Genomic DNA, 72,089 nt, shown 5'->3' with positions numbered 1-72,089 from the left:
TTCCATATGAGTCGAATAGGGATCATGCATGTATTGACTAACTAGGCTGACGGTAAATGCTATATCAGGGTGTGTATAAGAGAGATAGATCAAACGCCCCACTAATCTTTGATATCTCCCCTTATTCATAGGATCAACTTCCTTGCTACTCAGGTGATCATTAGCTTTAATAGGAGTGTCTGCCAGCTTACACTCCATCATGTCTGTCTTAGAAAGAAGATTAAGCACATACTTCCACTGAGACAAGTAGATCCCACAAGAAGATCTGGCAACTTTAATGCCAAGGAAATGAAGTTGTCCTAGATCTTTGTTCTCGAATTCCTCACTCAAGTATCTCTTAAGGCGAGAGATTTCTATAGATCATCACCAGTAACAACAATATCATCTAGATAGACTATTAGGATAGCAATCTTCCCACCAGATCTCTTGATGAACATAGTGTGGCTGGCATTGCTTTCAGAGTAGCCTGTAGCGACCATAACCTTATGGAAACGCTCAAACCAAGCACGAGGAGATTACTTCAACCCATACAGTGCACGCTTCAGCTTACATATCTTCCCTTGGGTTTTAAGCAAGTGAACCTAGAGGAATGTCCATATATACTTCCTCCTCAAGTTCCCCATGAAGAAAGGCATTCTTCACATCTAGCTGCTGGAGATCCCAATCTAAGTTGGCAGCACTAAGATAGCACGAATTGTTTTCATCTTAGCAACTGGAGCAAAAGTCTCCGGTAGTCAATCCCGTATGCCGAGTGAAGCCCTTGGCAACAAGTCCAGTACTGATTCACTGTACCATCAGCCTTCTGTTTTACTGTGAAGATCCACTTGCACCCAACTGTCTTCTTTTGTGGGGGAAGACCCACCAGATCTCATGTGCCATTCTACATAAGAGCCTGCATCTCTTCAGCCATATATGCCTACTATCATGAGTTTGCACTCACTTGCTACCAAGTATGGGGAATGGAAACAAAGGATAGAGAAGACACAAAACTATAGTAGGAAGAAGAAAGTGAGTCATAAGAAACAGTTTTAGCAATAGGATGTAAAGTACAAGACCTAGTGGCTTTACGAGTAGTAATAAGTAGCTCAAGGGATGGATCAACAAAGGGAGAATTACCTGGGTCCAGATGGATAAGATCAGTCTCGAGAGGAAACAACTGGTATAGTATAGTAGATGTTGGATGTGTAGCAGTGGTCTAAATCTGCTGTCTGCGACTATAAACACGTATCTCTGGCCGTGGAGAAGTAGGAGTGTCACTCTCCCCATGAAACAGGATACTGGCAAGGATGGCAAGTTCAAGAGGCGCACATCTTCCACAATAGGAGACTCCCCCTGAAGAGCGGTTGCATTGTAGTATGACGCAGATTCGTGAAAGACAATATCCATAGTTACAAACTAACATCAAGTGGGAAGATGAGCACACGGATAGCCTTTCTAAGTAGGAGCATACCCTAGAAAAATGCACCGAAGACCACGAGGAATAAATTTTCCATGAGGATAATGATTGTGAGCATAGTAAACACTACCGAATACCTTAGGAGGAACAGGAAAAGTAGCGGAACCTTAGAGAAAATCCAAAGGAGAGTGGAAGGAATAGCCACGAGTAGGCATTCGGTTGATAAGAAAGGCAACAGTGAGAATTGTGTCACTCTAGTACTGGGGAGGAACATACATCTCAAACATAAAAGAGAGTGCAACCCCACAAAAGTTGCAATTGTTTCGCGCAGCAACCCCATTCTGAGCCAAAGTATCCACACAACTACTCAAATGGATCATCCCATGATCGAAAAGGTAAGTCTGAAAGGACCCTTTGAATTATTCATGGCCATTGTCGCTTCAAAGGATCTTAATGGTAGCATCGAACTGAGTCTGAACCATGTTGTAAGACTTCTGAAAAAAATTGAAAGTCTCGCCCTTGGTTCGCATCATATAAACCTAAGTGGTCCAAGAATAAAAATCAATAAAAGAGACAAACCACTGATAATCATTGATAGACACATAGCGAAATGGACCACAAATATCAGAATGTATCAATAAAAAAGGAGTGGCACTTTTATTTCCAGAAACAGAATAAGTGATTCGAATTTGTTTGGCCAAAACACATGCCTCACAAAAAAAGTGACATGAATTACAATTTTTAAAGGAAGGAAAAACTCTAGCAAAAGTTCCCAAAGGGGGATGTCCCAATCGACAATGCCACTGTAGTAACTCAGAGATAGGAGGTGACGTAGAAGATGTCTGAAGAGCTTGACCAGAGACCAATGCCAAGTCATCATCAAGCAAATACAAACTAGCACATACCTACCAAAGCCAATCGTTGCCCCCTGTAACCAGATCCTTAAAAACACAATGAGATAGGAAAAATGTGACTTTGCAATTAAGACTGGAAGTAAGACTACTAATGGACCAAAGGTTAGTGGAAAAAGAAGGAACATGCAATACAGTAGAAAGGGATAAAGAAGGAGTACAACTAACAGAGCCCTTTAATAGGGCAGGTAGTTACTGTGAGAAGAGACAAACGGCCTGTCATATGATCAGAAGCCCCAAAGTTTATATTCAAAAGGGTAAAAGGGACAGACATAGTATGGCCACAGAAAGAGATACCTAACCTAGAAGGGGTGGAATGAACAGAGCTCGTAGAGGCTGGTGCAGGAGAGTCCAGAAGTGTCAAGAGGCACCGGAGGGCAGTAAGCTCATCAGATGATAGCGAGGCTGCTGAGGTGCTAGGAGCAAAGTCAGAGTTAGAGCTCTCAATATGGTTGGCCTGCCCAAAGTACTAACATAACCCTTTCCTTGCCTATTGCGAGATGTATTAGCAAGACGGCCATGAAGTGTCCAGCAGTGCTCCTTGGTGTGACGCTCCTTTCCACAGTAATCACACTTCACTGGAGTCCTGGTAAAGGAGCCACTAGACTGTGGGGCTGCACTAAGGGACTGAGTGCCAAAGACAAGTGCAGGTCTCTCAGTAGGAGAGCAGCTAGTTGTGGAAGCATAGTGGTATGTCGATTGTACTCAAGCTGCATTATAACATAGGCTTGATCCAAGGTAGGAAAGAGGTCACGATTCAAAACCTGGGACCGCAGCTGATCAAACTCCACATTTAGACCTGTCAAAAATTCATATACCCTAATCTTGTCCTCTCGCTTATGAAACTTGGTGACGCCTGCAGGGGTGGAAGGAGTATACTTCTCATAGAAATCCAGCTCAATCCATAGTATCCACAACTCATAATAGTATTGTGACAGTGTGAGCCCTCTTTGCCTCAAATCATGAACCTTCTAGCGAAGCTCAAAGACCTGACCATCATTCCCTACCTGGGAATAGATATCCTAGATAGACTTCTAGATCTTCACAGTGGAGTCAATGAAGGGATAATCACATGAAAGTTGTGGCAATATGGAGCTAACAAGGAAGGCCATAACCATAGAGCTAGCACACTTCCACTTGTCAATCTCAGGACCGGTGTTCCGACACTTCGAGGTTCCAGTGAGATACCCGTAATAGTCACAGAACTTGACGGAGATGCAGACCAAGTCTGACCAAATAAGGTAGTTTGTACCATTAAGCTTGATAGCACAAGGAGAAAAGGAAGAAAGAGTCGTGGTGTCTCTGCCAATAGAAGCAGATGCACTGATAGACATGGTTGCTACTCAAGGGGGCTATGCAAATAGAAGAGACACTAGCCGGAGATAGAGAATGCGCCAAAAAACCAGAATAGGCTGGAAAACCCAAAAATTGATAAAAGGTAAAACTCTGAGAAATCAATTTTGGGGATAGCTCTAGAACATAAACCTCAAACGAAAAAGTGGTTGGTACATACCACTACAAAGATAAGGAGCACCAATCGCAACAAACATCAAGACGATCAGAGCATTGAGAAGGGAAAAAGCATCCTAGTAATGTAAAAAATAATTTCAAGGAAAATAAAACTTGAATAGTGATGAAAAAAAAGGTTTTGCGTCTTTTAGATCATTATAGAAGAGAGTCCGAGAGCCCATAAGAAGAATGGATGGAGGCTAGAAACCCTCTTAGTGGTGTAAAGAAGCTCCCACCACGATAGAGAAGCAGATGAAGAGAGATGGAGGGAGGCGCAGGGAGAGAAAGAGAGAGAGAAATGAGAAAGAGAGAAAAAGATGGAGAAGAGGGAGGGCCCTTAGGGTTTCAGATCCTATGGCTCTGATACCATGTTGGATGGGGTAATGACTTATATCTAATATGACACCAGCCCTCTTTATTTATAACAATGGAGAGAAACAACAACAAACATAACCTAATCCCAACTAAATGGGGTCGGCTATATGGATCCGATATGACAAAGTTCTATGAATTATAAAGACCATTAAACCCCTTAGGGTCCGTGTGGTAACTAACACTTTCACTAAAACCTATAAAACCCATTATTACTCCCACACTTGACACCCCCTCTCCCTCACATTCCCATGAAGAACTTGTCCCCAAAATAAATGATAAAGTGTCAAATGATTATAGGTTCTCACGAGGAATTATGAGCATGAAAGCAGATAATTATGTTCTGGAATGGAATTAATTATCAAAGATAACCAAGGAAATTTATTTGGTAGCAAAGGTGGTCTCAGGAATGATGTAACCACCATCTTTTCCTCTCTTTTTCTATCCCCAGTAACTCAAATTTTATTGAAAATAAGAGTGAAGGACAAACATAGATTAGAAATACATCAGCATAGTCGGGTATCTAGGCCTTGGACTTATGTGGTGGTGATGTCATATACTATTATGCTTGTTACGCCTCGACCCCACACTAAGCCACAATATTGTCCACTTTGGGGTGACCCCTCACGGCTTTAAAACGCACAATGACTATAGAAGGGGTGCTAGAGGTCATCAACTACCCAAGTCTCTTTCCTCTAGTCAATATGGACCTAAAGAGCCTGCTCCCCTCAATGCCTCTCCCGTTTATTTTCCAACCTTCAGGGGTCAACGAATATGGGCCATTTCTTGGGTGCGACAATGCTTCCTCATCAATAAAATCAATTGGTTATTCTTCATTATCTATTGAAGGGGAAAGAAAAAATACACCATTTTATAAAAAGAACAGTAAGAACCAGAAAACTATTAGTTTTGAAACATAATAACATAGCCAATCTCGATAGGAATCGGACCAAAATGGTTGATAAATATTGAAACTTGATGACCTGAGTTATAGGACCGATGGCCTCTGGCGCCTCTTTCCATTCCCCTCTCCCTCCTTTCCCTCCTCCTCCTCCTCACCACTCCTCTATCCTTCCTCCCTCTCTTCCTGCCAAGGAACTCCCATGTCCTTCCATTCACCTCACCTCCTTTACCTCGACAAACCATCCTCCTCCTACATCCAAATCCTGGACCTCTTTTTTCAACCCCAACTTTCCCTCCTCCAAAGCTGATCTTTCTCTCCACTTTGTTCCCCCCACCCTCCTTGAAAAAAAAAAAAAGGTTGTTACCCAGTGCACAAAGGCTTCCCGCACTTAAGTAGGGTTCTAGGAGGGTATATAGGTAGACAGCCTTACCCCCTTTATAGAGAGGCTGGTTCCTAGGACTCAAACCCGCGCCACTGCTTAGGAGGAAAGAGCCCTTTGCCATTGCTCCAACAAAATCCCCCCACCCTCCTTGGTGGTAAGAAATTTGGCCATTGCCCAATGGGATTCCTCGATGAAGAAATATCAAAATGGAGATTTTGTTTGGCCGGTCACTTCCTAGGTAGCCGACCAACCGTCCTATTATGAAAGCTCTCTTACAAAATAGTGGAAAGCCCAACACACCTATTGGAAAATGGTGTCTTCTTATTTAACTTCCCAAATGAACAAGATACACCCAAGGCTCTAGAAGGCAGCCCTTGGCAAATCGGACACAAACCGATCTTCCTCCGCCTATGGGATCGATACATGCTAGTCCAAAAAATCGATTACTGCTTCATCCCCCTTTGGATGGCCCTTCCCAACCTTCCTCTGCACTTCTAGTGTGAAAGAGAGCTAAGCATAATGGGCTCTGTGGTCGGCACTCCTCTCTTTACAAATGTTAGAACCAGAAGAATGCAAAGGCTTTCTTAAGCAAGAATCTGCATTAAAGTTTCGGCCGACACCACCCCCCCATCGATGCTTGTTATAGATGATGAAGGGCACTCCTACCAAGAATCCTCCTATAACTAGATCCCCTCTCATTGCACAATATGTAAAGTGTTTGGCCACCACACAAAGACTTGCTCCAAATTCAAGCTACCTCCCCTTGAAGAGAGAATGGAAGTTCCTCCTACAATCGAGAGTCTGGAAGTTCCTTCCACTGCTTCTGTTGATGCTTCTTTCACCATAAGAGATATTGTTTCCCTCCTGTTGTTTATTTTGGCTTCCCCCTCCCCTTCCCTCTAGGGGTGTATCCATTTTCTTTCTTTGCCCTCTAGGCCTTGTATATCTCCCCCCCCTATTTAATTTTTTAATTCACCCAAATATATATATATATATATATATATATATCGAAACTTGATACCATGCTTCCAACTTGGATAGGGGCACATCATGTTGGTGCCTCATGTATAGTTGTCAAGGCATCACCTAGGCAACGACTAAGCATCCAGACAGACCTAGTTAGGGTCTGGGCTATTGTCGCCTTACTGCACTATCGCTTTACTGCAAAGTGCAACACTTATTTATGTCAAATATCATTTATGTTTACTTTACTTAAGATATTATTCATAAATAAGCAAAAAGCCCCTATTTAAATCCAATAAAAATAGTTTAAAAATCAAATTCCAAAAAGATTAAAAGTCGCCCCTCCAATCCAAGAACAAAACTGAATTTATTTTGTTGTAGGAGCAATTTTCAACTTTCAACTGTTTGGGTTTTTCTCAATTCTGAAAATTTCATAAATCTTATAATGGCAAAACATTGCCAAGAACTAAAAGTGCGGTAAAATAATATTTTATTGTGATGTCCATAAAATTATTTTCATTCGAGCGATTTTAATAGCATTAAGTTTGACCGGAATATAATTTTGTCATTATGACTTGGATTTAAGTAATCTTACACTTGTTGGAAAGCTAGTTTTGTGCTCTACCTAATACAAAAAGTTTCGTGTAAAAGTAAAATCATTTAACCAGTCAAACTTATTAGAGAACAAGAACATTTCTCTAAATGTTGATTATTTATGACTAAGCGTGACTTAATATTGATTTTTTACGAACTAATGTGGCTTAATGTTGATTTTTGACGACCTAATGTGGCTTGATGTTGATTTTGATTATGCAGCTATGGCCTCCACCGCTTCGGCGCCATGACAACTATGCCCTCCACCTCTTCGGCGCCATGACAACTATGGCCTCATGTCTGGCCCAGACCTGAATAAACCAGAACAAAGAAAACTCAAAACATCTTAGTACAGAGTTAAGTTTAACCCTGTACCGTTATGCAACTCCAATTTCGTCCATCTCCCAAACATGGCAAAAAAATTAAATTATTATGCCATCTGCCACTCTAGCAAGAAGTATGTAATGATTGAGTAGCTCTGATTTTTTATCTTTCTAGGACTCTTCTAATCAACTAGTAAATAAGATAAGAAGAAAGAAACTGGAGAAACAGTCACTCCAACAAATACTCGAGGCAGCATAAACACTAGCAAGCATCTGGAATATAAGGTAGTTATACCTGCTCTGCAACCATTGTACTGAGTTGTGCATCATTTGCCTGACATTACAGATCAAGAGAAGCATTAAGCATGTAAAATGGAGTCCTCCAAAGTTTGATAGCAAAGATAAAGTGACATCATCCCAGTAAATACAATATGTCAAAAATTAGTCAAGATCATAGTTTTCAAGCTACCCAGAAGCCTTAAACCCTAGGCAGTGGCCTAGATGAAGCTTTATTGGTCAAGGTGTGCATAAAACAGGGTTTAATGTAGGACCCTTTGAGGTTATATTATCCTGAATAGGGTATGTTACAAATATTCAGTCCTTTGAGTAAAATAATTAAAAACCACAGAGGATACATCAAGCATTCTCTTATCAATCAATGATTATTCAACAACATTAAAACAAGCAATAAACAATCCAGTATCGCTTTGCCAATTACCAAAACTTTAGGGCTTATTTCCATCTATTTTTCAAATTTTAACCAGTTAGTTTTATTTCTTTTCCAATTTTAACCCCCTGAAGATATGATAAGCTGCCCAAAATGGTGCCCATCTAGGTCAAAATCTGGAAATGCGACCAACGCAATGCATAGCCAACTAGCCAAGGCCAAGTTGTAAAAAAGTGAGCGCAGGGCTTGCCCATTGTAAAGGGCCTCCGACCAAGGCAAGGCATTGACAACAATAGTCAAGATAAGTGTGAGAAAGTATACGAAGAAAAAAATCAAAGATACCCTGGCCCCAACCCACACCTCTGCCACAACCCCCCCCCAACAAGCACATTCACGAACACTTGCATTAGATGAGAAAGATACCTCTCATCTAATTTGTTTAAATCAATTTTTTATTTTACAATTCTGATTTACTTGTTTCAAGTATTATAACTTTGGTTTTCTGTCATCCAATTCACTTGAATAGATTAAGGAATATTGAGGAACAGAGGCATCCAAATCTGCATCTCCACCCTCACCTAATACCCATACGCATTCGCTGAAACATACGAACCAGCACTAGCATGCAACAGTGCTCTATGATCAGGTTTACTTCGCTCTTGTTCCTTAATTCAAACTGGCATTTAACCATTGAAAAACAATTCTGGTTTCAGATATGTTTTCTTCTACCACACTGGTCATGAAATCAAATTGAATAATGTTTTCCTGCAAAGAAATTGATCACTTTTCTACTTCAGACATTATTAATCTTTCATACATATTCCCTCATTATTCTACCCTATCCTTAGTATTTTGATTAAAGTCAACACAACTCAACTAAGTCTTATAACAACTCTGTAGGGATGGTTACACACATATAAACCCCAGCTTACCACTACTATCCTGTGCTAGTTAATATATAAAGATTGAATGAGAACAAGAGAACAAGAGGAGAGAAGAGAGAAACGATGGTAGAATGTTGTGTTCAAGAATGATCTCTCTCACACCTATATTACTTCATTAATAGGAATTGCATACACCTCCCCAAGGAGGTAAAAAGTGAATAAGGAAAAAATACAACATAAGCCAACGAGTACTAAACTAGTTCTCAAAGTAACCCTAATATATCAACTCTAACACTCCCCCCTCAAGCTGGAGAATAAATGACATACATTCCTAGATTGTACAAAAGGGTACTGAACTAATGATGCATGAGCTCCTTTGTGAAGACATCTGCCAATTGATAACCTATCCTCACAAAAGGAGTGCAAATATAGCCAGAGTCAATCTTCTCTTTGATAAAGTATCAGTCTACCTCTATGTGCTTCGTCCGATCATGTTGCACAAGATTGTGGGTTATACTTATGACAGCCTTGCTATCACAGTAAATATGCATGGGTGCCTCAATATCAAACCCCAATTCTTGGACTAGCTTTCTCAACCTAAGGAGTTCACATACTCCATAAGCCATAGCTCTGAATTATGCCTCTACACTTCATCGAGCTACAACTGGCTGCTTTTTACTCCTCTAGATAACTAGCTTACTGTAATACCCTAACTTGACTTGTATAGCTTTACCTGTGGACAGGCAAAAGTATAAGACAGGGAAGGCCAATGTTGGCTTGGTTGGCAGCAGTGGAATGCCAGGAGAGGGGAAGTGATCCCACTTGCTCCTGTCCAGCTTGTCAACATTGTTGGAGGAACCACCAGGAAGTGTGGGCAGACAGGTAACTTTCAATCCATAGGAGGGATAGGTGTGAAAGGAAGTAGGATAGACCATAGGGGACTGAAAATGGCCAAACCGTTGGGTATTAACCGGCCAGCCAGTTTTGCCTGGCAGAATGCATTTTCTAGATTTTGTGCTGTGGGGCCCACACCTCTACTATGTAAAATCCCCATTCTGACCAAGAGGCCTAAATAAGGTATGAGATACATAGTTTAATGACATGAATTCAAATGGGGAAATAATGTATCAATTTAATCAAAGTTCTAGTTGAAGAGGTGTTATATATAATTATATGTATTTGATAAAATGAGGGCTCAGCCAAACAGAGAGTGCCTTATAAGGGAACTATTAGGGCAGTAACTCACCCATTCGTGGGGTGCTGTTAACAGCAAGGAGAAAAGGAGAGAAAGAAGAAGAAGAAGAAGGAAAGAGAAAGAGGAAGAAGAAGAAGAGAAGTGAGAAGAGAACTGTACTACCTGAGGCAACTCTTTGATCAATTGTGCTCATAGGTGAGTACTATTCTTTATTACAGTAGGATAAGCCTTGTGATTTAATTCTAGGGTTTAGGGTTTTCTCACCTTGGGAACTGCCAGGGAGCTCCTGTGAACAGAATTCACTTCTAGCAATGGAAACCCTAAACTTGGAAAGGTTAAAGACTGAGAATTAATTAGAGAATTGTTCCTACCAGCTCTAGAGCAAAGGGTTATTGTAATTCCAATGGTATTTTGAGTAACTGAGATTGAACTAGGACTGATTAGGTGAAGTCTTACTGTAATTGTAGTATAAGATTCTATACTAGGTTTACTATATTGTGATGTTCTAAATTATTTCTTCATTTAAGGTTCTTTCTGATTTCAAATTAAGTGGCAATTAAATTTCTGAAGTTTAACCTTTGAATTCCAACTTGAATTGATGTGGTAATCTGTAAGAAAGAATTTAGTTCTGTCAAAATTTCACATGTCTTTATGGGACTTTAAAATTTTGTAAAATCAGCCCTAGATATGGCTAATTGAAAACCGAAATTGGGTCCGTATGAAGTTTAAATCATTCTTTATTGACTTCCTCAGTAAGACAGAATGATAAAAAGGAGATGAAAACCCAAATTGAAACTTGGAAGTCCACAGAGCAAGCTGGCAGAATCAAATTCTGCTGAATAAAGGGAACTGGTGGGTCATGACCAGCCAGCCGGTTGTTACCCAGAAAACCCACCGGTTAGGGTTCTAGAAGCCAGACAGGCTATGTAACAGGTCAGCAACCCTTTGGATATATTGGGGACTTAATATATATATATATATATATAAAATTTATGGAAAATAAGACCTATGACAGTAGGGTGCAATGCTGGAATTGCATATGGCCATGAGGACTGCAGGTATGGGTGTAATCCCTCTACCCAGATGAGAATCTGTAAATGATTCTCCATACCCAATTCTACTATAGAGGAAGTTTGAGGAATAAGGAATCAATATGTACATGGGAAAGAACAGACAGAAGACCTCTATAGGTTGGGAAGGGGAAATCCATACTTAAAGAAAGTGGGTAGAATGTAAGATTTTGTTATGTACCTAATGATTCAAATATCTTTTGAAATAGGGAACCTAAGTGACAGTGTGGAAATTTTCTTGAACCCAAGAAGTGAACCTACCAGAATTGAACACCAAGGTGAGGGGGTGCCTTGATTTGTTTTATGGAGTGTTTATTAAATTATGGTATTGCCTGTACCTCATGTATTTGATGGTTGCATATGGTCATTATTATTGTTGTTGGTACTAATTTGTGGACAGGAAACTGGAACAGGTAAGACAGGTAAGATGGGACACTGATGAATGCCCAGTAATTATTGTGTTAATGTGAATGATGGATAATGATTGTGCATCATATAGAAATTATGGGTTAGGTTATCACCACCCGAGTGCTATAACCCGGGATAGGTATTGACTAATCCCGACTCGTGATTGCCTGATCAGTAGTACACTTCCGTGGTACGACGTACTGTACCAAGAGACGGATAGTAGCAAGGTACGATGTACTGTACACTTGATTGCCCGAGGTTACTAACCTAGGGGTTAGCCGGGGGACCGAGGTTCTTTCTAGGATTGGCCGACTCCTGCCTACAATGAGCTTGTATTCCTAAGGCCCAACATATAGGGTAGGGAATACCACCTACATTGCGTGGCACTATACCATCGATTTTCAGACTTAGTAATGGACTAGGGAGTAGTGTAATGTTAAATGAATCCATATGCATCATGTAAGGTGTGAAGCATGCATTACATCATTTGTATTGTGTGTGCTTGCTTGCCTCCAACCCCTCACTGAGCATGACGTGCTCACCCCTCTTATTTACTTTTCTAGATGACAATGTCAGTGTTTTGCTGACTTACTGCTATGCTCATGAGACAGTGGCCTTGGATCACTTGGCCCATTTTTCAGAGGATGAGGCCGACCATAGACTCGAATGTGGATATGACGATTGTGCCTATGGAGGCCAGCACTTCTGAGGAGTAGATAGACTGTTCTGACATTTCTTTTTGTGTTTATATTTCCACTAGAGAGCACTTTGATGTATATAGTTGCTCTTGAGATGTTGTGATTGTGTAAATATTCTTCGGAAATGTATATATAACTTTATTTAGATAACTATAATATAATGTATCACTTAGTGACACTGAAAAATAATGTAATATATCTCTGATGGACTATTTATATCATTATGAACCCTGATTTATAGCTTTGTGTTGTGGTGTTATGAGCTACCCTAAGTCTAGATCCTAGGAAAACAGGCTGACTAGATATGGTAAGGTGTCTAGTGCCGCATACCTTGTCCTAACCGGCAGGGTGTGATAGTTACCATCCACAAATGTACAATACCCAGATGTAGATCATTTATCAGAAGCTAAACCAGCCCAATCAACCAGCCCAATCAGCATCAGTGTAGCCTTCTATCCTCAAATGATTATGCCTGTATACAATAGTCCTTTCCTTGGGGAGGACTTCAAGTACCTAAGGATGCGATTTATAGCATCCATGCATCCACTCTTGGGGGCATGCATAAACTGACTTACCACCCCAACTACATAGGTGATATTTGGGTGAGTAAGAGAGATAAATCAACTTTCCAAAAAAAAAATAGTGTAACCTTCTATCATCAAATGATTATGCCTAGCATACAACAGTCCTTTCCCTAGGGAGGACTTCAAGTACCTAAGGATGCGAAACAAAATCCAAGTATCCACTTTTGGGGGCATGCATAAACTGACTCACCACCCCAACTACATAGGTGATATATGGGTGAGTCAAAGAGCGATAAATCAACTTTCCCACAAATCTCTGGTATTTCTCTGCATAAAAAAGAGAAGGTCCGCAGTCTTCTCCTAGCTAATGATTCTGATCAATAGGAGAGCTTGCTAGTTTGCAACCCAACATCCTTGTTTCTTTCAACAAGTCTAAAACAAAGTTTCTTTGAAATATGTTTATTCCCTTCGTAGACCTTGAAATTTCAATCTTGAGAAATACTTCAAGGGACCTAGATATTTGATCTCAAACTATTGGGCCGAGTAAGTCTTAAATCTAATTATCTCAGCGTCGTCATTCCCAGTCATAATAATATCATCCACATAGACCATAACGGTTGTGATAGTATCATAACTCGCTAGGTAAACAAAGAGTGGTCAGCTTGACTCTAGGAATACCCATTCTTTAGAATGGCTTGTCTAAACCTCTCAAACCAATCTTTTGGAGAATATTTAAGGCCATATAAAGCCTTTTGTAAGAAGGTACACTTTTCCTTCAGTTGAGGTCAACTTGAACTTAGTGAAGTTTGTATATACACTTCCTCTTCTAAATCACCATGGAGGAAAGCATTCTTCACATCTAGCTAATACAATAGCCAATCTCTATTAACTGCCAATGGAAGAGGGCTCTAATCAAATTGTGCTTGGCCACAGGAGCAAATGTCTCCTGATTGTCAATTCCATAAACCTATACGTACCCTTTGGCCACCAACCTGGCCTTATATCTCTCAACAACACCATCAGATCAGTACTTAATTGTGTAGACCCATTTGCATCCAACTAGAACTCTCCCCCTGGGAATATCAACCAATTTCCAAGCACAGTTCTTCTCAGGTGCCATTTGGGTCAAACATAGCCTTAGTGACATTCTTAGGAATGGAGATAGAAGAAAAAAAAAATCCTGTAGGAGAGAGATCATAATAGGAAACAAGTTGGACGATAGGATTAGTGCAAACTCTCTTTCCCTTTCGAATAGAAATGGGAAGATCTAGCTCAAAAGGAAAAGGGGAAACATAATTGAAGAGGGTGGATCTCAGGATGTGGATCCAAAGAGGACTCCTTGCAGGACTTCTTTCATCTTCTTTTGTACACAACCAGATCCTTCTCATTACCATAATCAACACTTAAATGCTCACCAATATCAACAAAATCCACCTCTTTGTGTTTTCCAAAGTCAAGCATAAAAGGAAAAATGGGATAGTGCTAAGGGGGGAAGAAAATGGATAACATTAGCAACCTTTTCACTCCCACAATTCTACCCCCAAAGAGGTTGTTGATGAGGAGTAAAGAAAGGCACTAATTAGAGATCCTGGTAGAGATTTAGGATGGGTAAGCATCCTAATCACACAGCAGGTATCTTAGAGGGAGCGAGGTTTGACAACTCAGTATTAGAGAGTGATGCTCTGCCTTAACTCATAATTTGATGTAACCTTACAAATTCCTAGGGATTAGGATTTGAAACTTAAGAGCCTTAAACAACAAACAAAGGAAAGTAGTGCACACAGTAGGGGACTAGTTATGTGGAAAGGCGGCTTCACTTATATTTAGAAATTAAGTACATAGGTTTTCACATTACAAGATAGAAGATAAAGAGAGGAGCATAAGTAAGCAAAGACATAAGAAGGAAAAGTATAATTGATTTTATAACAAATAAAGCAGATAAAAACCTAATACATTGGTACTAGAAAGGTAAGCTTGCTATGCAGGGAAAAAAAAGATGCGAGAACTGAAACTGCAACGTCACCCTGTCAGAGATGGAGGCGGTGTTGGCTCGGATGGAATTCAAAAGTAGAGGGTCCACGTCTTCATCTACTCTTCGATGGATTCCACTCATCCATCAAGAGTCCCAATTTTCTTGTTAACTTGTGAGAACCGCCGACGCCGACCCCTGCTTTCCGTCATCGAATCTAGACGGTCTAATGTAAGACTAGAATCACAAAGGACTTAATCCTAGGCAGGATCTGAAAAATTTGGCTGAATAGAGAGAAATATGAGATCACACAAATCGAAGCTTAGATAGAGGCGAAGCTTAAACTTGGAGTATATGAAGGTCCTATATGGGTCAACAAACCCTCAAAAGATGAGGCAATTCCGATGGTTGAATTGAGTTGTTGAAATGAATTAGGAAAATTTATGGAAATTATGCAGTACAGTAGCTACAGGCTTTCCATTGGTCTTTTGATGGAACTTCTGAACTTCAACAAGCTTGTAATGATCACTCAAACACCCTCGCACAGTAAACAAATAAAAGGAAAAGAAAGAAAATTGATGGAGGGTTGATAAGGGTGGAAGAAGAATTAGGGAATGAGCATCTCACCCCTCAAGGTAATAGTTATCTCAGCCATAAGTAAACACTCATTTTCATAAACTTCAATCTTTCATTTCATTATGATCAATGGGCTTTAAATAGCCTCACATTGCTTGGACAGAAAGACATAATAAAAAAGGAAACAATGGACTGATCCTAACTTCCTAAATTGACTTAAGAAATAACTTCTAATTACTTTGCCTCACATATAAAAAGGAAACTACTAACTTACTTGACCACTAAGCTAGCCAAAGAGGAACAAAGTACTAACTAAAAAAGGAAACAAATCTTCATAAGTTGCAAAACTTGCTTGCTAAGACAAAACAAAGAAATAGAAATAGAAATTAATATCTAATATCTTAACAAGTGCTGGCAGCATTTTATCCAAGCCAACTGTCAATATTGGACTCCAAGGTACTATTCACGCGAAAAGTAATGGCAGGTTGGCTGACCCGATTAAGGTTAAGGTACTACTATCAGAGATCCTGGTAGAGATTTAGGATGGGTAAGCGTCCTAATCGCACCGCAAGTATCCTAGCAGGAACGGGGTGTGACAATAATGTTCGTACTCGGGGGAATGATTCCCATCCCTTACTAAAAATCATTGATCTCACCCATCTCTTGGAGTACAGTAATAATATTGCTCAAAATTTCCAAAATATGGGGTCCCCTTGCTGAACACCCTGGTGCTATGGAAGAAAACATCTGGAATCCTCTTACTGAATAGCCTGATCTCCTCAAAATCGCATTAATGCATTCATTAACGCAAACCACTCCATCTAAATTTCCTTTCTTGAACACTTCTAAGCTCCTCATATTACCTGACGCCCCCTTCCCCCTTTTCATTCTCACATCCAAAATGTTCACCACAATTAATAGACACCTCAAAATAGTCTTTTAATCATCTGCTCCATCATTTAAAATTTTCATTTATAAATTTATTTAATTAATTGACTTCATTATATTTAAAATTAATTAGTTGATCAATTAATTAATTGAGTCATGAGTCTCAATTACATATTTACATGCAATACATTAACAAGCATCATATCAAATATAGGTGTGAACTGCCAACAAGTTGACACCAGACTTCTCTTCCCCAGAGTAGGAAGTAAATAATGCAAAATCCCATCCAAAGAACCATAGCCAACACAAAAAGCAATAGAGGAATTATTTTCATCTGTTATGTTGCAGATGGTACATAAATAGAACTTCGTTTTTTTTTTTTGGGTGGAAATGTGATCCATCTTATGAAGTTGCATGAATTGGTCCCATTGGCAAAGAAAAATAGGTTTGTTACCTACATGCCAAGGTCCACCTTGAACCGCCTTCAGCAATTCAGATTCAGCTGCAAAATTGAAGGGGAACATAGTCAACACACCATTGTCCAGGAGACGAATAGCCATGGAGTTGGAGGGCTTCCATTGATTGTTGAGTGATCTCTTAACGATGGGGAAGGGGGGTCTACCACCAAGGAAATGCCCAACCAGACAGAAGCACCATTTGGAGATTTCATATTTGAGGGAGGAAAGGGGGTATCTGCCAACCTTCTTGCCGCCAAGAATTGGGGGGGGGCTGAAGAAGACGATGGAAAGTTCATCTTTGGAGGAGGGGGCTGAAGGGTCAAAGAGAAAGTACCACTGTTTGGAGATGAAGGAAGGAGAGGCGGATATGGGAGGGGGGAAGGAGGGGGAAGAGGGGTCAAGGGAGTAAGGAGAGGAGGTGGCGGGGATGGCCATGGCCACCGGAGAAGAGGGGTCAAGGTTCTCGGAAGTTCATGGTATGGGGGAGGACAGGGCAGTAGTATTAGTTTGCAAATAGAACTTGGTTAACTATAAGCACCAGATTGTTTAATAGTCCCCTATAACATCTCTGCCTACTAACCTCAAAATGTGTAAGCATGTGCAACAACATACGTAACACTTAAATCTCATAACTATTCATGTAATGGACAAACCTGCTGACGAGTTATGTAATCTGACTTGATTGAAGCTATGGATGACAAAAGCTCTGGAAGAGGCAATAGCTTTGCAACCTCGCGAACTGCAGCTTCTTTAGCTTCAACGCCTAGATCTTCAGCCATCATTTTGTCTATCTACACTGTAATCTCAACCTAAAAACATCCAAACCTTAGACATATGAAAACCAATTAAGAAATCTGAGAAATGCTGTTCAAGAAATGAAACAATTGCTTCAAAATAAATCAGCAAGATCAATGTGTTTCAGAGACAAAAGAGAAATAAATGTTTCACATATACTAGATAAAATATCTAAATCAGTTGAAATAAGTTATCCTTTTAAAGTAAATTTCTACCAGAAGAAATTGCCAAAACCAATCTCTGATGGATTCAAGTTCATGCAATGGTAGATTTCAGAATCCTACCCACATCAGAGTCAGATGACTCATAACCAGCAGGTTAAACAACAGACATAACCCCCATTATAAAGCTTAGATTATCCCCAATTCTGATCAGTTGTAGGAAACTATCAGTTCTTCAATCCCTCAAAGTAGGATGAAGATCAAATGGATGGATTCCGAGTAAGAAACACAAGACAGTTGCTGGATCTAGTGTTGAAGCCGAGTACAGAGCTATGACTCATATTGCAGCTGAGTTAATGTGGTTGAACCACTTCATCAGGAGTTAGGGTTTCCCAATACCAAGTCGCTTGATATGTTTTCTGATAACCAGGAAGCTATCTATATTGCCAGCAACCTTGTTGTCCATGAACGGACAAACACATTGAGGTTGATTGTCACTCTGTTAAAGATGTTGTTACGAAGAAACTGGCAGCCAGATGGGGGATATGTTTACCAAGGCTTTGCTTCAGCCTACTTTTCCTGAAGGATGTCCAAGCTGGGCATGGTTGATATTTTTCTTCAACTTGAGGAGGAGTATTAAAGTATATGTGCAGATTAGATTATGCAGACAGGGGCAATTTGGTCATTCTAGTCCCTTTGTGTTATATCAGGGCTGGGTATTGACACAAACCATGAGGCATGAGTCTGTATTCTCTCTTGCTCTTCAGATCCTGATTAATTACAATCTGCATCACCTCCCCCCACCACACCCCCCCCCCCCCCAAAAAAAAAGCATCATTATGGAGTCCACATAATGCAGCATCGGCTAGAAGCAAGAGGAAGAAGGGGTAGGAACAAATAGTCTCAGCTAATTTCCTGGTTCAAGTAGGACCATTGATTGTCCAGGTTTTCTGGTGCTTAGCCAGTCTGAGAACAAATAGGATAGAATTTAAATTCCTAGAACTATTTGGAGAGTCAATAACAGATAACCTCAAGTCTTGGTTTTGGTGTTCCTGGTCGTGTTTTGATTATAAAATCAGTTTATGAGTAGAATAGAGTCTATTCTCAACTCTATAAATAGATCTAAGTATCTAACCCAAGATTTTAAGTAAAAGGTTATCATTTTTCATCTGCGGTGCTGTTGTGGACTCTTTGGTGATCCTCTTAGGTGGATTCCAAGGATACTTGGCAGAATCCAAGGGGTGATTCTCCCAGATTGATTCTTCTACTTCTTTTTTATTTTCCAGTTTAATCTTTCAATTCAGGTCAGCGGGCGGACCCCAGTGCAACGATAAGGTTGCTCCATTGCAAACTAGTGGTCATCAGTTCGAGTCAGGAAACAGCCCCTCCACAAAGCAGGGGTAAGTCTGTGTACATTATGACCCTCCCCATACACCACAATGGCGGGAACCTCGTTTACTAAGTATGCCTTTCTTTTATCCTTCAATTCAGATTATTTTTCCATTCTTCCTTTCATATAGGCGATTCAATGTTCATAGGGTATTTTCATTCATCTTCTTCATATCATATCTCATATACCCTAGTTCAGACTGATTCTAGATTTTGTGGCTGAGTGATGGAGGGCCTTAGGAAAGAAGGAAAAAACTAGAATAGTAGGGGGGAGGAAGGGAAACACACACTCACACAGAACATAAATCCAAATAATTCTCATTCAATAATCAAAATAATTCTCCCTTGTCCAACGGTTGCAGCCAATATATAGAGAAGACATGGAATTAGAAACTTAAATGAAATAGTAACTAACCTAAACTAAGAAACAACCATAAAAGGAAACCAATGCAAGGAAAGAAATCCTAACTTCTACATTCAAATCTGGAAAATAAAAGGCATGAAATAAAAGACAAGTAACTACTAGTTTTAATTCCAACCCTTGTTGGACCAAAACCATGGGTTAGACCAGTTCTTCTTAGCTCTTGGCTTCCAAAGTCGGTTGTGCTGGTCCAACCAGGTAAGTGCAGCCATATTTGCATCAACTCTCCTCTGAAAATGACTCAAATCCGTTGAGTTTGAATGAGGTCCAAGAATGCCATCAAAGCCGATGCGCTTGAGGAGAAAAGTACCAGTTGTCCTCTTGAGTTTGAGAGGGGGAAGATCCTTTGCCGGAAGAAACTTCATCTCAAGTCCTCCATACTGAAAGGAGTATGTATTCTCATATCCATAGTGCTTGGCTTTCTTTTCGAACAACCATGGCACCCTAGAAGAATGTGATAGACTTTCAGAGGGAGAACATCACACTGAACCTAATCAATGAGTCCACTAATGGAATATGTGAGCGAACACCTTTTTGCATTTTTCAGATTATTGTTGTTCATCCACCCAACCTTGTAGGGATTCAGATGAGGCTCTATTTTCAGACCCAACTTGCGAACAGCATCTTCAGCAACGATGTCGGTGCAACTGTCAGGGTCAATCATCATATTACACAAGCTATCATTGCATTGCACCCTAGTTTGAAAAATACTATTACGGCGCCAATCGTTCTCCACTGGAAACTTCAGTGTAGTTAAAAGATGACGAATCACATAGAACGGTTGACGCTCACCACCACTATTACCATCATTGATCTCACTAGGCTCATGTTCACACTTGGCCTCCAGATGCACCATTCCTGTCTTCGGTTGCTCTTCTGGTACATAGGGTATAAAATTTTTCTTGTCAATGTATGCTAACAATCAGTTAGGACATTCATTAGCTCGATGTCCATACCCCTTACACGTGAAACATTGAATAGCCTCTTTGGAAACACTAAGTTCCTGTCATAACCACGCCAAGGTGGGGAGTAAGATTTGTCTGAACCACGACGAGGAGGGGAATGCGGACGATTAGGCCGTGAAGATGACATCTCTGAATCATATCGAGGTGGAGAATATGGTTGGCTAGGTCGTGAAGATGCCATAGATGAAGCACTAGCCTGTGGTCTGTTGATTGATTTTTTCTGAGGAGATGACTGTTGCTGATAGAACTAGGACCCCTAGGAAAAGTATGTGTAAATGGCCTCCGATTGAATGGGTGTTTCAGGCTTTCCTCAACCTGATGTACTACTTATACGACATCTTCCATTATAAGCAGACGACTAGATGGAAGGGCAGCACTAAATTGAGGGTGCAAACCATTATGGAATTGTGCCACCAATATTTCTTCATCCTACTCAAAATCAGAACGAGTGGCCAAATAATAAAATCTAGCAACATATTCTTCAACGGTCAAATTCTCCTGTTTCAACTGTGCAAACCTAAGGTGCATGTGTTGCTTGTAATCAGGAGGCAAAAATCTCCAGTTCATGACTTCATGCATTTCAGCCCAAGTAGTGACTAAACCAGTGCCTCAGGTTTGGTTCTGTTGTTGTGGCTTGACCCACCAGACTCGGGCCGTGCTTTTTAGTTTAGTCATTGCAAATAGGATCTTTCAAGCCTCAGTCAATCCGTACCATCTGAAGAATGTATCTAAGCTATGAATCCAGTCAAGGTACAATTCTGGATCGTTATCTTCATAAAAATCAAGGACATCCAATTCTTCTGCTCGTTCCTCTCCATCATCATATCGACCAGTTCCATATGGGAGTGGAGGTGGTGGTGGTGGTATAATGTGGTGGCAGTGGTAGTGACGGATCCTGTGGAGTGGTGTTGGAAGAATCCCCAGATTGAATGGGACTCTTTCATCTATCTGAAACTACCAATAGGTCAAGAGAAGATTGCATGGTTGTCATCATTGTTTGAATGGAGGTGACAACGGTGGTGAGGGTATCGACACGTTCAGTGAGGGTGTCAATTTTGAGTCAGTCTCACCTTTATAGGCATTGAGCTGTTAGAAAACTTCATTGTTGGCTACCATGGTGAAGATGAGCAAAGAACACTTAGAAGGTAATGGCAAAATGGGGAATAACTCTTCATTCTTTTTTTTTTTTCAAAGGATGGCAAAATGGTAATTAAAGAAGATCTCAAAGTGAATGGCAATACTATAATATGATGGTTATGATTAGAAACATAATTGCAACATATGTGTAAGGGTAGACTTGGAAAACAATCTTAAAGGATAGATAATTCAGGTATAAAAGTAAAGTGTAAGGGCAATTTTGGAAATCAAAAAAAGTTAATGGCAAGAATAAGAGATCATGGGAGAGAATGTTAGGTTTACTGACAGGGGGGAGGTTTCTCCTCAGGGATGGGACCAGGAACCAACCAACAGCGATGGAAGAAGTCAGGAAGGTACGTCTCCGTCTCTCTCTCTCTCTCTCTCTTCTCGCCTTCTCTTCTCCATCTTCTTCTTCTGTTTTTTATTTCTCTCTCTCTTCTCGTTTCTTCTTCTCCTCCTCCTTCTTCTTCTTCTTCTTGTCACTCGTCTCTTCCTTTTTTTCTGCTTGTCTTCTGGTTCCTTTTTTTTTTTTTTTTTTTTTTTTTTTTTTTTACTGCTATCAGAACACTAGAGAGGGGTTTCGATTGAGAAGAGGTTGGTAGAGGTTCTGGTGGCTTCTTTGTCTACTCTCTCTTCTGCTTTTCTTCTTATTATTATTTTTCCTTTTCTGTTGCTCTGGCAGAACCCTAAGAGGAGGGGCTCGATTCTCTATTTTGGATAGAGATATTTTTTTTCCTTTTTGGCTGTTCTCAGTCTTGGTAGAAACCAGAACTGAGAATGGGCAGGAAAGAAGGGATGGAAGGGATGGAATGGGGATCCTTCGGCTCTGATACCTAGTTGATGGAGGGCCTTAGGAAAGAAGGAAAAAACCAGAATAGTAGGGGGGAGGAAGGGAATCACACACTCACACAGAGCATAAATTCAACTAATTCTCATTTAATAATCAAAGTCATTCTCCCTTATCCAATGGTTACAGACAATATATAGAAAAGTAAAGACATGGAATTAGAAACTTAACTAAAATAGTAACTAGCCTAAACTAGGAAACAACCATAAAAGGAAACCAATGCAAGGAAAGAAATCCTAACTCCTACATTCAAATCTGGAAAATGAAAGGCATGAAATAAATGACTAGTAATACTAATTTTAATTCCAACCCTTGTTGGACCAAAACCTTGGGTTGGACCGATTCTTTTTAGCTATTGGCTTCCAAAGCCGGTCATGCTGGTCCAATGAGGTAAGTGCAGCCATATCTACATCATTGAGCTTCTTGTATCAGCTGCTCTTAAAGTCTTGTTTTGAGTTTATTATTTCTATTATCTCCACATGTGCTGCCCCATTTTAAGTTTTCTGCGTATCAGATCAATCACACCCTTTTATACGTAACAGATTTATTGAGATCTTTTTTAGATCTAGAGGCCCAAACACAAAGGTCACACGAGAGTGTGTTTGAAGCCAAGAAATCATTCTTTCAAAACGTATCAAATTTCACCAATTCCGTCTTAAAACTGATCGAATTGATTTCTTTCATATTTCTGATATCCTGATTTCTGTTTATCTCTTCTATTACATTCCATACTCTGATATATTATAATTTCTATCCTTATTTTCTGCTACAATCATGTAAAAGTCCTATTTCCCATATTAAAAAATTATTTTCACGATGAAACACACCAACCCTAAAATTTTGTCAAAATCCAAGGTCATTTGACTGGCTCTTTGGCCAGTCAACCTCTAAGGGTCATTTTGATCATTTCTAGACCAACTTTTCCTAAATGCTTCCAGATTGTGCAAAACATTAACGGAGGGTGTTACAAAACTTTTAAGGCCTAATCTGGAGCCTAGAACCTCATCCCGAGGGCACTATTATCACCGGTATGCACGAAGCACGATTCTAGCGTGATAAAAATGAGGAGTCAACAAATATATTAGATGGCATAGACTAATATTACATTTTCAGAACTGCATTCCATAACAAAAAAAATTCATTCGAAACTAGTCATATAACTCTCTTCATAACATATTATGCTAAGAGATAAGGGAAAATAATAATGATAGACATGAAAAGATACTTAGTAACTTAATGCACATAAGAAATATTGATCCCAAGAACCCATAAACTAGTTTAGTTAAATTCATATGTAATTCAATGCTAACATAAACGATAACACAAATCCACTTTTCCACATAAGTTTTACCACTAGTCTTGAAGGGTTTCAAGAAGTAAAGCAAAAAACTACTTAGTCCTTGTAACCAGAAAATTAATGGAGAAACCTGATTCTTTCATCCCATACAATCAACACAAACTCCATCTCACCATAAAATTTTAAGGGGGAAGAAAGATAAAATCCCACAAGTATGAAGCATCACATAAAACTAATTCCAAGTGTCATGACATTCTTGTTTCACACACAAATTTCGTCTGGATCATTGTGATATCTCTTCAAATCTAGAATTTCACACTCTTCAGCAAAACTAGACAAGAAATTATGCACATAGGAACTCATAGTTCAGAGGTCTAAACAGCACCAAAGTCCCAAAATGCTAAAGCTAAATGAATCTTAAGCTAAGATCATTGCTCTTCATTTCCCTAATGAATTAAGAGCACAAAAAGACCCACCTAGTGATCTATGTTTTGTGTAAAGTAACTTTTAGGCCTCCTCACATACACAGTACCATGAATTGGATTCAACAGTGCAGTCAAGACCTATACCAGTTACAAATACATTGCTTAATTCAACTCAAGAGGACTTTATCCCAACAATCTGGTGTCATCAACAGTGACCCTTTTATCCATCTATCTATCTATCTATCTAACTATATATATATATATATATATATATATATATATCCATCTATATATATATATATATAGGGACATTTCTGTTAATCCATGAGATTGTGACATCAATTATTCAAGAACTTCATTGGACACAGGTTCAATTAGAGAACAATGCTCAATAAGATTGAACATTTACTCGAAGAAACTAACTAATATAAGCAGTAGAACCCACTGGAACAGAACTTGCTTGTGGAGATGGCTGCGATCAAAGATCTAAGTTCTAACGTACCTGAAGAAGACGACTTGAGCAATTTTTCTTTTATGATGAACAAAATGGTGCCTAAATTTTTTATTTCAGAAAAAGTTCCCATTTGTTTGATTCAATTCTCCGAGAAAAGGATGAAACGAAAGGTTCAATTGTACCCGACCGTTAGGACCGCGTCAAACCCACCCTCCATCCTCAACACTTCTCCATTTGTCATTAGTAGTTTCGACTTTCAACCTCTTAGCCCATAAGCAGGGTTTCAAGAAACGGGAAATCCGATCGAACATCGCCCGATTCAGATTGGAATCAGCGGCCACTGATCCCAGTTTTCGATTAGTCGATACGACCAATTCTCGGATAAAACTAGGGGTCTCAAACGGTTTTGGTCGGCTGACCCGTTTCGGTCTGGAAAGAGTGAGATCAAAATTAAATAAGGAACTTCAGTTTTTGGTTTTGGTCCAGTACGATTTTGGTTTATTTTAGTTTTTAATATCGAGATAATATTAGTTTAGATTAATTTGTTTTAAGGCTTGAGCCACAGTGAAAATTTACATTCATAACCTATAGTGAGAAATGATTTGTACAAAACATTTTGAAATAATCTTCTCCAGGTCAAACAAGTAACGGTCCGGGATTGGGAAGTTGACTAGATATATTCATATTTTAGTCAACACAATGAGGAATAAATTATAAGGGAAGGATAACTAATATTTAAATCAATAGATTGTAATAAAGTTTGTAGCAAAATCATTGTTTATCATGATAAGGGAAAGACAATTACTATTTTTTTTTTTTTTTTTTGGTAGAAAGATAGCTACTATTGAAATCAATGAATTACTAATCATTGAAAAGATAAATAATATTGAAACCTATCATCAAATCATTAATTTAACTGTCCAACTAATTTTCTATGGTGAACAAGGAGATGGATCAATGGAAGCATTGTTACTAAACGGGTATCTCTTTACTCCCACATTAGCTACAGGGAAGAAGCTAGGTTAGTTGATAACCTCTAGCATCCCTTCTATTTTCAAGTGTTTTAATGCGATGAGAGATTCGTCCCAAAGCAAACAACTTGTGGCATGATGTGGGGTCAAACCATTACAAATGGTATCAGAGTAGACCTTGACACTGTATGGTGTCACACAGGGGACGTAGTGCCGCAACAAAGGAGATTGCCATGCCCAAGAAACGGTCCAAATCCAATGAGCCCCCAAAAATTGGCAAGAAAAGGAAGAGGCATTGAGGGGCCCATCTTTTAAGTCCCACATCAGCTAAGGGAAGAGATTGGGCTAATGGGTTACATTTGAGACCCTTTCCATAGCCACAACGCATTTTAATGCCATGAGGCTCATGGGTCAAAGTAAACAATATTGTGGCACAGTATAGAGTCGGAGCATTATATCTTTAGTCAGCTTTTCTCCAGCCTCACACCAACCCCCTCCCCCACAGTTAGGGATATCAATCGACCGAGCCAGATCGATCTCAGTTGGGCTTACTTGGATTTGACCACTTGGAATCCTTACACTGTGAACAACTATTTAAGTAAACATGCCTAGCTTTGAAGGGCATGGTACGGTGCCGATATCGGGATTAAATCGGGCTACCTTAAATGGGCCTTAATCAAGATACGAGCCTATTTAAGTTTAAATAGGCTCTAAACAGGCTTAAATGTGCCTACCCTAAAATTATATTTTTTAAGTGGGTTGAAGGCCTAGAAATATTACATTTGAATATTAAATCACTATATAAGTCGTTATAAAATTGACTGCATTAGAAAATTGATATTACCCCCGAAGTCTACATCTTACTTAAGAACTATGACACCGGACTTCCCGTTAGAAAGTTGACATTATTGTGTGTGTGTGACTATGTCATATGAATCAGCTATTAATATCCAAGGGAATTCACCAAAAGCATCCTATTATGATCTAGGTGAGATTTTTAGTTTTTGCTCTCTTAGTCTCTTATTATTAGTGGCAAAATAGGAATTTTATGTAGTATTAAAGGGGATTGGGCTCAGACAGGTTGCAACAAGTTAGTTCAAGTCAGGTCATAAATGTGTCTAGCTCTATTGGATGCTCGACGGGCTAGTTACCTGCACCATGAACTCCGGATTATAAACATGCAAGCCTGACAAGTTTTTTAATCAGGCTGGTCCAAATCGGGCCATAAACTTATCGGACTCGATCGGGTTCACCGGTGCACCCTTACTCACACTGATAATTGCTACTATTGTCCATGATATTTGTTACCTAGCTCTTTCTCTCTTTAAGTTTTATTTTACCTCATTTCTAGGCATGCAAATGTTATTACAAATTCTCAGCCCAAAAGGCAGTGTCTTTGGCAAGGAAAACTAAATACGATTTCTATTCCCTGGCTTTAGGACTTGTGTAATCAAGGATGGCGGGTTTTAGGTTCTCAAAATCTGATTAAGAACTTTATGAATATGGTTTTCTTAAGCAATGGAATAGAGACGTTTTTGGAACTTACAAATCCTTAAACAATCTCTCTTTCAACAATATCACTCACTGAAATCTCAAGAATTGACTCTTGCAGTTTCTGCATTTTTTTTTGGACTTGTGAATCATTCTTGAAAATTACATTGGCTCCAAAACTCAAGGCAGCTTATATATATCTGATGTTTATCGTAATACTAGATTTAATCATGTCATAACTAATCATCATCTTAGGAAATCATGAATTTTTTTAGATTCATATGGAACTTAGTGGTCGATCGGTTCGCATCTATGGTCAATCAATAGGTCCGCAGATCTATTCTTCTATACTATAAATCGCCATCTCGTAGCACCACCATGACACCGATTCTCGTTCTTATACGGAGCCCCCCATGCCGTGCCGTGACTTCGACTTATAGTATGATGAATGAGTGGAAAGATCTTTATAGAAGTCCCTGTCCGATCCAACCAAAGAGTTAAAGTGATATTCCATCAGGTGCTAAGCTTTTCTTCTCGTATGCATAGTATATTTACGATATCCAATCCTTTAGACCTAGCTTTTATTAAGTTTTTCTGATCCTATTTTTTTTTTAATCTGAAGTCTACTTTTAACCACCCTTCCTTCGAAATTTGAGATCATGGGTGTGGCTTAATGTGAAAATCTACTTGTTGTCTTGTTTCACCATTGTTGGGTTGCGGCTAAACTTGATGTCATTTGATCAGTTTATGATTTCTCCTCTTCTAATACATTGCCATTTGGAAATAACCATATTTTATTGTCTTTGATTCCTAAAAATGGGGATAAATTTCGGCCAATTGACTTGCGTATTGTTTCTTATAAGATAATCTCTAAATTGCTTGAAAATAGACTTAAATTATATTAAATAACTTTATTTTTCCTTTCTAAGTTTTATCGAAAGGTAGACAAATTGTAAGCAATGTTGTGATTGCTCGTGAGATTTTTCATTATCTTAAAAGACATAAGGGGAATTGATTGAATAAAAATCCTCTATTATTTTTAATCTTGCAATTCCATATTATTCCACCTACAGAATTCGACACGTGGCCAAGTTTAAGTGAACGGCCCAGTGCGTTCTTCATTGAATCTTCACTAAAACCTGGTTAGAAGTTAATTGAACCGATCCGTGTGAAGAATCAAACCAGACCGGTTCGTGATTTGAATTAGGCTATTCAAATGACCTATCTCGCATGACACTCTTTATCTCACCCCTCTCTCTGTCTCTAACACCTCTTGTTGCCAAATGAAGGATTTTCTCTTGTCTATGCTTCATCGAAGCTCGGTAGAGGTAGAGGTTGTTTGCGTACGATGGAGAAGCTCCTACCAAAAAGGTTTTCTCGCTCTCTGTTACAAAGGAGAAGCTCTCGGTCAAAGCTCTCACGGTTCTCTTGCTCTCTATTACCCTCAATCAGTTTTTTTCTCTCTCTCTTTTGCTACTCACGAAGCTTCCCGCTTAACTCTTTTGTCTGGGTTTGATTTCTCTCGCGCCGAAGTTGCAGTTTCCCACATCAATTGGCTGCAAGTGAACCCCATAACTACAATGTGTGATTTTATTCCACCTGCAGAAGACGATTTGTATCCCATTGGGACTGTCATGAATGAATGTGTGATTTTAATCCTAGATTTTGCAAATAACCTATTTTTTTCCCCTAATATGTTTTGTTATTATGGTATGTTGTAGAACAAGGTAATATTTTTTCTCGAATCTGTTCTATTCATCTTAGTTTGCAGTAGAACAATATAATACTATTAATCTCGAGCTGAGACAAGAACAAGTTGCCGGCCACGGATGGCCATATATTGGTTGAGGATGGAAAATACATGTGTCGTGACTTTATTGTAACGTCCTGACCCCATTAGCATTGTACAATATTGTCCTCTTTGGCTCATGGGTTTCAAGACTTTAAAACTTGTTGTGCCATATTAAGGAGGCTAAAGGTTATTAATTAGTGTAGGAATCTCTCCCTAAGCGATGTGGGACTAAAATTTGCACACCCTTACCAATCTCCTAAACCCCCTGGTACTTGCCGTATTCTTGGTGGGGACACCACACCGAACTCCCAGGCGGATCTGGTACTTGTCGTATTCTTAGACGTCACAACTCTCCCTTCGACATAATGTCCCTACTGTGGCCCCACACGCTATCGGAGTCTGCTCTGATACCATTTGTAGTCTGGTAACTGTTATTATAGGAAAACTCTACTAGTGGTAGATGACATTCCCAGCTTCCCTGTAACTCGAGTACACAAACCCTCAACATATCCTTGAGAATCTAAATAGTCCTCTCAGATTGCCCATCTGTCTGTGGGTGATAAGCAGACAGATTATTAACCTTGCACAATATTGTCCTTTTTGGCCCATAGGCCTCAAGGCTTTAAAACAAGTTGTGCCATGTTAAGGAGGCTAGAGGTTATTAACTAACCTAGTTATCTCTCCCTAAGCGATGTGAGACTAAATTTTGTACACCCTCACCGATCTCCCAGGAGGGTCTGGTACTTGCAGTATTCTTGGGCGTCACATTATTGGAGAACATAATCATTGTCTTCATATTATATCAACAATTCATATGATGGGTTCACAGAGGAATATGTTTGACATACATAGGTATGAAATTGATTTGGCAGATGACTCGGAGATCAGACCTAGATCCACAATTGAGTTGATGGGTAGGCAGGTAGGTGGGATCGAGAACTTGAGCTATATGACCTAAGATGTTAGGAACTACCTCCGTACTAAATGAATGTGTGCCTTATCATATGGTGAAGTGGGTAGTTTGTTGAAGTACTTTGTAACACCCTAATTTCATTTCCCTACTTTCCTTATCGATAGACAGGACACCGAGCAGAGAAGGTCAATACTAGTATCGGCTAATAGATAAAATATACCTATAATAGGGGTTACGTGTAATGGAGAGTGATATAGACCAAGGGAGTCAAGCTTGAGCCAACCGGCTAGAAAGCCCTGAACCTAACAGGTAGGCCTGTCAGATGCACATAATAGTTATATTTGATTGAAATAGGTCCCACTCTTGAAATTTGACATGTGGACTTATATTCATGAGTTTGTTATGATAAAATAAGTTAGACCATAAATTTCATAATAAAATTAAAATTATTAATTAAAGATGAGTATATAATTAATTAAATATATACTAATATGACAAAATGTAATTTTATATTTATATAATACTAGAAGTTAGTGGAACATTCCACCAAGGATAGTGGGGCTATAAAAGACCACCACCGAGCACATTATCTCATTTCTTCTCACTTGGACAGCAAGAGAAAGAAGGGAGAAAGAAGAAGAAGAAGAAAAAGGACTGCTGTTCGTGTATTTTTGGGGCTGCAATTACATATTTTCTCTGCTCCTGCTGTGTTCTCTTGTTGGCATTATTGAAATCCTACTGCTGTTGTAGAAAAGGATGCATGCAAGGTAAGATTAGAGGTGCAAGGGGCTGTCCAAGCTGAAATCCTGCTAAAATTTTACTGCATATATTGAGCTGCTACTGTACCTGTTTGGAGAGGTAAATCTCATCTCTCTATACTCTGTACAACAGGTTATATGCATGTAAATAATATTCCAACCAAGCTCCAAGCATGCAATCACCCAAAAACTGGGAATTTTGACTGCATGCATCGGATTTGGTTTAATTCAGCCACATACATGCTGTACCTTTTTGTAAACCTGTATGTAAAGGTAAGTATTCATCTTTAAATTGGCTGAATTGGAGAATAAAGGTAAAAATCTGAGAAATTTCAGCAAGGATTAAGGATATAGAGTACATGACACCTTGTTCTTTGATGAAAATGGAAAGAAATCTTAAATCTGAAATGGGAACCTTGCTAATCAAGGCCGATTCTGGAATTATGTTAATTAGGAACTCCTAAATGAGTTAGGGATCTTAATAATCTGCTAGAAATTTGAAATCAGAGTTGAAAAAAATAATGAAATTAAGGATTGGGATTGTGATGAATTACTAAATTAATATGGGGAATTCCTGAAATTGAGGCCGCATAGGGCTAGCTAGCTAATTTTTTTACCAAAACCCTTAGAATAGAATTGCAAAATGTGATGAATGTGAAATTTCAAGATGGTTTTACTAGTTTATGGTTTTAGAAATGCATGCAAACAAAATTTGAGATGGAACATCAAATTAGAAAGTCAAAACATTGGTATCCCATCTCTAATCAAGTAATTAACATGGGTATTCCTGTAAGTAAAGCTGGAATTAAAGGGAACTAGTTGAATTTGAGGAAATCTGAAAATTCCTGCTGAATTCCATGCATGAATCAGGAAAAATAAAAAATGAGAAATTGTGAATGGACTTGTAGAGAGTTGAATTAAGGTATTACCCTTTTCGATGCTGAGGTCACATCCTCGTGGCATACTATTTTTGGAAGATGGAAATTGGTACTGAGGCAGGACTGGACTTTAGCAGTTGTTATGAAGCTTATGTTGACGAGATGTCGGGATTTGATGGGCTTCACTATTATTTAGTTCTTCCTTCTTGATGTATAAATATTTATGAATGTGTAGTAAATAGTATTGTAACTTGTGGTTATTGCCAAATATGAAATTTTGTATAATGTAATTTATCACTTTAGTACATCACCAGTGATATTATATGATTTTAATAGCATACTCTGATTTTAGTTGTTGTCTTGATGGCATTTGCGAAATTAAGATACTACATCTGTGATCCTGGAGGGTTAGGCTAACTGGATGTGGGTGTCTATTGCCGCATACGTTGGCCAATTTAGGTAGGGTGTGACATACGTTGTTATCCAAACTAGAAATAACACATCTTTTACATACACATTTCAACTGGATAGTGAAGACAAATAACTAATATATTTTGGATTGATCTAAAAATGATAATTGATAATGCACAATTTAGAGATGTAGTCAGCTTTAACACTACATTTTGCACCAACGAAGAGTGTAGGCCATCTGGGTTGTTTGCTGGTTTTAATCACCCTAGAGGATGCACTATATTCAGGGCCACACTTTTATATGATGAGACAATAGAATCATTCAAATGGTTTTTTGAGGTATTCGCTGAAGCATATGGTGGAAAGAAGCCTAAAACTATTGTCATGGACCAAGATGCTGCTATGTCTAGAGCAGTAACAACTGTGGCCTTAGACATAGCATAGGTTGTGTACATGACACTTAATGCAAAATGACATTAAGCATTTGGGTAATATGATGAAACATGACTCCTGTTTTCTTACAGATTTGAATAAATACATATACCAATACGATGAGGAAGACAATTCAAGACGGCATGGTATAAATTGTTTAGCGAATATGATGTCATGGATAATACATGGTATAATACATGGTTGCAGCGTATATATAGACTTAAAAATAAATGGGTGTAGTGCTATATGAAAAACACATTCACAATTGACATTCAAAGTACATAGCTCAGTGAGAGTCTGAACAATGATTTGAACGACTATTTGAAGTCAAGTTTAGATGTGTAATTTTTTAAGCACTTTGAGAGAGTTCTTAACTAGAAGCGTGGTAATGAATTAAAAGCTGAATTTGAAGTAAGAAACAAGATGCCAAGACTTGCAGATTCAATGTCACTTGTCCAGAAACAAGCTGGGGAAATGTACATTCCTACAATTTTTGAGTTATTTCAAGAAAAATATAATTGGATGACCGTTCGCTACATTAAAGGCCGGAGTTGTGGGATTCCCTTCATTGATTTTTGGGTTGGGATTATTAATGTAAAATGTGAATATAAAGTTCGTTTTAACCCAATTGATGTGATTATCACTTGCGCTTGCATGAAATTCAAGATAGATGGTATTCTTTGTTGCCATTGTTTGAAAGTTTTGGATGTGTTAGATATAAAATGTATTCCTGAATGCTATATTTTGAAGAGATGGACACGGGATGCAAGAAATATGGTGGTCAATGATAGTAGGGGAAAAGAAATTGAAGAAGACGTCAACATGGACTGTACGCAACGGTATAGGCGTATTTGTCATGAACTTGTTCATATACTGGCAGAAGCTTCAAATATAGTTGAGGGATACGAGTTGGGCAAATATGCTACTAATGAATTAAGGTTGAATCTTGCAAATATTAGTATCAACCCAGTTGATTGCCCTGATATGCCAATATTGATCGATTTTCCAGATGACGTATACAATGGAATACACTTGAAGCATAAAGAGAAAAATACAAAATGTGATAGTCAGTCAAAGAGTTGGGTCAAAAGATAAGGAAAAAAAAAAGAAAAGTGGAGGGTCAGATAACAGTCAACGATTACAAGAACAACAAGCAACTCTTGCACCAATGACTGCACAACAAATGGATAATAGGTACCCCGGTTTCATTTCACTTATGGTGAATACTTTCAACAATGATTGCATTCTTTTTTTTTTTTTTTTTTTTAACTTTCTAATTCAATCTTGGATACCCGACATTAGCCAAAAAAAAAAATTATTTTGGATCTTTTATTTTCTTGCTAGTAAATACATCTAGGATTCCAAGCATTTTTATTGATTTTTAGCCTCTAATGTACTAACAATTTTTTTTGTACAGGTAAGGAGCCTTTAGCTCAAAATGGTAGAGCATCTGGAGTAATGCCCAGGTTATGGTGGTTCGAATACATCAAGACTCAATGAATTTTTGAGATTTGCAGAGCTAGCTTGGAGAGTCTGGTAAGGTTAGGAGTCAGTTGAGGTATGCTAGTTTTTCCTTGCTTGACCAGGTCGTAGTCACTATTATGTAATTGTCTAATCTTTCTTTTTTCTCTAATTTATAATCTGTATGTAATTCTGTACTGGGTGTAATTACTTGTCTTCTTGAGCTTAAGATTGTATCCTTTTGTGTGTTCTGATGTAATCTTTGCAAACATGCGGTGGTGTGAGTTTAGCATGTATAAATGATTGAGTGGAAGATTTTCGAAAATTTTTGGAGGGCATATTCATGAGATCAATTTTAAAAGCATGCATAATGATTGAGGATACTGTCACCGTGAGGTTCTAGCATAATGATCGAGGCACGAGAATTCAACATAAACGCACAACCTTGAGGTTCTAGCATAATTATTTACTGCTCTTGTAGTTGGTGCCCTTGAATTGAAGTGTTAGTTGTTGCTTGCAACAAAACCTTGAGTTGAAGTAGTTATTTCTCTCTTTTCATTTTCTTCTTCTGTCTTCAGTTTTACATTTTTTATTTGATTGCTGCACCCATTATTTATACAAACGATTGGTCTTCTTTTCTATATTAAATCAAGTCCAAATCTCAGCCATAACCTGCAAAGCCAGACCCTTATGCAAGTCCATTCTAACCCTATAAGCATTAAGCCAACAGGGTGGCATCCCATACTTTCTATTAACTGCTATTGCATTACAGAATCTATTAAAAACCTCAACTCAATTATGCTTCATATACCTTACTCTTTTAAAATTGTAACTTATTTAGCTTCCTTCCACAAATATCCTACTGAATTATAGGACTATTTGGTGATTGATTTCACTCTTCTAGGCTCACTGGTTGTGGTTATGGATTTCATTCTCATGTGCTCGTCTTCTTGGGTATCCCAACCCTACATCATATCTGCTAGTAGATGCTATTAAGGTCACAACTTGCCAATTAATTTAACACATGACTTTGTTTAATTAGAATAGTAATATTAACAAAATCCAATAAATGGTCTGCTCTAACACAAGGCAGTGATTCATGTTGTAATACATGAATGAAGAAGCAGTTGGGTTTTATAAATGAATGCTGTAATACCGGGCAGTCCTGATCCAATCAATGGTCTGTTGTAATACATGTTGTCACCCAGATTTTTGGGACAGCTCTTGCACCCCCAACATTATCCCTTGGATTTCCATACTAGCTGGCTTCCTGCAAAATGAGCAGAATGAAGAAGCAGTTGGGTTTTATAAATGAATGCTAAGAATAGGCATTAATAAAAAGAGCATTACTAACTTTATGATTATTTCAGAACATCTATAGATAAGTTAATCCAAGTACAATTCCGAAACAAATATTCTATAACTATCATGCAGAATAGGATCACCAATATATAGAATAAACAAGTTAGGGAGAAATCTGATAACTCAAAAGAATGAGTTGATATCAAAATTACAAAATGCAATAACAAAAAACAATACAAAATACAATTGTTCTGAGTCTTGGTGGATTCGACCCACCATACACTGGGTATTACCCCAGGTGCTCTATCATTTTGAGCTAAAGACTCCTTACCTACAAAATAGATTGTTAGTACATTATAGCAACAAGGAAATAATCAAATAATAACTCCAACTTCATTAATGAAACAATAGTTCTATTTACAATGACGTTACATAGAAAACATAGCACGAAACAATTAACACCCAAATACACAGGAAGATAGTTAAACCATAATAATGGTTAAGCAATGACTGGTCCACTAGTACTTGGTTCTGCACTTGTGGACTATAGGGTGGTTGACGAATAGCCGAGATGACCCGTGTGTTCCTATTAACACTTTCATTTGAATGACATGCTCCTGTGTCTACGTTGTTTGTGTAGTTCCTCAACATTGGATCCAACCAAATAAAAGAACCCGGATGTTTTTCACCTATAGGACATTTGTAAAATCGTCATCCAGGATTCTTCAACGTTTGAGAAGTCCGGATGACCATCACCCCTTTCATAGCTACACATCCGTTGTTGTGCATCAATTTCTATGTAAAATGCAATACCCCTAAGAGAAGCAGAGTAGCAGATTTGCAAGATGCAGGAATGAAGCATGTTCGGCATTGCAAGATGCAAGAATAAAGCATGTTCAGAATTGCAAGATGTGGTAAAGCATGAAACCAATGAGAAGTCAATTGCGTACAAGAAACTTATGAACAAGAATCGTATAAACAGTGTTTAAAGCATGAAACAATGGAAGAAGTCAATTATGTAGAAAGCATAGAACATAAACTGAATAGAACCTGCAACTACTGTACAATGTCAACTACCAAAAGACAAAAAAAAATTAAACCTACAATAGTAGAAAGCCGAATCTCAGTCGATTTGCAAATAGGATCACCAATATATAGAATAAATAAGTTATGGAGAAATCGGATAACTCAGAAGAGAGAGTTGTGATCAGCCTAATAGCCAAAATTACCAAAGAAGACAATCCAAAAAACCATTGCATCCATCACAAACCAAGAGAACAAATTAGCAAGAAAAAAAAAAATTGTAAGTACAAACCCTAACCCTAACTGTCTTCGAAATTAAACCAGAATCACCAATATAATCACCCAAAATACACCAAAAGTATTATAGAGAAAAATAAAAACCCAAACCCTAACAAGGATTGTACGTTGAGGGTTTACCTGCCAACGATTTGAGTCAAACCCTATCAAAGAATGGCTTAAAATCAAACCCTAACCAGGTAACAACACTATCCAAGAGCTTCGGCGCGAGAGAAATCAAACCCAGACAAAAGAGATAGTAGCAGCAGGAAGCTTCGTGAGCAGCAAAAGAGAGAGAGAAAACCGATTGAGAGTAACAAAGAGCAAGAAAACCTTGTTGATAGGAGCTTCTCCTTCGTACGAAAACAACCTCTACCTCTACCGAGCTTCGATGAAGCACAAACCAGAGAAAATCCTTCGTTCAGCAGTGAGAGGTCTGAGAGACAGAGCGAGGGGTGAGAGAGAGAGAGTGTCATGCGAGATAGGTCATTTGGATAACCTAATTCAAATCACGAACCGATGTGGTTTGATTCTTCACGCGGACCGGTTCAATTAACTTCTAACCAAGTTTTGGTGAAGATTCAACCAAGAAAGCATATGGGCCATTCACTTAAAGTTGGCCACGTTTCAAATTTTGCAGGTGGAATGACATGGAATTGCAAGATTAAGAATAATAGAGGATTTTTATCCTGATTGAGGGTGGTTAGCATTAAAAGTAGCCATGTCTAAAGCCTATGTTACTTCCGGGAATTTTCAATTTCTTAAGATTTAGTTCTAGGTGGTGTGATATGATAGAATATCTTGTTTCATCTTGTTCTTATTCTATTAAATCTGAAGATGGTTGATTTAAATTAATAGAACCTACAGGAGGTATTCAGCAGGGTTGCCTCCCTTAGCCTTTATCTATTGTCAAGACTTCTAAAGGTCTATAAAGATATGAATGTGTTTTGAGAAGTAAAATTAAATAGACTCTATCCAAAAGTTTCACAACATTTTTTTTTGCTGAAGATACTTTTTTTTTTTGGTAGACTAATAAGAATGATATTTTGACATTAAAAGCTATCATTGACTTATTTCAGGACCTGTTAGTCTTGGAGATCAATTTTGAGTAGATTTACATTTATAGAGTCTAAATCCTTTTATCTTGGCACTCCAATTCGATTCCAAGATCTAAATTGCAAGCTTTATCTGGCTAATTAATAGAATTAAAAGTAGGCTTGCTATTTGAAAAATTCCTCTTTCATTTCAAGCTGGGAAATTCCTCATTTTTCTAAAGTTCATGATGTTATGTAGTGTAGATTGAGGAATCGTAGATTAATATATTTTATTTTCCTCCAAGGTAGTTGATGATGTTCTAGTTGTTAATCTTGGTAGAACTTCTTCTCCGGTTGTGCTATTGTTACCCTTTAATTTTCTTTGACTAGTTCTTTCACTACCAAAGTGGTTGCATCTTATTTATCAAAGTGCAGTACCAGGAATGGTTATGTTGGTCAGTTTAAGAGGGTCTTGATGGTGTTGTGGAAGCTTAAAATTCACCCAAATTTAAAGAAAAAAAAAATTCTTAAAAAGTATTGGTGGGAGGGGTTTCTACTAAGAAAAAGATAGCTTCTTCTTTTAAAGTTGTTCAACTTGTGTGTAGTGTCGTGAAGAGAATGAATCTGAGTGGCATGTCTTTATTTCATGTAAATTTTTTAAGCATGTATGGTGTTGCTTGTGAATCGCCTGGTATTAGTCTCGCAACAATATTGGAGCAAAAGGACCGGTACTTCACTTGCTAATCATTCATGAGTCGAATTCACTTAGACAAGCTGCTTAACTAAAAGATAAAAGACGCGATGGAGCGAGTCAAAATGGGAGAGGAAGAGGAAGGGGCAATCTTTATGAACACACTTCTTAGAATCCTGATCACAGTTAGCAAATTCGGATTCGGGAATTATTCGGGCGGAGAATTATTCGGAATAATTCGATTGATTAATTTAAGGATTCGGTCAAAAAATGTGTCAAAAAAGCTTATTGGGTTTTTTTTTTTTTTTTTTTTTTTTTGGTTTTTTTTTTTTTTAAAATACTGTTTAAGTGGACCAAATTATTCGCGTTTTATATTCACTTTTGAAAAAATCATGAATTTTACCGAATTTTATTTTTAATTCGGATTCGGTCAGAATTTTTTATTAAATTCGGAAAAATTCGGTTTTCACGAATTATTCGGCCGAATTGATAACACTGATCCTGACAGCTAAGAATGCAAGCTAGATTCAAAATTGTTTATTAATTTGGGTTGGACTAGGTCCTGATCCGGTTCCTTCATGGCTCGCCCACTTGGAGTAATCATAGACCTATTAGGATTAGGAATCCTAGCTGGTCAATTTTCTATAAATAAGAGGGTTTTGGCTACAAAGCAAATAAGGGGTTTCTGACCTAATCTCAAGAGTTTCACTCCCTCTCCCTATTCTCTTCTCTCCCAATTGTGAGTGTGCGTCTCTAAGGATCTTCATTGCATTCCTTGGATTTTGAGGGTGGATCATTGCTTAGCGAGCCGCATTCCTTTGCTCATTACTGTTTGTGCAGATTGACACGCAACACAATCAGATCCATTCCTCTACATGGAAAACTACATTGAGGTAATACCCTATACCCATTTATCTTTCCTTATTTACAAAATATTTATAGGCCCCTAGGTATGAAGATTGATGCTCTCCAAACTTCCTCTCTTCTCCACCTCTTTCATTTCTAATTTTGATATTGATAGTGATAGTCATTACCAAAAAATATATATATATATATATATATCAATATTGATGGTCATAATGAGCATTCAATCCTTCTTGTTGCATCTACATTTTATTTCCTTTGGCTTGCTCATAATCAATGCAGTTTTGGTCATGTCTCTCCCAATCCCTTATCTATCATCTCCAATATTAATCAATGGGATACAAATTTGCACATGTTATATTATCCTATTCCCACTGTCTTATAACATAAATGTTCCTCTTTATCCCTTGAAGGGCTATTTGTGCCTACCTTCTCAGGATCGTCCAATTTTAGTTTTCCTTGACAGCTTTGATCCATCTAATGGAGAAGTTCGGTGGGTTGTAGTGACCTTATTTAATCACAATTTTGTTAGCAAATATGGACTTTGGTGCTGCAAGATGCTATCAAGAAAAATAGGCAAGGGACTATAACAAGGTTACAAGGGACATTGGAGATGGGATACTAGAGCTAGAAATTTTGGATAGATTATGTGAATATGGTTTGTTGGTTTGACATGAACAATTGACTTTGCTGGTAATGGGATTTTTTTAATGAAAAAACAATAACATTTCATTAAGAAGAAATAGGGGATATTACATCATTGTAAGAGTTAAAATTAATAAATTGAGATTGTTTTGTTATCACCCAAAAAACTATAAGTCTCATTAATAGTACCACAACATTACTGGGCCTGAGACAAAAAACTATATGCCTCCAAAAACATAGGTACTCCACCCAAAGGCCATGAAGTGGCACTATAATCAGAAATTAAGTATTCAAGATCTGCTGAATCACTCTAGATTTCCCTGATTCTCCACCCAGCATCTCTAGCCTGCTTCATACTCATGAGAAGCCTCCATGTAATTGCGTCAATGGTATTTCCTATCATCATATAATAAGCACTTAATGAGATACTATTATCTTTAACAATGACATAAGTAGCTTATGTAGAAATGTTTGTATCAATGACTCCCACACAGATGCGAATTGGTGGGTTCACATTTGGATAATTTGAAAAAGGAGGAAAATTCATGTGGAGTGGATTCACCTGGGTGGGAATGGGTGGGCATGCTTGAGCAATCCATTGCTTCACAGGGTGAAGAATCAAATAAGGATTTGGTTTATCCCAATTATTAGTAACTCTGATCTTATTTGTCCATATGTCGTAGCATGTGATGATGAAAATAGTGAAGAATAAATTTATATTATCCTCAAGAACAATATTCTTAAAAGAATAATCGGAAAAGACTTCAATCCATAAACCGAAAGGACCTATTGCCCAAATCCTTTTAAATAATTCACAATAAAGAAAAACATGCCCTCTTGATTCCTGCTGGTTAGGACACAATCCACAGATTGTATCGATGTCCATCCATTTTTCCAGGATGTCCTAGGTGGAAACTCCTCAATGAGTACTCTAGAAAAAGATCATAAATTTTGGATGAAGTTTGATTTTCCAGAGAAAATGTCACCAATGAGAGAAAAGAGATAAGTAAGCACACTTGCTTGATAATCCAACTTGGTTAGTAGATGAGCCAATAGTCAAGAATTTCACAGCCAATTTGGTGGTAAGAATCCCTGTTCCGGAGAATTTACAACACCAAGTATCATTGTTTAAGGAAATTTAAAATTTTAGAGTATGATTAACAGTGGAGTGAGGGAACATAGCTGATAGAAAACTAGAGTTTTCAAGCATACCCACACATAAATTTAGTTACCTGAGTTAGGGATGGAGTCCTTGGTCTGTTCAAAATGGGTCTATCAAGGGTAAAATTCAGAATGGTGGGTGTCCATAGATCAGTCTCTAAATTAGTATTATTCTCAATTTTAGTATAGACTAGTTTTTTAAGAATGACAAGAATAATTACAATGTTGTTCCAGGTTATAGAACCTCCTTTTTTTTTTCTGGTAGTTTGATAAAAAAAAAAAAAAACATGTGAGAAAGTATTTAGAAGCAATTATTTGAGATAATGTATCATTTTCAGTGATAAGGTGCCATCCTAGCTTCAAAAGTAAGGGCTTCATTCTAAGTTTTAGAATCCCTAATACTTAATGATCCTTGAGACTTAGGAGTGCAAACCTTATGTGTAAGGTCCTGGCACAATTAACCTTGCATAATATTGTCCTCTTTGACCCATGGGCTTCAAGTCTTTAAAACTCATTATGCTATGTTAAGGAGGCTAGAGGTTATTAATTAGCCTAGTAATCTCTTCATAGGCGTGTGAGACTAAAGTTTGTACACCCTCACCGATCTCCCAAATTCCCTGATAATTATCATATTCTTGGTGAGGACACCTCACTGATCTCCCAGATGGGTCTGGTATTTGTCGTATTCTTGGATATCACAAATTTTCCCCTTTTCAGCGTAGCGTCCCCGCTGTGGCCCCATACGCTGTCAGGGTCTGCTCTGATACCATTTGTAACGTTCTGGCCCCATTAACATTGGAAACTATTGTCCTCTTTGGCCCATAGGCCTCAAGGCTTTAAAATACGTTGTGCCATGTTAAGGAAGCTAGAGATTATTAACTAGCCAAGTAATCTCTCCGCAAGTGATATGGGACTAAAGTTTGCACACCCTCACCAATCTTCCAAACCCCTTGGTACTTACCATATTCTTAGTGGGGACACATCACCGATATTCCAGATGGGTCTGGTACTTGTCGTATTCTTGGGTGTTACATTATGCTAGCCAATGAGGGGAGATTTCTTTGATTGATCATTATCACCATTTCAGAAGTGAAGACAAATTAAATCAAGTTTCCTACAAATGTATTTAGGGAAAGAGAAACAGGACATGACATATGACGAGATTGTAGATAAGGGCCGATTGGATAAGGACTGTTCTTCTTGCATATGATGAGAAATTACCTTTCTAAAGGCAAAGTTTGTTCTACACCCTTTGAACATGTAAGAAACCTTAAGTTCTGGCCCATGGTATGAAAGATTGGTGCCCAGATATAGAGAGTCATTTTTCAATTCTTTAATACCCAAGGAGCGACATAGGGCAACTTTGGTAATAGTCAACGTTAGAGCTACAAGCTACCCCACTTTCTTCAATATTAATGATGAGGCCAGAGAGGTTAGATTTTAAATCCAGGATACATTTAATTGTGGATATATCTTTAAGAGTAGCCTGATAGAACAAGTAAGTGTCATCAGCAAAAAAAATGTGAGAAATTTCAGGAGCTTTCTATCAATCATGATTCATTTAAACAAATTCAATTCCCTATAGGTGGTTAGTAATCTGGATAAGGTTTCCATGGCTAAGATGAAGAGGAAAGGGTTGAGTGGACACCCTTGTCTAATTCTTCTAATTGGTTCAAAAAATTCAAATGTAGAACCACAGAGTTTGATAGAGAAAGAGGAAAAGCTAACCAAATAGCTAATAAGATCACCCCATTTGTTCCCAAACCCTAGAACGTAACTACAGCCTTGTAAAAAACCCCCCCTCAACCTATCATAAGCCATAGCCATGTCAAGCTTATGGCCACAAACCTAATTCTTCCTTTCGTATGCTTAAGGTAATGGAAAATCTCGTACAATAACAATATTGTCAGAGATTTGTCTTCCTAGACGACAGATTGGAAGGGAGAAATAATTTTGGGAAGAATACTCTTAAGTCAAATAGCTAGAGTTTTAGCAATGATTTTAAAAGGCATATTACAAAGACTAACGGGCTTGAAGTCTTTCACCCGATGAGCGTGGTCTTTTTTGGTATCAAGCATAGTGTGGTTTAGCCCCCCCCCAAAAAAAAATAGAAGATCACAAATCCACATAACAAGGAAATGTCATCAACGTTAATAAAGTCGCAGATTTTTTCGCAGAAAATAGTCTGAAATCTGTCCAATCCAGGAGCTTTGTAGGCTCCAAAAGAAAATACAGTACCTTATCTCATCAATAGAGGGATAGAGGGGATTCAGGAGAGAAGCTTAATGCAGTAGAATCAAAGATTGGAGGGAAAAAATACTTAATAAATGATGGATCAAGGGGATTAGAAGTGGTGAAGAGAGGAGAGGAAAGAAGTAAACAAATTGGCCATGACTCTAGGATCAATGATTCTTCATTTGAGTTTGACAAAATGAAATCAATGATCCGTTTCTGACAATTGACATAGGCAACAATATGGTAGAATCTGATATTGCGGTCCCAATGATTGATGTAGAGATGCCTATACTTTTGAAAACCAAAATTTTTCTTTATTATCCAAAATCTATTCAATTTTTGAAAAAAAAAATTTGGGATAATTCCTCCTAAGGTGGGTCCTTTCTTAGGTGGAGATGAGAGGTAAAGAAATAATTGTTCTCTTGTTTACTAGATATGTGTCAAAAAAATTGTGGGATGTTTATTTCTATAGCTTATAAGTTAACTACCAAGGCTTGCCTAGCTCACTATAGGGGAACAATTGATGTAGCAATTGTTCCATTTTTTTTTTTTTTTATTCAAAGAAAGCAAATAAGGTTAAAACCTAGTACATAACATATCCGACCTACAAAAATTTTGTTTTTTCCGTATGGCCTCTTTGGCTAATACTTTTAGGTCCCCTATATATCTATTACTAGTTGTTATACAAAATTTGGAGTAACAGGGATGTTTATCTAGTTCTAAGCATACCGAAACTAGAGTTTTAGGCCATATATTAAATAAAACATCATGGTTGTTTTTCAGTAACCATCCAATTTCCATGGCATCACTCCATATATTATTTATTTTCATACGTTTTCTCCTTGCTTTTGACATTCCATGGAGCAATCCTAGAGCCTCCGCCTCACCATCCTCTCCTGTCACACAGAAATTTGCTTCCATTAGTATACAATTTCCATATGAGATGAGATTTAGTGCCCAAGCTGCACTTTTTGATCTAGATTCCTTTACATTAATGATGATGATTATGTTTTTTCCTATGTGTGATGGGGTGACATGATTTGAGGATGGGGGATTGGGTATTACCTGATGTTTGGGTCGACTGTTTGGTATCCCAAAGGATATCCAGAATTCTACCTGCTTGAGGATATGTGTCCACTCTGGTTTTTGGGTATTGAAAACACACTGGTTTCTATGTTTCCAAATGAAATAGATAATAAACATGAAAATGGAGAAGAACCATGTTAGGTCTAATTTGGGGATTAGGCAGGAGTTGAAACAATGCATTACCAAAGAGGTCATAGTTGTCACTGAGGTAAGGTCTGGTTTGAACCCTAGAGGACTAACATGCCAAATTCGCTTGGACTCTTCGCATTCAAAAAAAACATCGTAAAAAGTCTCCCTGTTGTTTTGGCACCTTCCACAAGTAGAGTCAATGTCTACCCACCTTGATAATCTGTCTTTAGTAGGAAGCCCATTACTGAGAATCCTCCAGAGAAAGATTTTGAATTTTGAGTGGATTTTCATTTTCCATAAAAACCGCCACCACTGAGGGCAAGGGAGAGAGCACCTACACATGTGTGGTCCACCTGTCGATTCTACCAAGGATTGATTCAAAATGAAATCCGCAACCAAGCTAGTTTTAAAAGCCCCATCCTTCGTAAGAAGGCACAACCATTTATCATTTTGTTGAGATAACACGATTTGAACTATACTCTCAACAAAATGAGATAGCAAAAGGGAGTTAAGCCTAGCTGTATCCCAATTACCACAACAGGCAAATTCGCTTACAAAGGTCAATGGAGTATTAAGGTGGTTAGACAGGGGTAGATCAAGTATACTCCTCCCCCTTCTCACCCAAGGGTCATCCCATATGAATGTCTCAGATCCCATTGTTCCATTTTTATCTTTCGGGCAAATGGCATGTGTGACTTCTATTTCCAGTGGTTGTACACAGATGCAACATTTAATTTAGGGAAATATTTTCTGTGAGAAGTGGCCCTCGCTCCCAAACACATGTGGAGGAGGCAATATGACTAGGCCCATCATCCATGAAAGGAAAAATGACTCTTCTGTGGATAAATCCCCGTGCACTCCCATTAGCTGTTGCATACGCATAGGAACTACACGGAAACACTTCCCCTTTAATTTAATAGGTGTGGTACTTTCTAGTGCTTTCATACAAAGATGTATTATTGATTTCGTGGATGTGATATCACGTTCCATTACCCAATCCAAAAGCTTAAATTGTAATGTGCAAAGAATAAACATTTGTGAGAAAAAAAACAGCATAAAAAAACAAAAAAAAAAGATTTCATTCTATTTCTCATAGGCTCATGTTAGCATCTTGAGACACCCATCACTTTCCTTTGGCCTTCTTGTTTTCCTCCTTCAATGCCACAAGGGGTAACCGCTCAAGTGACAATGCTCTGAGCCTTCTGGGAGAGGCCAAAATACATGCCAAGGAGGAGCATATGCCATATGCCAGTGAGGAAGTATTTCTATTAGAAACTCAACCAGTTTTTGGTTTACCATCTGTGATCTATTGTGGATGCACACTTCAAACTTAAAACCCATGAAGGAAAAAGATCAGGTAGCTAGACTTACTGGGCAAGAGATGGAAAGTCTGACATCAACAAGTCAACATATTTTAACAGGATTTTGAAAATAAAAATCAGATTGAATTTGAAATCTAGTTCTAAGATAGTATTGCCACACACAGAGTTAAGTACAATATACATCCATAAAAAATAAAAAAAATAAAAAGATAAATATACATGATATACAGATTAACTTCCATCCAGTACATATTTTTGATTCATTTGAATTTGGGGTTGCATTGGTGGAAATTTAGGATCGACTCTTACAGGTGAAAAGTCGAGGGAGAGTCGTTCGAGCGGTTTGCACTTGTAGAATGAAGGCCTCAAATGTACAACAAGGAGTGATATGGTACAGCTTAGAAGAGATAAAAGATAAAAGGGTAGGTTGAAAATGACATAGGGAGAAATAAGAAAAGTAGCGAATGGCCTTGGGTTGTAACATGGCCAAAATAGGGTTGAATGCCGTAATAGTATTCATATCCAACCCCATTGAGTTCAGACAAGGCAGGCTTGAGCAGTTGACTTGGATTTCGGGTTGGATAGGCATCTACATGACTACACGTATTGATCTGAGATCTTCAATGGACAAGACTGGGAAAGGTTGAAGTCCCACTAATGAGGATATAGACTGGGAAAGGTTGCTTGGACTTCATGAGGTGGCACTGCAACACTGATGGTAGCAACTGTTCACTTGACCCCAATATCGATAAAGTTCTGTATAATCTTCAGGTGTGCTTGCATTGGGCTAGGCGTGAAGGCCACAGTGCACTTTGCCACCCTTATCTTCATGTCTGTTCAATATTCAAGGAATGATATAAATCATCAAGTTCAAAGTTAATGACAATTAAAATCACAGAGACAAGTACGTGCATGGAAAACTGAAAAAGTTATAACCAGGTGCAAGGGAGGCAATATGAAAAACAACATCAACTGGATAATAAGAAAAAGATAATGGATTTGGACTGACATGACTTTTTCTGGTAGATCTATTTGTGACATTACTGGAAAGCTTGCCTTCAGGGCAGCTATTAACCACATCTGGATGGAGTGCAACCTTTGTAGATATACCTCTTAACTCTAGATCTTTCAATAAAATTTGACGTCTCCTCCAATCTTGGCTCCCTCTCACTTAGGCCTGTTGTTGACTTCCCAAGGAACAAGCTTGATGTTGTCTCATGGGGTCTCCCTCAGTCCCTTTTGACTTCTCCTCCCCCTGCCATGTAGGGCTGTATTCCCCGGCCTTTCCGGATTTGTATATCCCTCCCCCCCCCCCCCTCTTTTCCCTGTATCTATTTATATTATTCATGAGAAAAAAAAAAAAAATGGACCCTGAAGCCAGAAGTTTCAGATGTTTGTGTAGACTCCTTCACATTGTACTTACATATCTTTGATTTGTTATGTCTCATACTTCAGTATCCCTCATCATTTGTCTCATTATGTCAAAAAATTAAAGGAAAATCCAGGAAAAATCCGTCAACGCCTTAATAGAATGGTTTATAGCCTCTACCAATTAATATATAACAGATCTTGTGGATAACCACATCAAATTTTGAACCACCATGAATTTGCAAAATTTTTGGTCATATGTATCAATGCCTAACCTGTCAATTTTATGCACTTCACTAAATAGCAAAGAAAACTCAACATTTGACTTAGTACATAATAATTTAGTTTTCCAAAGAAGTGCATTTCACATATTTTAAGCCCAGTGATTACATAAGATCTTAACCAGGCGGCTTTTGACTGGCCCCTTCTCATGGTAGGCGAGTGCTAGTGCAATCTTGCACAGCCAGGTTCATGCCTGTATAATGGGTGCCACAACTTTGAGTGGGCCCCGCTTTTACAGTTGGACCCTGGCCTTGTGTTTTAATGGTCATTAAAGAACTTTGTGCAAACAATTTTCTCATGGTTGCCTCATCTAAGAAATAGAAATCGTGGATATGATCAAACATGCATAAAATACAAAAACAGAAACAATCAGAACTTTATCAAAAATAAAAAGGTAGAGGAAACAATCAGCATATCATAAACAAAAATTCAGAAAAAAGAGAGATCCACTTGCAGTCACTGGATCCGACAAGTCAAACTTGGAACATTATTGGCCAACATTTACCATATTACTCAATGCACCAAAATGCCACTCGTGTAAGATTCCCAAAGCATTGAGTAAAAAAATTTCCTAAACAAAAAAGGGGAAAAACCTCATATCAAATTGCACGTAATCTTAATCCATAAACAGTGTCAAATGTATAAGTATGCCACCTGTTTATTTTATGTTTGGATGTCCTCCATGTGAAGGGTCTTTATGGAGAGCAGAGGCATTGGATATCACAACAGAAAGGACATGCAAAACTCATCCTTCAAAAATTTGCAACCTGATATATATATATATATATATATATAAAGAAAAAAAAATAATTCAGCACTAGGAAAAATCAAATATACAGTTCAAACATAGCAATTGGAGTTCAAGGCCCCATATGATTAATTGCAAGTATTTTTCCAGAAAGCAGCTGTTATTAACAGCTGGATATGTCAAAACAAATATACAAGTGAAGGATTCGTTTGATTGTTACTATCTACATGCTCTTTTGTTTTTAGTGTATATCTATAGCCTTCTACTGTTCTGGAAAATTTCATTTTCTGGAAGGATAGGAGCATATGAAATAATCGACAATTATACACAGTACTTTAGTACATAATTTACATTGAATGCATCAATATATAATAGCTAATTTGGCAGAACCAGTTCCAACTTATAGTATACTGAAACACCAAAAGAAAGCAAGGATAGAAGAGAGTAAGGAGAAAGAAGACACAGATAGAGAAGAGGAGAGAAAACAAGAAGAGTTTGTGCTCGAGAAAGTTAGGAGAGAGATCGATTACCCTTCCCTATATTTACTGATTTGAAATAATTAATACAAGATTACACGAATATCCCTACACTAACATATAAATACCCAAAAGGTTCTAACACATGCTTATTTCCCATCATACCTCATTTTATGTACTCTTAACACTCACCATCCCAAGCTGAGGAATAAACATCATGCATGCCCAAGTTGCTCAAGAGGATATGTAACTGCAGAGAATTTGCTCAAGAGGATATGGAACTGCAAATGACTCCTCTGTTGAACATAATTGATTCCATGTCTTCACAAAGGGTGTGCAGATCCAACCAGAGTCAATTTTCTCCTTTACAAAACGGTGATCAACTTCAATGCGCTTTATATGATTGTGCTACATGTTTTATGGTTGTCCTTGTTGGCAATCTCGGCCACGTGGTGGTGATGATGTGGCCAGTTTGGGCGAATGGCCGAAAGTGATGTCGTGGCAGCATTCAGTGTCACCGATGAGATAACAAAGCCACATGGTGTGCATGGAGTAGATTGATACATCCATGGTAGGCGGTATAGGTTTTTGGGTCAAAACTGGCAAAATTGACCTATTTACGCTTGGGGGTATTTTTGGTAGTGAAAATGAATTTTTTGGAAGACAGTTTCTTCTTGAAAAAGTTATATTGTAATTTATCAAGTCCAACGCTTCTCATTTTATCGCGTTTCAATACTGTATGAAGAAGTTACGGAATCCGAGGTCAAAAGATGGGTTTTGTGGTAGTCATGGTTTAAGATCTCGGCAAGATCTCGCTGAGATCTTGTTTTTTGCGATTAGCGAGACGAGATCGCATGCAAGATTGAAAAACAACAAGATCTCGCCGAGATCTCGCTAAATCTAGCCAAAATCTTGCCAAATCTCACCTCTTTACATTTTTCAAGAAAAAAAACACTAAGGGGGAAGAATTTTGGTGCTTTTGCTTGAGGATCTCCATTCCTACACTCATTTGGAGTTACTCTTCTTCTCAAGAATCATTTTAGATAAAAAAAATCTTCTCAAACCCATTTTTTCATTGAAACATCATCAATAGCCTATCTTATGTCATTTCAAATTTTCAAATGTATGTTAATGTGACTCATCAGTCATCAATGTTAATTGTTAATCAATTAAGTAATTATCTATAATGTCTTTTAAATTCTTAAGATTATGGTGTGTCATGTGTTGGTTGTAGAATGTGGATTGTGGAATAGAGCATAGTAGCCTAGGGTTTGAAGAGCCAGAGACTAATTACATAGGGTACGAAGTCAAAGTACCATTTTAAGTTTGATTTTTAAAAAATTGATGTTTCCATTGTGTTTAGAAGTCCTAAAATAGGGTAAATACCTAGTTTCAGGGACTACAAAGACCATATGACCATCGAGATGATCGTCAAAGAATATATGGTCTCGGCGAGATCTCTTTTTTGCATTAGTGAGATGAGGGGCTAGAGCGAGATCTTAAACTATGGTAGCAGTCGGGGGCAGTTTCGGCATTGAAGATGAATTTTTTGGAACAAACTTTCTGCATGTAACGATATGAGAAAAATCTAATTTTTCCAATGCTTCTGATTTCGTTAATCTAATTTTTCCAATGCTTCTGATGTCATCACATTTCAATTCCGTATGAGGAAGTTGCGACATCGGGGAGGTTCAGGGGCATTATGGTCATTTTGCATGGTTGAGTTGGACGATCGGATCTTCTGGAAAGTTGTAGAGCTTCGTCATGGTTTCAACGCTTTTCATTTCGGCTCAATCGGAGTTCGTATAAGTAAGTTATGAAGGTTTCTGCGGATCGGTCCAAAAGATCCGATCCAAAATACTCAAATAGCTCTCAGTGTTATGCAGGTGATTTTGGAAAAATATTTTTGAATTAAGGGGCCTCTGTGCAATTTTCATAAAGTCAAGGCCTTGGGTGTTAGTAGGAAAGATGGGTCTGATTCAGTGTGGCACACGTGTATAGAGGCTCATATAAAAATCCCAATCCTTGAGACCTCGTGAGATCTGATCTTGAATTGAATTCAGCTTTATGAAAAAGCAACCAATATTTGTTAGACAACAAAAAGGTGGCTGACGGCCTAATGCAGGCATGACATCATCATTTAACTTTGTTGATGCTGATCCAATGGCTATGATCTAATGCCCGTTATAAAATCCTACGGCTAAGATTAACAAGCACTTTTTAATTAGATGAACGGCCCAGATTGCGCCCTTGTTGCGCATGCGCCAATGCGGCCTACGCCACTCCTTTGAAGATTCCATTTTGAGTGTTCTAGTTGGGCCAACTTCAAATGGCCATAACTTTCTAAACCTAACTCTAAATGACTCCATCCAAGTTGCAGCTTCTTTGTCTTTTCAAGATTTATCTAATGGGAGTATGAAAAGGACTTCTGAGAGAGGTAAAGCCACAGTTTGTGCAAGAGAAGATCCTCCCTTTTGTTTGGTCTTTGAATAAGCATGAATGCTTGATGATAGTTGTTCTTAGTCCATTAAAGGAGGTAAAAGAGGTGGTTGAGATGTGTTGATGATGCATTAACTCAAAGCCAAAGAGGAAGAAAAGAAAGCAAGGAAGGGTTTGCTTGTTATTGCTTTGAAGAGCAAGAAGCCAAGGGAAGAGGGTGTGAGCATCAAACTTGTCAGTGCAAGTTCCCAGTCATCCCAGGCAACTAGTTGTGAGATTCCCTAACTTTGGATTTACATTATATGCATATATGATGATATGTATGTATGCTAGGTTAGTTGTGAATGAAGTGTATACATGCTAGGTTAGTTGTGGATGAACTGTAAGTATACTAGCTACTTGTGGATATATATGTTAGGCATAGCTTGACTATAGGGCATTGATATAAGCTCCAATTTATTGCATTTCTATATTGTGTGCTTAGTGGGTGCTTCTGTGTAGTGGGTGCTACACATTGTATCGGCACTGCGAGTGCCATCTCAGCTTCAGCTTGAGAAAATTGGGTGTGGATGCTCCCAACTGTGGGTGCAGTCAAAAGTAGTGTATTGAGTAGGTATAAAGTCTTTACAGACATTACTCCAGGGATGTAGGCAAATTGTCCAACCTCATAAAACCTTGTGTTGTAGGTGCTTGTTGTTTGCATTTTATATTGAAGTGTGTGGAATGCGGAATGAATGTGCACACGTGAAAGTGTCTATGAGAGACTGAGTGTGCATACGATTGTGTGCGAACAGGGATAGGTACAGGGACATGTACATCATGGTTTGGCTTGTCAAATATTGGACAGGTTTTGGGGATCGGAATTGGACTCACTGTTTCAACCCCCCTCTCAGTCATGGTTCAAGATCCCAGCGAGATCTCACTGACATCTCGTTTTTTTAGATTAATGAGACGAGATTATAGGCGAGATGTAAAAATGACAAGATCTCGTCAAGATCTCGCCAAAATCTTACCAAATCTCGCTAAAATCTTGTCTCTCTACATTTTTGAAGAAAAAACACTAAGGGGCAAGAATTTTGGTGCTTTTGCTTGAGGATCGCCATTCCTATCTAATGTCATTTCAAATTTTCAAATGTATGTTAATGTGACTCATTAGTCATCAATGTTAATTGTTAATCAATTAAGTAATTATCTATGATATCTTTTAAATTCTTAAGATTATGGTGTGTCATGTGTTGGTTGTGGAATATGGATTGTAGAATAGAGCATCTAGCCTAGGGTCCGAAGAGTCGGAGACTACTTACATAAGGTACGAAGTCAAAGTACCATTTTAAGTTTGATTTTTACAAAATGAATTTCCATTCAGTTTAGAAGTCCTAAAATAGGGTAAATACCTAGTTTCAGGGACTACAAAGACCATATGACCACCGAGACCAATCATCGAGTCGGCCGCAAAAAAATACATGATCTCGGCGAGATCTGGCGAGATCTCTCTTTTTTGGATTAGCGAGATGGGGAGGCGAGAGCGAGATCTTAAACCATGCTCTCAGTGATTGCCGGGTTACAACACCACTCTGGTTTATGTGCTATGCTAATAGCAACTTTGTTGTTACAATTCAATTGTATAGAGTCCTCATCTTCAAACCCTAATTTTCTTGAAGTAATTTCTTTAAGCATAGGAGTTAGCAAATTCCAGGCGCTATGGCCTAAACTCTACCTCTACACTTGATCTAACCACTTCAAATTGCTTTTTTACTTCTCCAAGTAACCAGACTCTCACTAACAAAGGTGTGATATCCTGATGTAGACCTTCTATCAGAAACAATTTTTAGCCAATCAGCATCAGCGTATCCTTCAATCTTCAAAAGGTTATGTCTAGTGTATAACAATCCTTTTCCTAGACTAGACTTCTAAATACCTGAGAATACAATACACATCAGCCAAATGCTCCAATTCTAAGAGCATGCATAAACTGACTCACCACCCCAACAACATGAGCAATGTTGGACAAGTAAGGGAGAGATCAACTTCCCCACCAGTCTTTGATACTTCCATGCGTCAACTAAAGGGTGTCCATTGTCATAACTAGTATATGATTTTCATCAGTAAGTGAGTCAATGGGTTTAAAGCCCAACATCCTTGTCTCCATCAAGAGTTCCAACACAAACTTCCTATGCCAAATATTTACGCCCTTCTTCAACCTTAGCATTTTGGTTCCCAGGAAATATTTCAAGGTACCAAGGTCTTTAATCTCAAACTGTTTAAACCTATTATTTCTTCTTGGTTATTTCCAATCACTAAAATGCATCCATATAGACAACTAAAGTTATGGGATGTTACCACTACCTTGTCGGGTGAATAATGTATATAGTCAACACAACTATTGTATTCATCCTTAAGTATAGCTTGTCTAACTCTTTCAAACCAAACCTTCGAAGACTAGATCCATTCATGGGACTTCATCATCAAAACCCTTCTTGCGATGTCCTTCCACCCAATCTTTGTCAACTAGATCCATGAATGGATCTGTTCCCCTAATTTTTCTGTCATTGTTAATAGTAGCCCAACTGGTTTCTTTGCTTCCTTTGCCAGCATCCGCCAAGGTTGCCCCCTCCCCCCTCCTCTTTTCCCTTGCCCTTAACGTCCTCTCTAGATCTATCCAATTCTCCACCGACCACCATCTCATCTCCCCCATCCCTAAATGTAAAGCTCTCAAGCTTACTCACCTTGCTTTTTCTAATGATCTCATGATCTTCCCCAAGGTTGATCCCCTATCCATCTAGACCATCATGTCCTCCCTCCATCGCTTTGAATATTTCTATGGCCTTCGTATCAACCTCCTCAAAATTTTCCTTTTCCTTGCTAGTATCTCTGAAGCCTCTAAAGCTCACCTCCTTCATTTGACTGGCTTCTCCCTTGGTTCTCTCCCGGTCAAGTACAGGCTCATCACTACTAGATTAACATCTCACCACTACTCCCCTATGTGGAATCACATTAGGAAGAGGTTCCAGATCTAGAAAGGAAAACTCCTTTCCTATGTTGGCCACTTGGAACTCAGCAGGTATGTGCTTCAATCTTATTACTTATACTGGAATGGTACTTTCCAGCAGCGAAAGTCCATCATCAAGGCAGTGGAATCTCTGATGTGCTTCTTCCTCTGGAAATGCGCTGGTACCCCCAAATTCCTCGACCCCATTGACTGGGTCTCTATCAGCCTTCACAAGCAGGAAGGGGGCATGGGGTTGCGTAAAATCAAAGACTAATTACACAAGCCTTCTCAAGCTCATCTAGAAGCTTTCCTCCAAACAAAACAGCATCTGGGCCTCTTGGGTCAACTCCTCTCTCTTGCGGATAGACTCCTTATGCACAACCTTCTATCCTCCAACTCCTCTTGGGTTTGACGTCAGCTACTCAATACCAGTCCATTGCCCTTCGAGCCATTCCACCACCATCTAAGACAGGTCCTCAACCTTCCTTTGGTTAGATAACTAACATCCCTCTAAGGTCCTCTTCTCGACTGTGGGTGCCAGATCCATTTACACTTCCAATCTGGATAGAGATCTCCATGTGGCCTCTATTATCGCCAATGGTGCCTAGTCCCCTACCCCATCCCCTTCGATCATTTCCTTCCTTTGGTCCTCCCTCCCCTCTTCCCATGTTAATGTTGACGGGGTCATCTGGTCCCATTCCCCCCCCTCTGGCTGTTTTAGTTTCTCCTCTGCTTGGGACTTGATCCACTCTCTATCCCTTGGCACAAGATTATCTTGCTTGCTGGTCACATTTCCCGCCACTCATTCACCGTTTAAAGAGCCCTCTCCAATTGCATCCCCACCCAATCCTTCCTCATTTATCGCCACATCCAAGTCCCTCCCCGCCTGCTGCCTATGTTGGAATGGTACCGAAGATGCTAATCACCTTTTCTTAGAGTGCCCCTTCTCCTCGACTTGGAAAAGTGTCCTCTCCAACTGCTGGCCTACTAGAATAAGACTTCTCCCCCTTTTCAGAGAATGGATTTGGGTTGATATAACCGTAGTTGTCACAGCGCCAAGGCGAGCCAAGGTGTTAGAGGGTTGTCTAAGAGCTTAGGCGAGAAGGCGCCCACCTTAAAATGAACAAGGAGACCAAGGCTGCATTTGGTAGTCATTTGTTTCGTGCCAAAAACAAAATTTTCAGTTTTTGTGTCAAATTATCGTTTTAGAACAAAAATATGATGTTTTGTGGACCTATTTCAAGAGCAATTACTCTAGTTGTTCCCTTTTTTTGTATTTGGAACAAAACCCAAATGATGGAATAAGGTTTCGTTGTTCCATCATTTTGCGTTTCCAGCAGTTTTTTTCCCCTTTCGTTAAAAACAAAAAAAAAAAAGTTGACACCGTTTTTTTGTTCCTATAGAACAGAAAAACATTAGAAACATTTTTCTGGATGCCTACCAGCAGCCCAAGTTTTATTTTATTTTATTTTTCCCTCTTTTTTAACATTATTTAGTAAGCTACATATACCTTATATCATAAAAAATCAACATTAAGCCACATTAAATCATAAGAAAATCAACATTAAGTCATAAAAAATCAACATTTAAATAAATATTTTTGTTCTATAATAAGTTTGATTGGTCAAATGATTATATTTTTACATGAGACTTTTTGTAATAGGTATAACATAAAAAACAGCTTTCCAACAAGTCTAAAATTACTTAAATCTGAGTTGTAATAATAAAGTTATGTTCCAGTCAAACTTATTTTAAAGTGCACGAATGTTGTTAAAATCTCCTAAATGAAAATAATTTTATGGATATCAAAACAAAAGATTATTTTACCAGACTTTTGGTTTTTAGCAATGTTTAAACATGATAAGTTTTATAAACTTTTCATTATTGAGAAAAATCCCAGCATTTAAAAGTTGATCATCGCCCCTATAACCAAAATTCAGTTTTTGTTCTTGGACTGGTGGGTTGATTTTTTATATTTTTGGAATTTTATTTTCAAACTATCTTTATTGGATTCAAATAGGGGATATTTGCTTATTTATGAATAATATAAAAACCGTTTACTAAGAATTAGAGGATGAAGTTTCACTGAGAATTAAAGTGGGATGGATGAAGTGGAAAGGTGTGTTTGGAGTGTTGTGTGACGGGAATATCCTTTTAAAGCTTAAGGGGAAATTCTGTAGGATTGTGGTGCGACTAGCAATGATGTATGGGGCGGAATGTTAGGCAGTTAAAAAGTGTCATATAGATGTCATATAAAGAAGCTATGTGTAGCTGAGATGAGGATGTAAGATGGATATGCGGCAATACTAGGAAGGATGAAGTAAGGAATGATCGTATTAGAGCTGATTTGGGAACTAACTCGATCAATGACAAGGTCGAAAGTCGTTTGAGGTGGTTTGGCCATGTTTAAAGGAGGCCTGAGGACGCTCCAGTAAGGAGGAGCAATCAAATTCAGATTGAATGAGCTAAAAGACCTAGGGGCAGGCCTAAAATGATCATAGGCGAAGTGGTGAGAAATGACATACATAGTCTCGGTCTTGTCCCAAGTACGACCTCGGATAGAGCCTATTGGAGGGCAAGGATCCATGTTGCCATTTAACTGAGATTCTCCCAACTTATTGGGGTTGTGCATCTTTCCTCTTACTCTCATCTTTTCATCTCTTCCACCCCCTTTTTCCTATTTGGACCTTTTTACCCTACACTGTTTTGTTGGATCCATATAGCCACCAACCCCATTAAGTTGGGATAAGGCTGAGTTTTTCGTTGTTATTGTTATGATTAGTGTAATGCTAGACATAACAAAAATGCTTGTGGCCTATTGCTTTCCGAAGTCCAAAACTTCCCCAGCCTCCGCAGTTTTAATTCAACACAGACAAGTGAAAAGAAAATAAGTATATACTTTTATCCAATATATATATATATATCAACATTAGATATTACTTTATATATTTGCAATGGGAAATGAATTCATTTTGAACCAGCACTACTCTGTCGGCTTCATGGTGTTCTCTTTTCTATGAATCTATAACGGGAAGGCATTCTTTCAGTCAACATCACTTCCAAACGCCTATCCATCTTATACACTAAGCCCTCTAGACCGTCTAGGATCACATCCATATCTTAATTGATTAGTCATTGTGTTGCAAACGGAAGGCTCTGGGGTTTGACCCCAGCAAACAACCAAAAAATAAATAAATAAATAATAATAATAATAATAATAATAAAGAAAGAAAGAAATAAAGAATGGAAGCTAAAAGGGGCAGGGGGAGAGAAAATATCAAACAATATGATCTATGTGAAACAGAAGTAGTACCTTGCAATGCCAAGATCGCGCAAACTGCCAAAATTACCAGCTTGCAGAGAATCTGAGAAGAAAGGAAAAGGATGGAAGCCATTTCCAACCCCAGGTGCCTCTGAAGAATAAGAAGCAGGTAGCACCTGATAGGATTAGTATGTTGTAACTATATACTGAGATATATCAATATCAATACCATGCTTCAGCAGTATTTGCTGCATCTTAATTCCAGTAGCTTTTATAGGATCATCAACCAAGTTTTTCTCAAAACCATGCGCAAGTAAACGGTAAGTAACATGGTTTGGAATGATACCACGTTCTACCATCATACTCAGCAAGCGGAAAGCATCGTTTATGTTTCCCAGACTGCAAAATCCATGTATAAGAGTGTTGTACAATATTAAGTCCGGAATCAACCCAGCGTCCAGCATCTTCTGGAATAAGGCATTAGCCTCATCCATGCGGTGGGCTTTGCAATAGCCATTAAGAAGAGCACTACATGTTACAACATCAAGTCTCATTCCATGTTCACTCATGTAGGACCAAACAAGAAATGCTTCCTCAAAGCTTCCCTCCTTAGAAAACCCACTTATGAAATCAGTGAATGTTAAAGCATTGGGAGACAACCCCCTTCTAATAAGCTCATCAAAGATAAATCTCGACCCTTCAACATAGCCTCTTCTGACAAGACCATGAATAATAGTGTTATAACTTGTGATGTCAGGTGAAACACCAGCTGATCTCATACGACCCAACAACCCATAGGCCTTGTGCAGGAGCCCCACTTTCCCATACCCATCCATTAATGTGTTGTACGCAAAAATATCAGGTTTTAGACCCTTCCTTTCCATCACCTGGAGCAAATATTCTGCAGTCTTCAAATCCCCACTTTTGCAATTGACCTCAACTAAAATTGTGTATGTCACGATAGACGGTTCAGTTCCCGTCTTCAACATTTTTCCAAAATAATTGAGAGCTGTTCTTATGTCACTAACCCTACAGTAGCCTCCAATAATGGTAGTGTAACTATAACAATCAGGAAACATTCCCAATGCAAGCATCTCAGAGAAAACTGCATCAGCTTCAATCAATCTCCCTTCTCTGCATAATATTGTGATAAAGCTATTGTAAATGAAAAGGTTGGGAGTGAAACCAAAGACCTTCAAAACAAGCATTGCTTCCTCCAACCTACCTGCTTTACAGTAGCCATCAATAACTGAAGAAACCAAAACTGAATCTGGAAATATATTCATTTCAATCATTTTGAACAACATAGAAGTGGCCTCCTTTAGGTAACCCATTTTGCAGAAGGCATCAATCACAATTGTAAATGCAACAACATCAGGTTGCAACCCATAATCTCTCATATCCACAAGCAACTTACAAGCATGTTCAATCATGCCTAGTGCACAATATTTATGGATGAATAAACTAATAAAAGAGGCATTGAAATCCATACCTCGATTCTGCATTTCACCAAATATTTCCCAAACCAAATCTATCTTACTTGACTTTAACAATGCCTTTAGAAGAGAATTACAGACTCCAGGAGGAGGAAAGATTCCGAGGTTTTTCATTTTTTTGACTACTTCAATAGCCAGGTTTACCATATCTTCCTTAACATAACACCCAACAAGCATACCATAAACAATTTCCAACACCCTTCTATTTTTTGAGGTTTCTTTGAGGACATCCAACAGTAAGTTATGCCATGCTTCTCTCCCATCATCATTCCTAACATGATATAGAAGAAGATCCATGGCTCTATGATTCATGTTCCCCAAAACCAGAATATTTACCATAGCACAAACTGATCGAATTGCATGCTTTGTTTTAGTGCAGTCCTCGCACCATGTGTAGAAGTAGAAAGCTAGTGCAGCATCAGAAGTCTCCTCAAACAAATCATTCAAAATCCGAGTAACATTCAATTCATCAAGATCAATATTGTTCCCAATTCCAGAACCGAAATACCACCCTCGTTTTGAGAGAACCGATTTCACTTTCTTCATTTCACCCTCCATTCCCCAAATCTCCAAACCTGACAAATACCGTTTGACAGATTCTCTCATTCCCTTCCCACTAAGATAAAATCTGCTTTGATCTGAAGATTCAACTGAAATGCATTCAAGATTCTGTAGGGAATTCTCATCAAAGGAAATAAAATTTTCAAAATTAGCAACTTCCTTCTCCAAGAATGATAAATATGTTGACATCAAACTCCTCAATGCAAGGAACTGAAATTTTTTATTTCTTCCCAAAAACAATCTCGGATCAACAAAAAAACTATGGGTAGCTGAAAATGAAAAAGCCCACATGAAGCACATGAACTTCACCTCAAGTTACCAAATAAAGATGATCAAAGAAGACTCCAAATTAAGAATGAACTATTAAGGCCCAAGATAGCATCAACTCAAGGCCATAAAAGCCCACCTGCATTCAAGAAAACCGAAGAAGTTGTAAACAAATGTAAGACCAACAGAGTAATGGGACAAAACATAAGAACAATTTCCATTGAAGGGAATGTAAGAAAATGAATGTAGAAGAGAAGAAAGGAAGGGGGCGGGGGGTAAGGAAACAGAATTGCATATGGGTAATAATCAATCACCATACGGTTAAAATCCAACTGGGAAATCAATAAAGAAAACGGTTTTCCACTTCAATAGAAAGGAAATACAAAAAGATACACATCCATGAAACTTAGGATTCTTATAACAAGCAAGAGATTAACCTGAAACAAATGCAAATTTCAAATACAAAAATAAGTCTTGCCAAAGAAGGTATCAGATGAAGAAATGTATGTGTAACAAGAATCAAGGTTTAAAGTATTGTATCGGCCGATAGGTATCAGTATCAGAGTCCCTCTTTGGATGCCTAAGCCAAGAACTGGTCCTAAACCAATTTCTGGTCTGGCAAGGTTTGCTAGTTAATATAGGCATATAATCTTTATTTTAGGAGATTGGGTAGATAAGTAGGGAATTTTCTTAGGATTATTTAGTTTCCATTTCAGATTAGTTTACTTTAGAACGAAGATGAACGAGTTAGATATTGGCATGAATTGTTGTGACCAATGGTGAGCTTGCTTTTTGCGTGCATCCTTTTTTCCCAGTGTTCCACAACTCTCTTCGCTAAATTCTCATGTAACATCTTTCCTCTCATCTCTTATTCTTCCTCCCCATCATGTTCTTCGTTCTTCTTTTTTGGTTTCCTTTTCCCCACTCCTGTTTCTGGGCTGTAGTTGCAGCCCTAATCAGATTGATCAATCTCCCTCACATTTAATCTGCTTGGACTGAAACTTTGGTCAAGGGTTTTCCTTTCATAGGTGACCCAAGCCCTAGATTCTTGCTTCCCAAATCATCCACTACTGAGAGTATTAGATCTGCAAATGGAATTCAACCTGTATCTACTGCCAAGTTCATATTTAGATATTAAATACTATTTTTCTGCTTGATATCTTGTGTGCTTGTTGAATTGATTCAATAGGGCTGAAGCTTGGGAATCTCTCCCTAAAATATCATTTGGTTTGGAGTCCTATTGACGAAGATACCTCACCTGAATTGATTTTGGTTTATCGTTAACCTTGGTTTCTATCGTGGGTAATAGGTAGAAGAAGGGGTTCTTTAATTAAAACTCAAAGTTGCCAGTTATTACAAGTTGCCCTTCCACCGTTCCTTTATGTTTCATTCCTAGTTTACCCTTTCTACTATCAAGTTATAATCCTTGCTCATGTTTTGAAATTCAGTATAATTGTGTTACAGAACCAGAAGATTATACTTCAGTAGCCTTGATCAATTTCAAAACATTAGGAGATCTATCAGCACTTTTAAGAAAGAAAGGTTCATGGTCGATACAGTTGTGTAGATAACAGGTGTCTGGTTGATAACCATGTCATCAACCCTTGAATTCACAATCACTTTAGTCACCCTTATCAATGTCAGACCCAAGTATTCAATTTGTTTGTGACCACAAAGGGTAAGTTACACTCTTCACTGAATATTTCCTTAGGTTACTATAGTAATTAAGTTTTATAAGAAAGTACAAAGCTCATTTTCAGTATTTTAAACCCATTAATTACATAGAAGATTAATAAAAGGTAGCCAGGCAGCTTTGATTCTCTTCAATACTTAGCTCACCTAAGCAGAACTGCTCCAGGCATTGTTGTCCATGTCATAATGTTTTATGAACCAAAATTCCAGCAGAGAAACAATCATCCATATCATAGACAAAAAAAACATAGGAAAATAAGCACCACTTACAGCAAGTGGTTCCTCAATACAACTTGGAACATTCTTTCATCAACAGGTCACCATATTCTCCAATACAACATATTACTACCCAACAAGACTTCCCTGAGCATCAAGTGAAAAAATCCTATGAGAAATACAGAGGTTACAGGTAATATTAATCATTAAAGATGCCAGGTTTTACTCTAAAGTAACTGGCCAACAGATGCTTGGAAGGCCAGGGCATACTCGTCTTCATCCTTCATGAAGATCCCCTAATGAAATCATAGAAGAATAAAGTCTAGTAAGAATCAAATATGAAATTCAAAAATATTAAAGAAAGCTCAACCGAAGACTCCATTTGATTGACAGTACAATAGGACAGACACCTGAGCTCTTGTCTAACATAAGCATTTTTAGTTATTTGATTAGAATCTATATGCTCTTATTTTCTGGAAAATGACCTACAGTTTCGAATCACATCTCATTCTCTGGAGACATAGCAGTAGAGTAAACGACTAAATACTTGTAAGTGATAAGGTAAATCCAGCTGTCAATTACAGCTAAATTTTTGGGAAGCCAAAAAACCTTCATGCTCTCAAGAAGCAGCAACCAGATAACAAGAAATTATAATAGTTACAGGGGTAGATTCTTCTGCGTAGCAATAAAACTTCACCAAGCAAGGGAAGCAAAGTAGAATACTCATGCTCTTTTGGGAGATAACAAGATCTTTCACAACAAGATTCCTCTCTAATTTTTCCCAAAACTATTCATTTTTAAAATAAGGAAATATTTTCTGATTGTTTATACATTTTGCATATAACAGCAATAGTATACATGACTAGTTTTGTCTTTAGTAATCATACTTTTGGAGGACAAGATTTACAATTCATTCAATGAACAACAACAACTACTTAACCTTATCCCAACTATATGAGGTCAGCTAAGTGGATCTTTGCCCTCCAATCAACTCTATTCGAGGTCACACTTGATACAAAACCTAAGCTATGCATGTCATTCCTTACCACTTCTCCTAGGGTAATTGTAGGCCTGCCACTGACTCTTTTATTCCTTCAATCTAAATCAAATCACTCCTCCGCATGCCACCTCAAACAACTTTCTTGTAGTTTTAATGCATCGGAGCTACTCTTAAATCAAGTCTAATATGATCATTCCTAGTTTTGCCACTCCTCCATCTCAGCATTCTCATCTTTGTTACACTGAGTTCACATATATGATGCTTCTTAACTGCCCAACATTCTGCACCAAACATCATAGCCAGTCATATTACTCTCCTATAAAATTTTTCTTTTAAGTTTAAAAGGAATAAATTGATTACACAACACTCCGAACGCACCTCTCCATTTCATCCATCATACCTTAATTCTCTGCAAAATATCATCCTGATGCAAACATGGCTGCAATTGCATGGTTGGACCAACATAACCGGCCTTAAAGGCGAAGAACCAAGAAAAATCGGTCCAACCAGGGTTTGGGTCCAACAAAGGTTGGAAATAAATAAGTAGTTTATTTGTCTTTCATTTCATGCCTTTTATTTTGCTGACTTGAACGTAGGAGTTGGGATTCTTTCCTTTTGCATTAGTTTCCTTTTATGGTTGTTCCCTAGTTAGACCAGTTTCTATTCTAGTTTTATGTCTCTATTTTCCCTATATATAGGTTGTAATCGATGGACAAGTTAGAGCATGGTTTCAAGTATCGGTATCGTATCGGTATGATCCCCGATCCTTGACTGATATGGATCAGTTACCCGTATCGTTTCAGGGGTTAAAAAAAAAAAAAAAAAAACTTTCTTTTGAAAAGCAAGGGGCAAAACTGACCGATACCCACTGATCCTCTCCAATACCAATCCGGATCGGATCGGTGATATCAGCAGAGACCAAAACCGGTACCGATACCAAGAACTAAATCCATGAGTTAGAGTCATTTGATATTTTGAATGAGAATTGGTTGGATTTGTGCTGTGTGAGTATGTGATTCCCTTCCTCCCCTGCTACTCTGATCTTCCCCTTCTTCCCCAAGGCCCTCCATCAACTTGGTATGAGAGAAGGAGGACTCTCTCCTTCATTCTCTTTCCCTGTTCTACTGTGGTCCTACCTCCTTCCAATGCTTGTTGCCAAACAACAGCAACAGTGAATTAAAAAAAAATCTCTTGCCTTTTTTTTTTTTTCGATAGGTAATTTGTATGTATTAAGGAAAAAAGTAAAAACATAGAAACACAGAGGAAGACAACCCTTACAACCATGGTTTTAAGTATCGGTGCGTATCGTGCCGTATCGGCTGATACGTATCCGTATCGGTAGGCATCGGCACGATACATACCGATACGCTATGGGAAATTTTGGGCCTCTTTTTGTGTATCGGCGTATCGTACGTATCGTATCGTGCCGTACCGTATCAATACCGATACGTACGATACTCTACGATACTAACTTTCGAAAATCTAAAAATTTCCGAGAGTATCGGTACGTATCGGTACCGTATCAGTACGTATCGAAGGTATCGTGCAGTATCGAGCCGTATCGTACTGTATCGGTACGATACGGCTACTTACCGTATCAGTACGTATCGAAGGTACCATGCAGTATCGAGCCGTATCGTACCGTATCGGTACGATACGGCTACTTAAGTGTGAATTTTTTGTTGTTTGAAACAAACACTTCACACTCTCACCAACAGTTTTCTATATTTTGCTTCTTTCTTCCCCTTTGATTCACACACCTTTTTGGAGACTCAAATGGTAGATTGAAAGAAACATTGTGGAAGTGAATGGTTCAACAAATGAGAGAAACATAGTCCAAGAAGAACCTTGAAGGCTTGAACTTGAAAGTTGAAACATTTGAATAGTAAGTTCTTGAATCTTTACTCACTTTTTTCAACTTTAACCTTAGGTTTTTAAGGTTTTTTATAAATCTAAGGTTCATCATACTTAGAATCACATTTTGTGCATCATTATTACATGAAATCATTGGATTTATAAGGATTTACAAACTTTTTTCAAGAGAAAATGAGGGTTTCAATTTTTTTCAAATTTCTTAGATCTACTCATGCTCAATGGTTAAAAATGTTTAGATTTATTATATGTTATGTAAAAACAAGTGTTCTACAACTTCCATGGAAATTTTTGATTTTACTCAAAAAAATATATTTTTTTAATTTTTTTATTCCGAAATTAATTTAAAAAAGAAAAAAGAAAAATCCCCAAAATTTTTTATTTTTTTTTTTTAGAAAATTTAGTTCATTCAACTCTTAAAAATAATGTCATAACTTATAATTACTAAATACATGATTTCAAATGAAACCCACATTTTTTTCCCAAAAAAGTGAGGGTTTCAAATTTTTTTTTTTATTTCTCAGATCTACTCAAATATATTGGTCCACACTTTGTTGATTTTTTATATGTTCTTTAAAAACATTTAATCTAGAACTTCTATAAAAAAAATTTAATTTTTCTACAATGAATGGGAGACCCACTACCATAAATATTTCGACTGGGGTAAATATTGTGCCTATATTCGACAAGTGCAGAATATCATTGTAGTTGTTTCTATTGAAGAAGAAGGTCCTAGCCAAGGATTTGAATCACCACGACACTCTTCACGGCACTCATCACAGTGGCAATGGCAATGAGGAAAGAAAAAACTGTAAGAAACTCAAACCTCATCATTTTGAACATTTTCAACTCAATATATTTGTCTATCAATACGATACCCTCTACTTAAGTATTTATGCATTCTACATGTTATATATAGTTTTTTTTTAACTGTTTTTTTATGCAAAAGTGTATAAAAATGTGTTCCCTATCCATTTATGTGCGTATCTTTAGCGTATCTTAGCGTATCTCCGATACGATACGATACCCTCCTGATACGTATCTTGATTTTGACCGACCGATACGGCGATCGATACCGATACTTTCAATCTATGCTTACACCTTCTATTGGGCAGACCAAAAGAAGAAGAGGGTCACTAATCATGAGACAAACTCTTGTTCCTCTTTCTAAAGTCCTCACTGCCAATAGCCTAAATCCCCTTCAATCCCTCTACAGCAAACCCCTCCACCCTCTTTCTTTCCCTACTGTAACAGCAAAGACAACAAAAATAAATAAATAAATAAATAAAAACTTTTCTCCTTTGTTTCCTACCGAAACCCAATCCCACGCTTGTAACTTTCGATCGAACTCTTCCCCTTCTTCTAGGGTTCCAGATTGTGAAAAAAAAAAAAAGCAACAGATGAAGAAGAAGAAGAGAGACGAGAAGAGAGAGAAAGGACAGAGGACGTACTTGCGTCGAAGTCCCATAACGAGCCACCCTCCCTTGGTCGAAGCCGACTCCCACCGCTGGTTCAAATCACCGCCGCCAGTCCCTGGAATTCCCCCTTCCTCTTGTTGATTCTCCTTTGTTGCAGCGCAGCCTTCGCCGACTCCCTTGGGTCGATCAGGAGAGAACTGCACCGTTGGTGTCTTTCTCCATGAAGAAGACTCCTCCCTTTGTTGGTAATCGAAGCCCCACTCCGAAGATCCTTTTTTCTTTTACTTTCTTTAATTTTCTATTTTCCCCACTTTGCCCTTCTCTTATTGCATGCGTTGTGTTTACCTTGTGATTCTAATTGATAATCCAGGCAACAGCTGTCTAGCACAATTGGTAGGAATTGCTGGTTGAAGCAGCCTTCCGTCTGGCACTTTCAGAGTTCGAGTCCCCCACCCTCCTTACTGCGTTGGGATGCCTTGCGAGACAGCCTTAGGCCTGTGATATGCAACTCTATACTGACATGTGGCAACCGATTACTCACCATATTCAAATAGAAACCAGGAACGGCTATGCGAAGCGAGCAACCTTGAATCCCAAGATCCGAGGGAGATCCAGAGCTTCCCGACAGAGGTAAGTTTCATGATTATGCTTACTACTACTTTCCTTACCCTACTGCTGTTGCACAGATCCCTAACTTGGGCATCAGAGTAATCCCAGAGTTTGCTCTAGGCCTCTTACCATTTGTTTCTCTGTGCAGGGTAGACATCCCAACACCAACATATCTTCGATTGCAACAAGCTGTCATCCTAGTTGGGCCATAGGCCCTCGAGAGGAATTGTCCAAAAAAAAAATGATAATCCTTATAATTATGACATTGCTACTCATTTAAAGGATTTCATTTTAATTACAAGTTTGCCACTACTATCATAAATTTTCATATATTTACTATTCTGTCATTACTCGTGAGTATTCATTGCTTTCTCCACCATGGTAGCCAACAATGAAGTTCTTCAGCAGCTCAACTCCTACAAGGGAGAAATTTATGCATTCACTACTGTTGTCACTTCCCTTCAAATAGTGTTAGAATCTATACAAGTTTTTATTGATCGATTGGTGACCGCAGATAAGAGAAAGAGCCTCATTCAATCTGTAAATTTTTCCAACACCACTCCATTCACTATCACTACCACCATGGCCACCACATCATACACCACCACCTCCATGACCATATGGAACTACTCGATATGATGATGAAGCAAAAAGAGCAGTAAGACTGGATGTCTTTATTTGTTTTATGGAGATAACAATCTAGAATTATACATTGATTGGATTCATAGCTTAGAGACATTCTTCAGATGGTAGGGGTTGACAGAGGCCCGAAAGATCCTATTTACAAATGCTCAATTGAAAGGCACAGCCTGAGTCTAGTGGGTCAAGCAATAACAATGAAACTGAACCCAAAGCATTGGATTAGTCACTACTTCGGCTGAAATGCATGAAATCATGAACGAGAGATTTTTTTTTCTCCTGATTACAAGCAATGGATGCACCTTAAGTTTGCACAGTTGAAACAGAAAAGTCTAACCATTGAAGAGTATGTTGCTAGATTTTATTATTTTGCCACTCATTATAATTTTGTGTGGGATGAAGAAGTTTGGTGGCATAATTCTGCAATGGTTTGCACCCTCAAATTAGTGCTGCTCTTGCATCTAATCGATTACCTACTATGGAAGATGTTGTACAGGTAGCATATCAGGTTAAAGAAAGTCTGAAACATTCATACAATCAAAGAACTTTTACATATACTCTTCCTAGATGTACTAGTTCCATTCACTAGCAGCCTTCTTCTACTCAGGAAAAGTCATTTAGCAGACCACATACTAGTGTTTTATCTATGGCATCTTCATGACCTAGCCGGCCGTATTCTTCACCTCGACATGCTTCTAAAATGCCATCTTCATGGCACTCGTCCATACTCTCCCCCTTGAAGTGGATCAAATAAACCTTTTGAGGCAACAAAGTTTACAATTCGGTGCTACTTGTTCAATGGATTTAGACATATTAGTGCTCAATGTCCCAGTCATTTGGCTGTTTTTATTGATAAATAAAACTTGGTTTCAATACAATTGATTTAAGGGAAGAGCGTGTGTCAAGTGAAGTCCATGATACTCTCAATAATGAAGATCCACATACTTTTTATATCATTAGTTATGTACTGACCACTTAGAAACTAACAATGAAGATTGGCGCCACAGTAGTATTTGTTGTTTTATGGTTATCGTTGTTGGCAACTCGGCCATGTGGCGGTGATGACGTGGCCAGTTTGGGTGATGTGGATGAAAATGATGACATGGCAGTGTCCAGTGTCACCGATGAGATAACAGAGCAGCTTGGTATACGTGGAGTGGTTTCTAGGTCAAAACTGGTAAAATTGGCCTATTTATGCTCGGGGGTATTTTCAGTAATGGAAATGACATTTTTGGAAGATCAGTTCTTCATGAAAAAGATAGATTGTAATTTTCCTAGTCCAATGCATTTGATTTCGTCACATTCCGATACCGTATGAAGAAGTTACGGCATTTGTGGCAGTCGAGGGTAGTTTCAGCATTGAAGATGAATTTTTTAAAGGAAGTGTTCTACATGTAACAATACGAAAAAAATACAATCTTTCCAACGGTTCTAATTTCATCGCGTTTCGATTCCGTATGAGAAAGATACGTCATTAGAAAGTTTTAGGGGCATTTTGGTCTTTTGACATGGATGATTCAGATGATTGAGTCTTTTGAAAAGTCGTAGAGCATCTAGTTACGATTCCAACGCACTTCATTTCATCTTGGTTGGATATCGTATGAAAAAGTTATAAGTGTTTCTGTAAAATCGGTTCGAAAATCCAAACCGAAAATCCATCAGTTGCTCTCGGTGTTGGGTGGATTTTTCGGAATTTATTTTTGAAATTTGAAGGGCTTTTGTGTAATTTAAAGATTTTGAAGGTCTGAGTTGTAAGGGGTCTTTAAGCACTGAAACATATGGAGGCAGGGCTTGATTGTAATAAAGAGGAGTAAAGGGAAGTGAAATGGATGGCCAAGATTCGACCACGTAGGCTTGATGCCCATCCAAAGGCTGCTAAGATTTTACACTTACTTGGATGAGATAGATGCTTGCGTGTAGAATTTGATTGGTTAGGTGCATAATTCTTGATGCACTGGCGCTACACCTTATCAAGGTATGTTGTGGTGTTTCGCGCGTGTACAGAAGGTATAAAAAAGATTCCGATCTTAATGATCTCATGAAATCTGATTAAAACCATCATGGAGGATTCGGATCCAACGGTCGATATGCATTTCTCTTTTGTGTGTGGGAGACAAGCTCCCTTAAAATTCGGAAAAGCAACCAATCATAGATCGACAACACTTCTGACAATGTCAGCGCCTATGTCATGATGACGTCATCGAGATTCAAATTTAATGGTTTGGATCTATTGTCCGTTGGTTTAATCCGACAGCTTAGATTACAAGATCTTTTATATGAGATCTACGGTTAGATTTCACCCCTGTTGCGCGTGCCGCCGGTGTAGCCTATGCCACCCCTACGAAGATTCCATTTCAAGCTATCTCATTGCTCCAACTTCAAATGGTCATATCTCCCTCATTTTAACTCGAATTTGGGTGAACCAAGTTGAAGCTTCTTCATTTTTTCAAGCCCTACACCATGGAAGCAAGAAAAATGGGTTTTGAGTGAAAGAAGGCTACGGTTTTGGTAGGAAAAACTTCCCCCTCTTTGTTGGTCCTTGAATGAACATACATACTTGATGATAAATGTTCTTAGGCCATTAAAGGAGGTAAAAGAGGTGGTTGAATTGTGTTAATGGTACATTAACTCAAAGCCAAGGAGGAAAAGAAGAAAGCAAGGATGTGTTTGCTTTGAAGAGTAAGAAGCCAAGGAGAGAGAAGGTGCGAGCACCAAACTTGTCAGTACAAGTTTTCAGTCATCCCAGGCAATCGGTTGTGAGATTCTCTAACCTTTGATTTTACATTACATGTATGTATGTATGTTAGGATTAGTTGTGGATGAATGTATACATGTTAGGTTAGTTGTGGATGAACTGTAAGCATGCTAGTTAGTTGTGGATGTAATTGCTAGACAAGGCTTAACTATAGGGCATTGATATAAGCCCCAATTTACTATATTATTTATTGTGTGCTTAGTGGGTGCTAAGCACCGGGAGTGGGTGCTCCCGTGTAGTGGGTGCTACACATTGTATTGGTACTATGAGTGCCATCTTAGCTTCGACTTGAGAAAATTGGGTGTGGGTGCTCTCGACTGTGGGTGCAGTCAAAAGTAGTGTATTGAGTAGGTACGAAGCCTTTACAGGCACTACTCCGGGGATGTAGGCAAATTGTCGAACCTCGTAAAAACCCTGTGTTATGGGTGCTTGTTGTTTACATTTTATATTGAAGTACGTGGAATGTGGAATGGGTGTGCACACTTGGAAGTGCCTATGAGAGGCTGAGTGTGCATACGACTGTGTGCAAACAGGGACATGTATATCAGGTTTTTCTTGGCCAGGCATCGGACAGGTTTTTAGGGATCGGAATTGAACTCACTGATTCACCCCCCTCTCAGTGACTGTCAGGTTACAACAATTGGTATCAGAGCTGATACTCACTGACAGTTTGATCAACAACTGAGTGATCCAGAGGCAGCGGCAGTGATAGTATGGCAAGTGAAGGTTATTCAGGACATGCACCAAAGTTTGATGGATCTGATTTTATCTTGCGGAAAAGGAGAATGCAGTCGTGCCTAGGTTCACTAGGTTATGATGTTTGGGTATCAGTTTTGATTGCGTACAAGGAACCTGAAAGAGGTCCAATTGACAATTAAGCTAAGAAGGCTTATTGTTACAATCAAAAGGCTGTGAATGCAATATTCTCAGCATTGGATAAGAGTGTGATGGCTAATGTAATACCCCGCTTCTTAAACCCGGTCTGATTTCGCGGTTGAACCGGTTCAACCATGCAGGAACCGAGCCAGAGGAAATTCGAGCGGGTTCCTTATGGGCTATGATGGCACGGGTGACCTTAAACACCGGCTGGCCCGACAAGTCCGAGCCAGTGCCAGAAGAGACGGGAGTGCCCAAACCGTGTACGTGCACCTACCATAAGGCTATGTATGGATGAAACAGGTATTATATCCGTATTTTAAGGTATATACGTATGCTACATCATATGCCTGGGGTGGGGTTCGCGCCAAGGTCCGAACCCGGTCAAAATCCTAAGTCTTGGCTCTCAGGTGGGTAGGATAGGTGGGTGCACCCACCTGAGTGACCCATCCAAGAGCACTATTGACTTAATTAGGAATAGTATATAAGGCTTTATGATTTTCTTTTCTTTCCATTTATTACCCTCGTACGTTGGTGAGAAAAGTAAAGAGGAGAGAGAAAAGAAAGGGAAGAAGAAAGGAAGAGAAGGAAGAGGAAGAAAAGGGGGATTTCAGCGGCGCCGAAGCTCGGTCTTCCCATTCCGGTGCCGGGAGAGTGATCTTCAACTCTAGATCTACAGTTGGAGGTAAGAAAAGTTGGGTTTTGTGAACATTCACCATACCCAAGCTTTAAACCCTTGATTCGAGTATGGTTTCTTGAGATCTTGTAAAACCCCTTTGAAATGATGAATCTAAGGTTTAATAGATGATTTATGTGTTGATCTTGAAGGATTTGAAGAGATATTGACAAGGTGAAAGGAACATTGTGGGTTTGAAGTGGTTGGAGGGTTTGAAGTTATTCTTGAGCAAAGAAGGTAAGATGGTTTCCCTCATTTGAATCTAACCTAGATCTAGGTTAGAACCATCCCATAGGACCTTGAGGGTGTGAAGAATGGGTGGGGAAAAGCCCCATTTGATTCCCCAAAGAATGGAGAAAACGGGGAAGAAACAGTGTCTTTTTCGCCAAGACCGGTGGGTACTACCGGCGGGCAGGGGCCCGCCGGTCCCAAACCGGTGGGTAAAACCGGTGGGTAGACAGCCCACCTGTCTGACCCACCCGTGTGGCCCCGAAGGTGATCCTTATGTTCGATCGAATCCAAATCGGACGTGTGACCTTCTTTTGACGTTCTAAACACGATTTTGACATCGGATTTCATTAATTTTGATTCTAAAATGGTGAAGTACTAACCCCGCTCAATTATGTTAGGTTCACCAAATTCAACCCGATTCGCTCCGGATCTCACCCGTACCGAACGGGAATCCTTGTACGCTACAAGTAAGTGGAGAGGGGACGTTTGGCCTTGTTTCAAGGCAATTGTTTGGCATTCATTTAATTATATCTAATCTAGTCATGTCATCATGAATATGCTATGTAGATTAGTCATTCCGCACATTGATGTGCATATATGCTATGTTTACTTTTCAAATGCAAATTGAATGAGATGTTAATATGTTGAATGTGGACATCATGGAGCATAATGCATTGATAGACTAGATGCCGTGGTCGGCTTGAAAACGAATGCATTGGTGGCCCGTGGTATGGGACACGGAGGCACTATGCAGTCGTAC

At 38.5% G+C, this 72,089-nt stretch overlaps 2 protein-coding genes and 3 long non-coding RNA genes across 11 annotated transcripts in view; 2 read left to right on the top strand and 3 right to left on the bottom strand.

Annotated features, from left to right (window-relative positions):
• The window catches only part of LOC122065334 (exocyst complex component SEC6-like), a 41,035-nt gene extending 16,096 nt beyond the window's left edge, over nucleotides 1-24,939 (bottom strand). The window contains exons 1-3 of the mRNA XM_042629131.1: nucleotides 24,765-24,939; nucleotides 17,345-17,500; nucleotides 7,650-7,688 (exon numbers count right to left, since the gene is read on the bottom strand). Coding sequence (XP_042485065.1) covers nucleotides 7,650-7,688; nucleotides 17,345-17,473 — 168 coding nt within the window. The 5' untranslated portion in view covers nucleotides 17,474-17,500; nucleotides 24,765-24,939. The remainder of the gene's footprint in view (nucleotides 1-7,649; nucleotides 7,689-17,344; nucleotides 17,501-24,764) is intronic.
• Nucleotides 24,940-30,362: 5,423 nt separating this feature from the next.
• On the top strand, nucleotides 30,363-34,014 carry LOC122065333. Its single transcript, XR_006135977.1, has 2 exons — nucleotides 30,363-30,607; nucleotides 33,646-34,014. It is a non-coding gene; the product is annotated as an uncharacterized LOC122065333 (long non-coding RNA).
• A 687-nt stretch (nucleotides 34,015-34,701) lies between these two features.
• LOC122065332 lies at nucleotides 34,702-37,020 on the bottom strand. The gene is made up of 2 exons (XR_006135976.1): nucleotides 36,432-37,020; nucleotides 34,702-34,959 (listed from the first exon to the last, which is right to left on the bottom strand). It is a non-coding gene; the product is annotated as an uncharacterized LOC122065332 (long non-coding RNA).
• An 8,508-nt stretch (nucleotides 37,021-45,528) lies between these two features.
• On the bottom strand, nucleotides 45,529-65,978 carry LOC122065335 (pentatricopeptide repeat-containing protein At2g19280). Of its 7 annotated transcripts, XM_042629138.1 has the most exons (7): nucleotides 65,577-65,978; nucleotides 61,480-61,549; nucleotides 61,308-61,400; nucleotides 57,073-59,484; nucleotides 47,762-47,874; nucleotides 47,613-47,678; nucleotides 45,529-46,290 (listed from the first exon to the last, which is right to left on the bottom strand). In XM_042629138.1, exon 4 carries the CDS (start codon nucleotides 59,376-59,378, stop codon nucleotides 57,207-57,209), a length of 2,172 nt encoding a protein of 723 aa, XP_042485072.1. In that variant the 5' UTR covers nucleotides 59,379-59,484; nucleotides 61,308-61,400; nucleotides 61,480-61,549; nucleotides 65,577-65,978; the 3' UTR covers nucleotides 45,529-46,290; nucleotides 47,613-47,678; nucleotides 47,762-47,874; nucleotides 57,073-57,206. The 7 variants fall into 7 exon arrangements, with proteins under 7 accessions (XP_042485072.1, XP_042485066.1, XP_042485068.1 ...); XM_042629132.1 differs by lacking the exon at nucleotides 47,613-47,678; XM_042629134.1 differs by lacking the exon at nucleotides 47,613-47,678 and having other exon boundaries at nucleotides 61,491-61,549.
• On the top strand, nucleotides 65,665-66,453 carry LOC122065336. Its single transcript, XR_006135978.1, has 3 exons — nucleotides 65,665-65,788; nucleotides 65,914-66,173; nucleotides 66,301-66,453. It is a non-coding gene; the product is annotated as an uncharacterized LOC122065336 (long non-coding RNA).
• The last annotated feature ends 5,636 nt before the right edge of the window (nucleotides 66,454-72,089 follow it).

Source organism: Macadamia integrifolia, unplaced genomic scaffold, assembly GCF_013358625.1.
Source record: "Macadamia integrifolia cultivar HAES 741 unplaced genomic scaffold, SCU_Mint_v3 scaffold1979, whole genome shotgun sequence".
Classification (NCBI taxonomy): Eukaryota; Viridiplantae; Streptophyta; class Magnoliopsida; order Proteales; family Proteaceae; genus Macadamia; species Macadamia integrifolia.
Note: the sequence above shows the minus strand (reverse complement) of the source record. Positions and strands in the feature narration are given on the sequence as shown.

Excerpts from the sequence above, each read along its gene's own strand:
- LOC122065335 (XM_042629138.1), bottom strand. The coding sequence starts at position 59,378 with ATGTGCTTCATGTGGGCTTTTTCATTTTCAGCTACCCATAGTTTTTTT.